The sequence below is a fragment of the Daucus carota genome, chromosome 3 (genome assembly GCF_001625215.2).
Source record: "Daucus carota subsp. sativus chromosome 3, DH1 v3.0, whole genome shotgun sequence".
NCBI lineage: Eukaryota > Viridiplantae > Streptophyta > Magnoliopsida > Apiales > Apiaceae > Daucus > Daucus carota.
The window spans coordinates 59037567-59109655 of record NC_030383.2 but is presented as its reverse complement, the minus strand read 5'-3'; the positions used below and the strand labels follow the sequence as shown (position 1 = coordinate 59109655).

The 72089-nt window shown below is 31.2% G+C and overlaps 4 protein-coding genes and 1 long non-coding RNA gene across 6 annotated transcripts; all 5 read right to left on the bottom strand.

Moving 5' to 3' along the window:
* Positions 1–37990: 37990 nt before the first annotated feature.
* Positions 37991–40802, bottom strand: LOC135146703 (large ribosomal subunit protein uL1-like). Its single transcript, XM_017386459.2, has 6 exons — positions 40626–40802; positions 40500–40531; positions 39906–40125; positions 39295–39460; positions 38612–38817; positions 37991–38254 (listed from the first exon to the last, which is right to left on the bottom strand). The coding sequence occupies exons 2-6, from the start codon at positions 40502–40504 to the stop codon at positions 38201–38203; spliced, it is 651 nt and encodes a 216-aa protein (XP_017241948.1). The 5' UTR covers positions 40505–40531; positions 40626–40802; the 3' UTR covers positions 37991–38200.
* Positions 40803–43925: 3123 nt separating this feature from the next.
* LOC108214459 (large ribosomal subunit protein uL1) lies at positions 43926–46705 on the bottom strand. Its single transcript, XM_017386460.2, has 6 exons — positions 46587–46705; positions 46462–46493; positions 46024–46243; positions 45261–45426; positions 44548–44753; positions 43926–44190 (listed from the first exon to the last, which is right to left on the bottom strand). Exons 2-6 carry the CDS (start codon positions 46464–46466, stop codon positions 44137–44139), a joined length of 651 nt encoding a protein of 216 aa, XP_017241949.1. The 5' UTR covers positions 46467–46493; positions 46587–46705; the 3' UTR covers positions 43926–44136.
* Positions 46706–50207: 3502 nt separating this feature from the next.
* On the bottom strand, positions 50208–52724 carry LOC108211504 (uncharacterized). Its single transcript, XR_010290169.1, has 3 exons — positions 52506–52724; positions 51710–51757; positions 50208–50509 (listed from the first exon to the last, which is right to left on the bottom strand). It is a non-coding gene; the product is annotated as an uncharacterized LOC108211504 (long non-coding RNA).
* A 1081-nt stretch (positions 52725–53805) lies between these two features.
* Positions 53806–60839, bottom strand: LOC108215323 (cell division protein FtsZ homolog 2-2, chloroplastic). Of its 2 annotated transcripts, none has more exons than XM_017387773.2 (8): positions 60559–60839; positions 59526–60232; positions 57753–58052; positions 56421–56511; positions 55445–55569; positions 54982–55074; positions 54209–54265; positions 53806–54132 (listed from the first exon to the last, which is right to left on the bottom strand). In XM_017387773.2, the coding sequence occupies exons 2-8, from the start codon at positions 60123–60125 to the stop codon at positions 54019–54021; spliced, it is 1380 nt and encodes a 459-aa protein (XP_017243262.1). In that variant the 5' UTR covers positions 60126–60232; positions 60559–60839; the 3' UTR covers positions 53806–54018. The 2 variants fall into 2 exon arrangements, with proteins under 2 accessions (XP_017243262.1, XP_017243263.1); XM_017387774.2 differs by having other exon boundaries at positions 53806–54126; positions 60559–60798.
* Positions 60840–61548: 709 nt separating this feature from the next.
* On the bottom strand, positions 61549–65818 carry LOC108210820 (transmembrane 9 superfamily member 5). Its single transcript, XM_017382238.2, has 7 exons — positions 65514–65818; positions 65186–65226; positions 64294–64882; positions 64037–64168; positions 63030–63186; positions 62462–62946; positions 61549–62025 (listed from the first exon to the last, which is right to left on the bottom strand). Exons 1-7 carry the CDS (start codon positions 65663–65665, stop codon positions 61809–61811), a joined length of 1773 nt encoding a protein of 590 aa, XP_017237727.1. The 5' UTR covers positions 65666–65818; the 3' UTR covers positions 61549–61808.
* Positions 65819–72089: the final 6271 nt, after the last annotated feature.

Genomic DNA, 72089 nt, shown 5'->3' with positions numbered 1-72089 from the left:
ACTAGTCGCATATGTATTTTGAGGTTAAAAAAACATATTTCTATATATTATTTTTCAATTTTTTTTTCCTCAATAAAAATATAGATGTTAAATTTTTATTTGAAAAAAGAAAATTTGAAAAACAATAAGTGGAAGTATGTTTTTTGTTCATCTGTGTAAAATGTCAAGGTAACTCGGGACAGAGGGAGTATTAAAAAAAACAGACCTAAAGATAATGAAATCCACCGTTTCTTTCCGTATCCGTGAACCTGCATTACTCATGAACTACATATATCAGGCTGGAATGTACTCCCTCACTAGGGCCTTTCAAACATAATGTTTTTCTTAGTTTTTTTTTATAGAAATTTATACATCAAACTTTTATTCACAAAAAAAATTGAAAAATTATTATGAAATTATATTTTAAAGAAGTCTTAAAAACGTGCCAAGAAAGGATACAATTGAATGGGACAGAGGTAGGAACTAATTTTAGACAAATCAGAAGAGAATATAATACACCAATGACCAATTATATTTCTACATTTATTACAGATTTTACATGGACTTTTAAATATTCAAGTCACAATTCACAATTTTATAAATGTTAGAGAAGAAGTGGACCAAATATTGAATAAAATCCTTGTGATTATGGGAGAAAACGGATGTTTATCAATTGATTAGAATCTGAATATTAGATTATACAACTGTTATCACTAAAAACTATTATATCTATTAAAAAAAATTGGAAAATGCTAGCTGGATAATTCCACTGACTATTTGATCGAGTGCCAGTGCATTTCATCTAGTATAAATATAGAGGGGGTGCTCTCTTGTATGCATAACAACACTAGCTAGATATTCATTGACTTGCAACCGTTAGGGCTAGTGAACAGAGAAGAGCTAATGAGGCTGGAGCTCAGCCTCCCCCGGTACATTAATCCATATATAAGTTGTCATTCATAATATTATATTCATCATTACTATTGTTGTTCTTTTTAATATTTTTTCTAACACATGTAAATAATTTTGTAGGTTGTCATACCTGATTTGAATCTTCCCTCCCAGGAGAAAGAAATTACTTTAGCTTGTAGTGCATGCCATATGTTCGTGATAGTGCTGGAAAAACATCGAAAGTGCCCCATGTGTCGTCAAGACACCAATCTATTTGATGTTTTAGCTAGGCCCCATGGGCAAAATTAGAAAGCGCCTATTGAGTGCAAGAATTTGATTTACCATTCACATGTTATGGATCTATATGGTCCTTCAATAAAAACAATATCATTATATATTTTCTCTCAATTATATAAAATTTGAATGCATATCACAAATATATGTTTTCGTCCAGGATCCGATAATCTATCAAGGGAAAATACACTTTCATCTTTTTTCTTGTTCTTTCTCTTTCATAAATTTAAACATTTTCTTACTATTCTTAATCACATAGCTAATGATTTTATGCAAATTTTACATAACATTAGATGGTGATGAAATTAAAAAATTATTATTTCAATTTCCCAAAAGAAAATATATTTACTTAAAAACTTAAATATTTCATCTCAATTTAACAGGTATGAGGACATTAATGTAAATATTGTAAATCACAATCTATAGATGTACACTAATAACTCAATTATTAAATATATGTGAACCAGACCCTCACAAAATAATAATGTGTCATATATTTAAATTCACTTAATATATTCCTTCAAAGTTGTTAAGATTTTAATACAATTTGAGTTATATATGATGTTACAAGCTGAAGATGTATCTCTAGTCATATATATTGCTTTCATTTTACCATATAATTGTATGGACCGTTTCATGATTAAGTGGTAAAATCAATCACCCTTCAAGAAAAAAATAAATGATACAATCTTACTTAAACAGCAAACTTTTTTTGTGTAAAATGAAAGGAAAAATGCTACGTACCCAAAATTTGTTTTTAATTTTTTTTCTCAAATCTTAGTTGGCAATGTTTGATTGGTTCTACTCAAATTAATGAGAATGGGACCCTTGTATGCACATATACCACAAAATTAAAATCATCCATTTGTTTTCCACGTCATTTGGAAAAATAAAATTGGTTCAAGATTTGGGATGCGTAATATGTGGGTGAGCAAAATATCGAATAAATCTAAAACCGAAACCGCTAAAAAACATTAAAAAATTGTATCTTGTGCACATAAACCACCCAATTAAAATCAGTTATTTATTTTTCACTTCATTTGGGAAAATAAAATTGGTACAATATATGGGGTACGTGTAGAAGGATGACCAAAAATCGAATAAATCTGAAAACGAAACTGAAACCGCTAAAAACCGTAAAAAAAACGTATCGTATACAACTGAACTGAAATTGAAACCGAAAACTTAAAAACCGAACCCGAAATCAGTTATTTGGTTCTATTTATAGCTACAAACCGATCCAAAAAAACTCAATTGGCTAAATTTCTAAATTAAATATTTTATATATGGTTTTTTAGATTTATATAAAAATTAAAAATTTTAAAAATAAGAAATTACAAGTATATTAGTCAGATGATTAGTTATTCGAATCGAAAGTTTCACTATCTTTTTTATGTTGAGTTGGGCCTCTAAAATTTTTCTATATTTAGTTGGGCAGTTTATGTAAATTGGACGGTCTACGTTCATCTTTGATTTTACTTGGTCATTTGGCTATTACTGAAACCTTTAAACACTTATATCTTGTTTTTTGTCTTTTACAAAAAGGATCTTTCCCTGCTTAGACATGCAATTATAATTCATTAGCATTTCTTATTTTTAAATATAAAATTCATAATTCATTAGCAGTTTGTTGTTTCTAAATATAAAATTATGTGTACATGTTGTTGACACATGAATTTATATTATTTATATAATCTTGATAATTTGTTAATCTTAATAAGATATCGAGATTAGCTTGGTTAGTTACTATCCTGAAAGATTAAGATTGCTTGTTCTCTGTGCATAATTATTTATTCAGTTTGTTTAAACTTTGGATTGATGTATGATTCTTGATTAAGTTTTGATTGTTCATATATAATAGTTCTTTTTTATATGGCTTTTTTAACTGAAACTGAATCATAGAAACCGGATATGAGATTTTAAAGCCAAAACCTGTGATGAGATTGTGGTTGCGATTTTTGATTTTTAAAACCATGAGCATGCGATTTTGATCGTGGTTTTATCCAAAACCCACACCGAACCCGCACTCCCTAGTACGTAGCATTACTCTAAAAGAAAAGAAGAAATCAATTTACAATCCCACTATATATACGCAGAAAATATATGATGCATGTCGTATAATTACCTTTTTATATACTTATAATTTCTTATTATTATTTATCATGATGAAAAAGTTGTATGACAATAATCTAATCTACTAAATATTTTAAATATTTAAACACATATTAAATATTGTAATAGCGATACAATAATATACTACAATTGCAAGTTACCTTTCCCATTTACTACAAATTTTAAAGTTTTCAATTGTTTTGAAACAAATATTATTTGCTACTTGTGTTAATAACACTCATATCAGGTATAATTTTTCTTGAACTAATGATTTAAATAGCTTTTATTAACATGGATAGTATTTTTTAAATATGTCAATATTAAATATAGTATTAGAATGAAAGATCCAAGTTCTATGGAGTCCACAATATTTTTGAGAATTTGGACTGTCGATATAACTCTAATCCAACGGTCCACAGTAATGTATACTTTTTACTTCTGTATTTTTTATTTAATATATTTAGTTATACATATATGATTTTAAAAATTCTTATATGTATCTCGTTATACTCATACGGCAGTTAGGTGATCTTACCATTTTTGGTGCTATCAGTCACTTGATTCCTTTTTTCTCCCTAATGTCTTTGATTTATTTTGCACCTTCTACTTTCATCTTATTAACCATTATCAACGTTTTTGTTAATATATTGGTGTTCCTAAAGTGATTTTGTTTAAATAATAATAAAATGATTACTGCATAAGCGAAATCAAGTTAGTCGCAGTACTTATATGTTATCCTCTTTTATTATATTTTGTTCTTTAATCATGTTTGGGTTTTCAAATTGTTTAATGAGTTACAAATTGTTGAGTAAAATTCCAAGTAACCGTCAAGGTGATGTGTTGTTCAATTTATATACGGAACAACCGATCTTATTATCTTTCTATTATGTACATGATCACATAACAACAGTTGCAAGACAAACAACTAGTGAGAAAATTTACCTCAAAACATTTTGTTTGTTCTTTGATTTAAAAGACCGCAGCGTTAAATAGGATCAACAATCTCGCTGCCAAATTGATCTTCTTCTCTCAACTTATATGCAACCGTTTGTTCCGCTGAGATAGTCGAGATACTTCACACCTAGTTTTTAGCATACACGCACCATAAGCGAGTAACATGTATTTTTTATTTATTTTCTACAGAATAATATCATCAGTAATAATTGTAGCCGTAGGATGTAATTGTAATCCAATGGTGGGAATTATGTACTAGGACTCTACCATTTTGCACACTCCAAGGAACCCGTCGTAGAATAATTAGAATATATTACAAAATTACTTCCTTCATCATACTAATATCGTTTATATTTTTTATGTATTATATAAATTAAATAATGGTATGAATTATAATTATAACACTCTTTGTGTGCAACACTTTTTTTGGTATATAAAAAAAGAGTATGGCTACCACTAATATTAATAGTGATAAATCATGATATTGCATGACTTAATTTATGAATTTTTCAATTTGTTCTTTTAGGCTAGTATACTTCGGCTAAGTTCTAATTAATTTGGAATTGGGATTAGATTTCTTAAGTTCTAAAAACAAGTCTAAGAATTTACTTGATTACTACACAAAATGTCAATTTAATGCCCTCTAAAGCTTGATGTGATAAGTGAGAAGGGTGGGAAGACCAAGTCTAGCGATATCATTTCAAAATGAAAAAGTTTCTCATGTGGGGATATACTGTCAATTTTTTATCACCTCACACTCACAGTAACGAGAGAGGTATGATACGTGCTTAAAGAAGGAATGAAATTTAGAAATCTTGAATGAACATTCAGAAGTGGTGAAATTATAATAAATTATGTCATTATCTCGAAATAAAGTTTGTGCTTAAACTCGAACATTTAACTCTTATTAACTCTTTGATTGATATTGTTAAACTAAATATTTCAATTAACAATTTATTTATAAGAGTCTTACAATACTTGTAAGTAGTAAAAAAAACTGTAAACTAATGAAAGGGACGGAGGGAGTTATAATAACATAAAATGATGCATTATAGAGGACAATCATTGAAAATTAATTTTTCATCGCTATTTATTTATCTTGAAAATTATAATAAGATAAAGTTATTAAAATTTATGAAGATAACAAGAGAGATCTTAAACTGAGCGAGTCGATTGGAACTTTAATAGCGAAAGATGATGCATCATATCACTCAATTACACTTTATCTTATGAGGGAGGGTTAATTGTTTGAAGTCATTGATTTAATATTCATGATTTATTGAATTTTTAGAAATCTAATTACGATTTTTCCTGATTTTAATTTTTCATCGGCTCATTTTATATTATTATTGCTATATAAAAAGAAATAAACATACAACACATCATCAAAATATCATATACTATCACAAAGTATAAATGATGCTACAAAAAATTATCATAATGCTCTTAATCAAATCTGAAGCTAAGTCGGTGGCTAAAAAAATCCAAACCTAATATTAGTGAGTAAAATGAAAAACAAAATTAGTTGGGTGGTAAGTTTCTAAAAACACAATAAGTTGAGTGGCAAAACAATCTATTTTCCAAATAATAAACTACAATTGCAAATTACCTTTTCCATTTACTACATTATGAAGTTTTGAATAGTCTTATAATAAATATTATTTGCTACGTGTGTGGAAGCCAAATTATATGGGATATAATTATTCTAGAATTAATGATTTAAATACCTTTCATAAACATGGATTATATTTTGTAAATATGTCAATATTAAATATAGATATGTATAACAAGTAGTATCAGTCCATCCGAGATCTGCAAATATCATCACTTATGTGAAAGTTTGACATCTACATAATGTATTATAATTCATCCAACAACATAAAATTATAGAATAATTACAGTATATTACAAAATTACTTACTTCATAATAGCAGGGTCGCGCTCAAGAGAGAACCAATGCTTAAAATAGAACCATGGAACCACTAAGGTTCTACTGTAAAACCCTATATTTTTCATAAATTTTCAGGATCTAAATCTAAATACATGTTTTTTTGCACCGTTGTCTGTGTTCAAAAGTAATTTTAAAATATAATACATAAATAAAACATATTTTTCATTTGAGAGTTCTGCTGCAGAACCCTCACTAATACTTTTTTGAGGTAATTGCATATCGCACCCCCTAAGTATCGTTCAAAAACGATAGAGTACCGATACTTTAAGAAACTCAACTCGCACCCCTTATCTTTACTTCTCAAAACCGATATGCACCCCCTGCCGTTAACTTCCGTTAACTCAGTGCACTCCGTTAAGTCAGTATATATATAATTGCAATTCGGACCCCCTAACTTACGTTCAAAAACGATATTGTATCCATATTTTTGAAAACTCGAATCGCACCACCTATTTTTACATCTCAGGAACGATAAGCACCCCCTCCGTTAAATTCCGCTACCTTCTGCTAAAATTCTCCCCCGTCTCAATTTACTCCCTTTTGCTTTTTGAGGAGTTAAATTGACTAATTTTTTACCAACTATTTGAAAATATGTATTTATAATTTTAGAAAATAGAAATTTACATATTAAAATAGACTAGATCAAAAAAATTTAAAAAATATCATCAAAAATTAAATCTAGTCTATTTTAATATGTAACTTTCTATTTTCTAAAATAATAAATACATATTTTCAAATAGTTAGTAAAGAATTAGTCAATTTAACTCTTCAAAAAGCAAAAGGGACATGTAAATTGAGACGGGGGAGAATTTTAACGAAGGTAGCGGAATTTAACGGAGTGGGTGCGTATCGTTCCTGAGATGTAAAAATAGGTGGTGCGATTCGAGTTTTCAAAAATATGGATATCATATCGTTTTTGAACGTAAGTTAGGGGGTCCGAATTGCAATTATATATATACTGACTTAACAGAGTATACTGAGTTAACGGAAGTTAACGGCAAGGGGTGCATCTCGGTTTTGAGAAGTAAAGATAAGGGGTGCGAGTTGAGTTTCTTAAAGTATCGGTACTCTATCGTTTTTGAACGATACTTAGGGGGTGCGATATGCAATTACCTCTACTTTTTTTCATTTGAAGTTCTGGTTACTAATACTATAAATAAGGTATTGGTTCTAAGGGTTCTCTCCCTAATGGTTCTCTCTATAACATTACCCCATAATGCTAATATTGTTTTTTTCATGAATTAAATAATGGTATGATTTATAATTATAACGCTCTTTGTGTGAAACACTTTGTTCGGTATATAAAAAAGAGTACGGAATCATGATATTGCATGACTTATTTTATGAATTTAAAAATTATTCTTTTAGACGAATATACTTCATCTTAATTGTAATTTGAAATTGGGATTAGATTTCATAAGTCTCAAAAACAACTCAAGAATTTAATTGATAACCGCAGAAAGTATCAGTTTAATACTCCCGAATGCTTGATGTGATAAGTGAGCAGGTTAGAAACACCGAGTCTAGCGGTCGATTTTGTATTATCTCACAATAACGAGAAAGGTATAATACCTCCCTAGAGGAGGTGAAATTCAGAAATCCTTAGTGAACATTCAAAACCGGTGGAATTATAATAAATTGTGTCACTTTCTCAAAATAAAGTTTATGTTTAAACTCGAACTCGGACATTTAACTCTTATTAACTCTTCGATAAATATTGTTAAATTAAATATTCTATTTAACAATTAATACTTGACATAAATAGTTCACACTATCGACCTGATAATTTAAAATACATGACGTAAAACTTTACAAAAAATTACTTAAAGTAGGTGAATAAGGTATTTCCATGATATATTTTCCTTGATTGTGTTAACACAAGCTAGAAGTCTAAAGTTAAGTTGTTGTCATGGTGTCTACAAAGTTCAACAAAATATATGTTCCCGGGAATTTCCTTATCGCTCCTTCCATTATAGTGAAGCCTCCAAACACTTCTTTTTCTACTCTGAAACTCTTGCAAGCCGGTTCCCTTGAGCATCATCATGAAGATGGTCTCGAGGTAACTGAGCGCATCACCTAAGGACTTCTCTTCTTTTTTGAATCGACACAAATATTAGAGCATTGTCTACTTTATGAATAATAGGTTGAGCAACATTAATTTCTTTCTTATTAATCTTAGGAGACTCGTCTTTAGTATCCTTAGACTTTGCATTAGTAACATAGGTTGAAACTACTGTATTGGAAGAGGTATAATTTGCTCTTTTTTTTCATTCAAACCAATGCACCCATTAGTCCACTTTTCCTAAAGTTAAAACAACTAGCCATAACATTTTTGTTGCAAATCATGCAATCGAAATTTTGTAGGTATATTTGGAATTTATTCATATTTGTTGTGTTTGTTAATTTCAATTTGTCATTTAAGTTTTGTTTACACTAGATAGCCAATGTAACAGCTGTAATTGGTGCCACTAAATTATAGAAAGTTACTCAATAAATTTCTTTGACAAGTATAATGAGATTCATCAGCTTTATTTTCTTGTAATTTTGGTTCTTCATCCTCTCCATCAAAATCACATCCATGTTTAGATTTTCAAATCTTAAAACTTCCTTTTCAGTTTCATCTATGATGCTCAATTCAGGGGCACTTACTATCATCAGAGGTAACATATATATGTGAATATCAAGATTTTCTTTTTTACAAGTACATAGACTTTGTAGGATGTTTTCTCCCACGAATAGCTAATAAAAATTGTCTCAAATACTTAAGAGTCAAATTTTCCAACATATTCCAAATTGTCTTTTAACATGAAGCACTTGCCTCCGAACACATGAAGATGTTTTACTATAGGCGTCTTTTCTAACATAATTGGGTAATATTACTTGTCATGACTTCTACAGATAAAATATCTATTTTGAACTTGACAAGTTGTGTTAACAGCTTCTTCCTAAATCGTGTCCGCAACTTGACATCGTGCAACATTGTCCTTATAGCTTTAGAGTTTTATTCTTTCTCTCTCTTAAACACTTGATTTTGTTAGGGAGTTCTTGTGTAGAAAATTCTTGAGAAATGCCTTAATCCTTGCAATAATCATTTACCATAACATTAATTTCGAACCTCAATATAAACTAAGATCGTGAGATCTTTCCAACTAGTGATTCAACGTCAAAACCTCATGGGTAGAACACGAGCTTTGATAAAAGTATACTCATTATGTTTAAGGCTCCAAGCCTTATGGAGGGTCTAAGGAGTTCGTTGCCATGGCTGAATACAACCCCACAAGTAGTGTCATATTAATATCCTCTTTATTTCTTCACCTTTTACCCCCAAAATAACTCTAATCACCTAAATGTAGCTTCTCTATGAACTTAACTCTCCACATGAGACAAGCTAAATGAACACATAAAATTTATTTTTAAGATAAAGATTCAAGTAAAAGACAGACGAATAAGTGTTGTAGAATGCCACTTATCAACTACATATTGAAAAAGTAAGTGAAGTGATTTATGAGGTTACCATGTTTTAACAAGTTAAATATAATATGTATTGTGTTGCCACAAGTGAAGTAGGTATTCTCCGATATAGGTTTTTCCTACCATTTTTTGATTGATAAGGTAAGGAAAATATATTGTTGTACTCTTAATTATACTGAATATATTAGAAATGGTTGGTCTTGGATGTGGTACTAGCATATGTGGAGAATGAAGGACGAAAATGTAAGAAAATGAAAAATAATGATTAGAAAAATATCTAAGAAATTTCATAAGTAGAAACTAATCTTTAAAATATGGCTCAGATCCGATCTCAGCCTCAATTCTTTATACAAACACTAAATCTATACAAGTCTTTTAAACACATTTCTTCCTCTTTCCTCATCCATCCATGAATTCCCGCCACACCGGCACCAACTTCTTCTTTTTTTTCATTTACCCTCACCGAACTCTCTTTCAGTGCTTCTGATTTCTATTTTCGATGGAAAAGTTTTCACCAGCTTTCCATTGTCACAACAACATCGACTATATACGTTCCCCAGAAAAATCTTACTCATAAAAACTTTATTTCACATTGATGCCTTTCATTATTTTTTTGTGTTTTGTAAGAGTTTAATAGATAATGAATAAAGATTTGATGTTCTTCATATTTAAAATATTTCATGCAAATTTCACCGAAATTACTGTGCAGAAAGATGGGAAAAATGAATTGATCTTGATAAATTTTCCGAGAACATATGTTGCAAACATATCTATGAAAACAAATATTTGCAAGAGGCGGAATACAACATATTGACCATACTAAGTTGCATTCATGATATTAATTATTGGAATCCAGTGGACTTATTATTACTAACCTCCTTGGTTTTTAGAGCACAACTCTAAAGAGACAGTCTATTCTACATTGGTTTTGACTAGAGTACTCGAGAATCCAGCTTCACGCATGACTCTACTTGCTGATCGGATCATCTAATATAGATATGATGAGCTGTTCAAGCTCAATCTTCACTGCTAAGAGCATTGGATATGTAAGGGTGGTGAGAATGAGGAGGACTTAACATGGGCCTTGAAGAATTAATTGGAAGGCGGTTTAGAGTGACATTGAAACAAAGCTCAAGGGCTTTGCACTGAAGAGGATGAGAGTGAGATTGAGATTCGAGGAGGCTCCCTGTGGGAGAGGATAGCATGGTGCTTGCGACGTGAAGAGGCGTGACTTGAGCATGGCCGCGTCTTCTGGCAAGTGTTACTGCTTGCTTGATGACACTTGCAGCCTCGTCGGCCGTTGGTGCTTGTTAAGCTCGATCTTTTCCTCAGGTTCTCTGTTTCATAATATTCATTAAAAAAAAACTTATGGGGTTAATTTTAACGCTTAACTTGACGGAAGATGGAAGGATGCATATCGACGCGCTTTTTAAACATTCGGGTGCGTATTAAAAGAAAAATGCTTAAGACCAAATCGAAAAAACGCCTAATCTTTTGGGGTGCAAAGTGTAAATTACTCTTATTATAATCTATAAATTATATACAAAATTTAAATATTCAAGCAAATGATTAATAAGTATAAAAATAAAATGTCGTAAACGCTCACGTCAAAATTTATTTTGAAATTTAAATAAGTTCATTTTTTTCATGAAAAAGAGTGATATCTAATATAGTTATTTGAAACTAAAAACTCAAAAAAATTGAATATAATAAGTGAAATTATATTTTTTAAACGGAGGGAGTACAAAGCTACTCCCTCTACTAGTCGCATACGTATTTTGAGGTTAAAAAAACATATTTCTATATATTATTTTTCAATTTTTTTTTCCTCAATAAAAATATAGATGTTAAATTTTTATTTGAAAAAAGAAAATTTGAAAAACAATAAGTGGAAGTATGTTTTTTGTTCATCTGTGTAAAATGTCAAGATAACTCGGGACAGAGGGAGTATTAAAAAAACAGACCTAAAGATAATGAAATCCACCGTTTCTTTCTGTATCCGTGAACCTGCATTACTCATGAACTACATATATCAGGCTGGAATGTACTCCCTCACTAGGCCTTTCAAACATAATGTTTTTCTTAGTTTTTATTAATAGAAATTTATACATCAAACTTTTATTCACAAAAAAAATTGAAAAATTATTATGAAATTATATTTTAAAGAAGTCTTAAAAACGTCCCAAGAAAGGATACAATTGAATGGGACAGAGTTAGGAACTAATTTAAGACAAATCAGAAGAGAATATAATACACCAATGACCAATTATATTTCTACATTTATTACAGATTTTAGATGGACTTTTAAATATTCAAGTCACAATTCACAATTTTATAAATGTTAGAGAAGAGGTGGACCAAATATTGAATAAAATCCTTGTGATTAAGGGAGAAAACGGATGTTTATCAATTGATTGGAATCTGAATATTAGATTACACAACTGTTATCACTAGAAAATATTATATCTATTAAAAAAACTTGGAAAATGCTAGCTGGATAATTCCACTGACTATTTGATCGAGTGCCAGTGCATTTCATCTAGTATAAATATATCTAGGGGGTGCTCTCTTGTATGCATAACAACACTAGCTAGATATTCATTGACTTGCAACCGTTATGGCTACTGAACAGAGAAGAGCTAATGAGGCTGGAGCTCAGCCTCCCCGGGTACATTAATCCATATATAAGTTGTCATTCGTAATACGGTTTTTCTATGGTGTGCCCATGGGCACATGCTAAGCGCGGGAAATTTTGTGCTTTTGATTGGCTCGTATCTCATGATAATGGTGGACCCCCCTGCAAATACACCAACCACACCAATCAAAATCTACCAAATACAAAAATTTTCGCACTTAGCATGTGCCCATGGGCACACACTAGCCAAACCGTTCATAATATTATATTCATCATTACTATTGTTGTTCTTTTTAATATTTTTTCTAACACATGTAAATAATTTTGTAGGTTGTCATACCTGATTTGAATCTTCCCTCCCAGGAGAAAGAAATTACTTTAGCTTGTAGTGCATGCCATATATTCGTGATAGTGCCGGAAAACCATCGAAAGTGCCCCATGTGTCGTCAAGACACCAATTTATTTGATGTTTTAGCTAGGCCCCGTGGGCAAAATTAGAAAGCGCCTATTGAGTGCAAGAATTTGATTTACCATTCACATGTTATGGATCTATATGGTCCTTCAATAAAAACAATATCATTATATGTTTTCTCTCAATTATATAAAATTTGAATGCATATCACAAATATATGTTTTCGTCTAGGATCCGATAATCTATCAAGGGAAAATACACTTTTATCTTTGTTCTTGTTCTTTCTCTTTCATAAATTTAAACATTTTCTTACTATTCTTAATCACATAACTAATTATGTTATGCAAATTTTACATAACATTAGACGGTGATGAAATTAAAAAATTACTATTTCAATTTCCCAAAAGAAAATATATATACTTAAACTTAAATATTTCATCTCAAATTAACAGGTATAAGGACATTAATGTAAATACTGTAAATCACAATCTATAGATGTACACTAATAACTCAATTATTAAATATATGTGAACCAGACCCTCACAAAATAATAATGTGTCATATATTTAAATTCAATTAATATATTCCTTCAAAGTTGTTAAGATTTTAATACAATTTGAGTTATATATGATGTTACAAGCTGAAGATGTATCTCTAGTCATATATATTGCTTTCATTTTACCATATAATTGTATGGACCGTTTCATGATTAAGTGGTAAAATCAATCACCCTTCAAGAAAAAAATAAATGATACAATCTTACTTAAACAGCAAACTTTTTTTGTGTAAAATGAAAGAAAAAATGCTATGTACCCAAAATTTGTTTTCAAATTTTTTTCTCAAATCTTAGTTGGCAATGTTTGATTGGTTCTACTCAAATTAATGAGAATGGGACCCTTGTATGCACGTATACCACAAAATGAAAATCATCCATTTGTTTTCCACGTCATTTGGAAAAATAAAATTGGTTCAAGATTTGGGATGCGTAATATGTGGGTGAGCAAAATATCGAATAAATCTAAAACCGAAACCGCTAAAAAACATTAAAAAATTGTATCTTGTGCACATAAACCACCCAATTAAAATCAGTTATTTATTTTTCACTTCATTTGGGAAAATAAAATTGGTACAATATATGGGGTACGTGTAGAAGGGTGACCAAAAATCGAATAAATCTGAAAACGAAACTGAAACCACTAAAAACCGTAAAAAAAACGTATCGTATACAACTGAACTGAAATTGAAACCGAAAACTTAAAAACCGAACCCGAAATCAGTTATTTGGTTCTATTTATAACTACAAACCGATCCAAAAAAACTCAATTGGCTAAATTTCTAAATTAAATATTTTATATATGGTTTTTTAGATTTATATAAAAATTAAAAATTTTAAAAATAAGAAATTACAAGTATATTAGTCAGATGATTATTTATTCGAATCGAAAGTTTCACTATCTTTTTTATATTGAGTTGGGCCTCTAAAATTTTTCTATATTGAGTTGGGCAGTTTATGTAAATTGGACGGTCTGCGTTCGTCTTTGATTTTACTTGGTCATTTGGCTATTACCGAAACCTTTAAACACTTATATCTTGTTTTTTGTCTTTTACAAAAAGGATCTTTCCCTGCTTAGACATGCAATTATAATTCATTAGCAGTTTGTTATTTTTAAATATAAAATTCATAATTCATTAGCAGTTTGTTGTTTCTAAATATAAAATTATGTGTACATGTTGTTGACACATGAATTTATATTATTTATATAATCTTGATAATTTGTTAATCTTAATAAAATATCGAGATTAGCTTGGTTAGTTACTATCCTGAAAGATTAAGATTGCTTGTTCTCTGTGCATAATTATTTATTCAGTTTGTTTAAACTTTGGATTGATGTATGATTCTTGATTAAGTTTTGATTGTTCATGTATAATAGTTCTTTTTTATATGGCTTTTTTAACTGAAACTGAATCATAGAAACCGGATATGAGATTTTAAAGCCAAAACCGGTGATGAGATTGTGGTTGCGATTTTTGATTTTTAAAACCATGAGCATGCGATTTTGATCGTGGTTTTATCCAAAACCCACACCGAACCCGCACTCCCTAGTACGTAGCATTACTCTAAAAGAAAAGAAGAAATCAATTTACAATCCCATTATATATACGCAGAAAATATATGATGCATGTCGTATAATTACCTTTTTATATACTTATAATTTCTTTTTATTATTTATCATGATGAAAAAGTTGTATGACAATAATCTAATCTACTAAATATTTTAAATATTTAAACACATATTAAATATTGTAATAGCGATACAATAATATACTACAATTGCAAGTTACCTTTCCCATTTACTACAAATTTTAAAGTTTTCAATTGTTTTGAAACAAATATTATTTGCTACTTGTGTTAATAACACTTAGATTAACAAACAACTTAGATGTTAGCTACACATCCAAGAAGAATAAGCACACCCGATATGAGGAAATCAACATTCATCACATAAATCTTTAAGGCAAATTAACCACTAAAATCCATAGATAAATCCGCTAGAATCCCATGACAACGATTAGTTCATAATCGAACTTCTCATCATCATGGGTTCGAATGTAAACATTATACTAATATGTCTAAACAATATCCAAGTACGAGAATTGAAGTTGCGAAACAAATCCGAAACAAGCATCCAAAGTGACGCCTCCTTCGAAGAGTTACAAAAGTAAATTATGAAACTAGATCTTCTCCGTAGCCGTCACGTACTCTCTGGACTGATTCTCGATAATATCTTTTCTTCCTTGCTATTTTCTTTATATGCCCTAGCAACCGGATCCGCAAAACACTCCAAAACGGACCAAAACGGGCTTTTTCTCTGTCAGAGTGGGGTGGGCGCGCCACTTACTGGCGTGGGCGCGCCACTTTGGCAGCCCCGTGCCATTTTGGGTGCGTCCGTGCCATCCTTCCTTTGCTCTTCGCTCAATTTCTTCACTTTTTATCCACCATTTGCACTTGAAATCACCCTTGATCCTCCCTCTAGGCAACCTACACACATCAACATAAAACACAAATAAGACAGTTCCCAAAAGTCCTTTTTTCGTATACCTTATGGCCATTATGAGTTTTTGGTATGTCTTTTGAAATAACAAATGCATGAGTTGCTTTTATGGATTGTTCAATCGGATTTTTAAAAAGAATTTAGAATCAACAGTATTCGATGACACAAATAATTTTGTAGTTTTTAGTGATGTGTCACATAAAAAATAAGTTGTGTGTTGGTATAACATCAAAAAGTACTTGCATGTGCCTTGTCACATAAAAGATAGGTTGTGTGTTAGCGACAATTGTATTTGCAGATAGATGCCATGTGACTTCAATTTTTGACAAAGTTTCAAAGAATGTTTTGATACCATATTGAAATTAAGAACTGCCTAGGCGCCTATCATCCCCAAGCAAGTGATCAAAGAGAGGACCACTAAATCATGAGACCAAGTGTCTTTACATAGTGTCATTAAAATGAGAATGTACATAAGTCTTCTAGCGAAAATTAGTTGCCGCATATATTACTCCATTTGTCCCCTAGGTTGTTTGCCTTGGAGACCGGGCTTGACAGGCATTTTAAATTTAAATATAGTTTCACAAATTATTTCAAACTTTTTTTTTTGAATAAAAATTTTATGTTTAAATATGCATATAAGAAGAAAAATTTTAAAAATATGTTATGAAATTTATATTATATATGCACCTTACAATATATGTCAAATAATATAAAAAAAATTGTATTGAAATGAGAGAGACGGAGGGTGTAGTTCCCAACACCTGGAGGCTGGAAATGATATTCTAGGTTGTGATAGCTGATCGCAACCTACAATATGATTAAAAAAAATGATGTTGAGAGAGTGTTGCCAACAAAAAACAGGTTTGATTAATAAGATATGATGAAGAAACTCATGTGGCATTGATAAATGTCCCCAGTTGCAACACTTCTAACCCTCCTAAAATTATGGGTTGTGCAGGTTGCTCTTTTTGTTTGATAATGCCATAAAAACCCATAAGAAACACCTTATTTGTCATGAAAGCACTAGTATTATTGAGAAAAATTTGTTTATATAAAAACTTTAATTTACATTATTTCTTCCGTTATGCTTTGTATTTTGTAAGAGTTTAATATTTGATATTTGATGATCTTTATATGCTATAAGAAAAGGACAAAACCGACCGATGCACATTGGTCGGTTTAAGTGTTGACGTGTCCAGTTGAAAACCGACTGATCTATCGGTTGGTTATGAGCTTCAATATTTTTAATTAAATTTTTAATAATCTTTTAGGCAAAACGATGTCGTATTGGCTCTAACAGTAAAATCGACTGGCTGTGTGGTCAGTTTGAACTCTATCTTTTTATTGTTAAATATTTTTATTTATTTAAAAATGAAAAATATATAAGTTACAAATGAGGCATGACGCCGTTTTATGTTAAATGACATAATCCACCGGTCGGTTTTGTCCTGCCTACAAAAACTCATCTTCCATTTTCATTTTGTTGAAAAGTTGAACAAATCAAAAAGGAAGGAGAATCAAACATCAAAAACAAAGTAAGATATTCTTCTTAATTCATGATTATATTGAAATTTGTATGCGTATTATTTATTTTAATTTTTATGGATAATTTGTGGTATATGTGATATTCATGCATGTGTGTGTGTTTGTGTGTGTATTCATGCAGATAGAAAATATTGATCGAAGTTTGATTTGTAATCGGTTGCAAAGAGATAATTACTATTAATCAAGAATATAGAGAATGTGTAGACGATTTTTTACAATTTGCAAACTTGAAAATGGAGAGAGATATGATGAAATGCCCTTATAAACTTTGAAAAGATTTAAATTGGTTAAGGATATGTTCGATTTCATTTAATATTCCAGGGAATGATGGAGAATTATACCGTATGGACTTAACACGGTGTCGATTACACAGGAAGGGAAGAGAGATGAGCCCTTGGAATAATGGTTGTCAACGACTGGGGTTCTCGAAGTCTAGAAGCCTAAGAAGGACTGTCTTATTGGGTTCCTCGAGGCTCATGCTAGTCAGCTTATTCCAAATCTTGCCTCGCGTTACAGGGATTCAACAAGAGGCGAAGCCGATGGATCTTCCGATCGTAGACAAGAAGCCACATTCTCGATAATGTATAACTCTCTGTTGTGCGTAATGTGTTATCTAAGATCCGTGCGAACCACCTTTAATTTTAGCGTAAATTATCCGACAAAGAGATCGCGAACTTTGCAAAGACCGCACCGGAGGTCTCGGATCCTGCTGCCGACCCAAGTAGAAAGGTTCAATGGAATTGTCTTATTGGTAGTGAGATAGTGCGCTTCGTGGGGTCGATGGTGGAGGATATAATAAATAAAATGGAAAGGAAATTTCAATAGTTACAAAATTAAATTTGTTATTTATTTGTATTGATCAAGTATGCTTATTATATTACATAAGATCTTTGAGTAATTGTTTGTCATTGTCTATTATATTTGCAATTAGGAAAAAAAAACACATCCTCGCATCCGAGAAGGATTATACTGATCTAGAGGATTAGTTTTTTAATTTCTATATGTCAAGGATTCTGGATTTTAGTTTGTGTGTTACTGACTGCCACGGGCTTTTGGTTTTGTACAGTTTTTAGATTATCGTAAATTTGGTTGATCGTGTGGTTGGATTTATGGTAAATTTGGTTGGTTATGATTGGATTGTAAATAAATGGTTGGTTTTTAGTTTATCTGATGTTATGGTAATTTCTTATTGATTTTGTGCAGTTTTAGTGAATTTGTTCGGTTAGTTTTATAATTCTTAAAAATTGGTTTGTTGGTTGGTTGTTGTCGCAGGTAGTGGCAACGGAAAAAAAACGGAAGCCTTTTAAAAAAACAACTCACTTTTCTTCATCAACCCTCACAGCCACTACACCATTGCCAATTTGCCACACATTTGATTAACTCTCTAATTTCAATGCCTTCAATTTATATTTCCCATTGAAAGATTCCACCGGCCTTCCACTGCAACCACAACATCGACTACATCCCCAATCTTAACAGGAGCCTTCTTGATTTTTTTTGTTGCATGTAGAAAGGTTCTGTTGTATTTTCATCTTATAAATCAGTATTCTTAGAACTTACAAATTGCGGTTGCGCGTTTGTAACAGCATTCTTATAACCAGGCATTGCTAAAATCCTTGGTATCCTAAAGAGATTAAAAAAATTAACATGAAGTGATGGTATTCAAATTTTTAAGTAAATGTTATCTTATGTGCTAATTATTCATTTGGGATTGAATAAAGATTTAACTAAAATTATCTAATCACCATTGATGAACATAGAAAGCTTAACCAAGAACAAGAGGAATTGTATTTACATGTTTTTTGTAGAGAGAAGACATGAAGGTTCTAGAGAGAATGACAAAAGACTTAAAATTAAAATGTTTTTAAACACCACTACGAGACTATACTCCCTGTGTCTCATTCAATTGTATACCTTAGTTTTTGCCACGCTTTTAAGGCACTTTTAAAGTATAGTTTGTAATATTTTTTTCTGAATAAAAGTTTGATGTTTAAACTTTTATTCAAAACAAAATAAATTAAAAAAAAAACATTATGAAACTATATTTTATAATAGCCTCAAAATTTGCAAATGTGTATAACGCACCGGGGACGGAGGGAGTATATATCAAGGTAGTATTTAACTAATGTTAATTAGCTCGCAAATCATCAGAGGAGAGAATATAATACACCAATAACCAATTATATATTACTCCCTCTATTCCTAAATAATAGTCATTTTTATTTTGTGCACATAATTCGAAGTGCAAAAAAATATACTTCTACACATTATGTTTCAATTGTTTCTCTGAATAAAATTTTAACATCCATATTTTTATTGAGAAAAAGAAATTTTGAAAAATAATATGTAGAAATATGTTTCTTTTGCATCTCAAACTACGTGCAAAAAGTCAAAGTAACTATTTTTTTTGAATGGTTGGAGTATATGGTAATGTTATCACACCACCTTCAGGTATCCGTTATAACATCTAAATTTATTATAGATTTTACATGGATTTTAAAATATTCAAGTCAATTCACAATTTTATAAATGTTAGAGAGATGGTGGGCCAACTATTGAATAAAATCTGTGCGATTAAGGAGAAAACGGATATTAATTAAATGATTGGTATCTAAATATTATAATATCCTACTGTTATCACCAAAAAGCATTATACCAATTAAAAAAAGTGGAAAATGCTAGCTGGATAATTCTTGTGATTATTTGATTGAGAGCCCGTGCATTTCATTTAGTATAAATATATGGAGAGAATGCTCTCTTGTATGCGTAGAACACAATAGCTAGATCTTCATTAACTTGTGCAACATTCATGGCTAGTGAACAGCGCAGAGCTAATGAGGCTGCCCAGCCTCCCCGGGTACATTAATCCATAATCCATATATAAGTTGGCATTCATGATATTAAATTAATCATTACTAATATTGTTGTTTTTAATATCATTTTCTAACACTTGAAAATGATTTTATAGGTTGCAATACCGGATTTGAATCTTCCCTACGGGGAGAAAGAAGAAAGCAGCCAGTCTCCTCCCAAACATATTGCTTTTGGGTGCAGTGCATGCTATGTTTTCGTCCTAGTAGACGAAAACGATCAAAAGTGCCCGAGGTGTGGTCAAGGCACCACTCTATTCAATGATTTTATGAGAACCCGCGGGCCAAACTAGAAAAGGCTTATTCCGAAAAAGTATTTGATTTATCATTCATGTAATGGATCTATATGGTCTTTCAATAAAAACTATTTGATTATATGTTTTATCTTAAAAATAATTAGTGTGTATTGATCCACAAATTTATGTTTATTATCCTTAATCACATAGTTTTATATTAGTGTAATGATTCTTATTATGGCCTATTTGGAATTTGGATTTCACTTGAAATCATGGATCTGATCTGACATGTTTGCATACACAAAAAAATTTAGACTTGTATTTTATTTGAAATACAGGAAAAAATTAGATTTGTGTTTCATTAGAAATTCAGGACATTCATAAAGCTAAGAATTCGACATAACACCTCAAATCGTTGAAATGAAATACATGTTTCCAAACGCAATCTTAGTGCAATGTTTTCATGCAATTTTTTCCTCAAATCACGATGTGATGAAATTAAAGTTTTATTATGTCAACTACCCAAAAGGAAATATATTTGTTTAAACTTAGACATTTAATCTTAAATAAACATGTTATGACACATTAAACTAGGTATTTTAAATAACGATAGATTAAATATACTCTAATTAAATCTATGCGAGTTACAAGCTCACAAAAATATTTTTTCCATCCGTTCCCTTCATTTTTTTACATTTTTTTACATTTTTTTCACCGTTTGGCACGTATTTCAACGAGTAAACAAAGTATAATTTTATAACTCATTTTAAAAAGAATTTTACAAAATTTAAACATTAAAATTTAATTCACAATTAAAAACAAATTATGAAACTATACAGTTTTAAAATGCGTGTCGAGGAATGGAAGGGAAAGAGGGATCACAAAATATTACTGTGTCATATAACTAAATTCAATTAATATATTTTACACGTATTAATTTCACTAATATAATAATAACACGATGTAAAATAGAAGGTATTGCGATTATAATACAATCTAATATAACCCGCTCAAGACATATCTCTAGACATAGATATTAATTTCATATTCTATGAAATGTTCACAATTAAGTTGGTAAAAGTAATCAGCCTTTATAGGAAAAAAAATGATACAATCTTACTCTAACTACCAACTTTCTTTTTGCAGAACATTAAAAGAAGAAATCAATTTACGGACACACTATATACACGGAGAATATATGATACATGATGTATGATTGCATTTTTAATACTTATAATTTCTTATCAATATTTATCATTATGAAAAAGTTTTATGACAATTATCTAATCTATTACATATTTTAAATATTCAAACAAATATTAAATATTACAAAAATGATATAATAATAAAGGGCATATAGATTTTTTTGCCACTCAATTTATTGTGTTTATAGAAATTTACCACCCAACTAAATTCTTTTTCCTTTTACTCACTAATATTATGTTTGGATTTTTTTTTTAGCCACCAACTTAGATTCAGATTTGATTACTAGCATTCTGATAATTTTTTTGTCACTGAACATATTGCGTTTTTAGAAACTAAGCAGTCAACTATAATTTTTTAATTTTACGCACTAATGTTAGGTTCAATTTGTAAGTACACCTAGAGGGGGTGAATAGGTGTAAATGGCTAACTATATCAATTTAAACTTTTACCGAATATTTCAGCTTACTGTTTTCAGACAAAATGTGATTATAGCAGGCTATTATGCAAAACAATAAAGTGCGAAAATGTAAATCAAACACAAGCAATTTTAGTCAGGTTCGACCCCTATGTCTAATGGTCTACGTCCTGGTCTCTTACTAACTTGGTAAGAGAATATATTATTACTGAAAACCTTGAGCAGACAGAACTTTAGTCTCTTGTGCACCTGTTCTTGAACACTCGAATTCCTTGAGCTTCCCTCCTTGAATTCCTCTTGATCCTCGAACCTTAGCACCTCAGACCTTGTGTAGACTAATTTTATCTCTCCCCTTTGTTCTAAACTAAGAATCCTGCTAGCTTTGGTGACTAACCTCTTACAAACTTTGAATACAAGATGTAAAGAATGGTTACAACTCAAACTAATTCTCTATCACAGATATGAGAAAAGTTTACACTCAAGCACAGTAGAGAAAAGAAAGCTTTTAAGATCAAGAGTTGTGTTTTGCCTCGAAAGCTATAAGCCGTATATATACTGTTGTATACAACGGCTACATTGAACACAAACAATAAATTCGTTTGTTTCAACGTTAATATGCATGAAGATAGGCAACTGAGATTTTAGAAAACGTTTAAGAATCAGTTCCTATTTTTATGGGATAAGGCAGTTGGATAAGAATGAGTTTGAATAGGGTTCAACAACTACCTTAATTATAGGAAATACGTTTTGAAAATAATTTGAAGTGCTTGAACATATTCTCAACTCATATATGTAATATCGAATGTACATATAATATCCTGACCCTTGAAGAGAGTTTGAATAGGATTCAACAACTCCCTTGATTATAGGAAATACGTTTTGAAAATAATTTGAAGTGCTTGAACGTATTCTCAACTCATATATGTAATATAGAGTGTACATATAATATCCTGACCCTTGAAGAAGTCGAACAGATATAAAACTTGATGATTCCTTCTTTTGTTAGGACTCTGTTACAGCTTGCTGTTATACAATAACTGCTCGTTGTTTTCAATACCTGCAAAACTGGATTAGCAAAGACAAAACAGCAGGCTAAAGCAAGCATTAGAAAAAGAGTAGGCTGTTATACTAAATCAGCTTGCCGAATGCCGAAGGGCGTGTGATCATTAAAACTGGGATTTACACAATTTTTTTGACACTGAAACTAGGTACAGATTTGATTATTGGCATTACATAATCTGTGTAGCATTATTAAAATATAGTGGTGGTCTGTAATTGTTTGATGATTTGATATATGTATGTATCTCTATATACAGTACTTTTTATGTCTCCAAAGTCATTTACCTTTGGTGATAAGAATTTTACACTCATTTTATGGTTTTTAAAAGATGTAGTTTCATAAATAATTTTATTTTTTTCTTCCGAATGAAAATTCAGCGTTTGAATTTTTCCACACAAAAATAAGTTATGAAACTATGTTTTATAAGAGTCTTACAATACTTGTAAGTAGTAAAAAAAACTGTAAACTAATGAAAGGGACGGAGGGAGTTATAATAACATAAAATGATGCATTATAGAGGACAATCATTGAAAATTAATTTTTCATCGCTATTTATTTATCTTGAAAATTATAATAAGATAAAGTTATTAAAATTTATGAAGATAACAAGAGAGATCTTAAACTGAGCGAGTCGATTGGAACTTTAATAGCGAAAGATGATGCATCATATCACTCAATTACACTTTATCTTATGAGGGAGGGTTAATTGTTTGAAGTCATTGATTTAATATTCATGATTTATTGAATTTTTAGAAATCTAATTACGATTTTTCCTGATTTTAATTTTTCATCGGCTCATTTTATATTATTATTGCTATATAAAAAGAAATAAACATACAACACATCATCAAAATATCATATACTATCACAATGTATAAATGATGCTACAAAAAATTATCATAATGCTCTTAATCAAATCTGAAGCTAAGTCGGTGGCTAAAAAAATCCAAACCTAATATTAGTGAGTATAACAAAAAACAAAATTAGTTGGGTGGTAAGTTTCTAAAAACACAATAAGTTGAGTGGCAAAAAAATCTATTTTCCAAATAATAAACTACAATTGCAAATTACCTTTTCCATTTACTACATTATGAAGTTTTGAATAGTCTTATAATAAATATTATTTGCTACGTGTGTGGAAGCCAAATTATATGGGATATAATTATTCTAGAATTAATGATTTAAATACCTTTTATAAACATGGATTATATTTTGTAAATATGTCAATATTAAATATAGATATGTATAACAAGTAGTATCAGTCCATCCGAGATCTGCAAATATCATCACTTATGTGAAAGTTTGACATCTACATAATGTATTATAATTCATCCAACAACATAAAATTATAGAATAATTACAGTATATTACAAAATTACTTACTTCATAATAGCAGGGTCGCGCTCAAGAGAGAACCAATGCTTAAAATAGAACCATAGAACCACTAAGGTTCTACTTCTCTCCCTAATGGTTCTCTCTAGAACATTACCCCATAATGCTAATATTGTTTTTTTTCATGAATTAAATAATGGTATGATTTATAATTATAACACTCTTTGTGTGAAACACCTTGTTCGGTATATAAAAAAGAGTACGGAATCATGATATTGCATGACTTATTTTATGAATTTAAAAATTATTCTTGTAGACGAATATACTTCATCTTAATTGTAATTTGGAATTGGGATTAGATTTCATAAGTCTCAAAAACAACTCAAGAATTTAATTGATAACCGCAGAAAGTATCAGTTTAATACTCTCGAATGCTTGATGTGATAAGTGAGCAGGTTAGAAACACCGAGTCTAGCGGTCGATTTTGTATTATCTCACAATAACGAGAAAGGTATAATACCTCCCTAGAGGAGGAATGAAATTCAGAAATCCTTAATGAACATTCAAAACTGGTGGAATTATAATAAATTGTGTCACTTTCTCAAAATAAAGTTTATGTTTAAACTCGAACTCGGACATTTAACTCTTATTAACTCTTCGATAAATATTGTTAAATTAAATATTCTATTTAACAATTAATACTTGACATAAATAGTTCACACTATCGACCTGATAATTTAAAATACATGACGTAAAACTTTACAAAAAATTACTTAAAGTAGGTGAATAAGGTATTTCCATGATATATTTTCCTTGATTGTGTTAACACAAGCTAGAAGTCTAAAGTTAAGTTGTTGTCATGGTGTCTACAAAGTTCAACAAAATATATGTTCCCGGGAATTTCCTTATCGCTCCTTCCATTATAGTGAAGCCTCCAAACACTTCTTTTTCTACTCTGAAACTCTTGCAAGCCGGTTCCCTTGAGCATCATCATGAAGATGGTCTCGAGGTAACTGAGCGCATCACCTAGGACTTCTCTTCTTTTTTGAATCGACACAAATATTAGAGCATTGTCTACTTTATGAATAATAGGTTGAGCAACATTAATTTCTTTCTTATTAATCTTAGGAGACTCGTCTTTAGTATCCTTAGACTTTGCATTAGTAACATAGGTTGAAACTACTGTATTGGAAGAGGTATAATTTGCTTTTTTTTCAATTCAAACCAATGCACCCAGTAGTCCACTTTTCCTAAAGTTAAAACAACTAGCCATAACATTTTTGTTGCAAATCATGCAATCGAAATTTTGTAGGTATATTTGGAATTTATTCATATTTGTTGTGTTTGTTAATTTCAATTTGTCATTTAAGTTTTGTTTACACTAGATAGCCAATGTAACAGCTGTATATTTAACGCTCTTCTCCCGTTACACTTGACTTGAATTGGTGCCACTAAATTATAGAAAGTTACTTAATAAATTTCTTTGACAAGTATAATGAGATTCATCAGCTTTATTTTCTTGTAATTTTGGTTCTTCATCCTCTCCATCAAAATCACATCCATGTTTAGATTTTCAAATCTTAAAACTTCCTTTTCAGTTTCATCTATGATGCTCAATTCAGGGGCACTTACTATCATCAGAGGTAACATATATATGTGAATATCAAGATTTTCTTTTTTACAAGTACATAGACTTTGTAGGATGTTTTCTCCTGTGAATAGCTAATAAAAATTGTCTCAAATACTTAAGAGTCAAATTTTCCAACATATTCCAAATTGTCTTTTAACATGAAGCACTTGCCTCCGAACACATGAAGATGTTTTACTATAGGCGTCTTTTCTAACATAATTGGGTAATATTACTTGTCATGACTTCTACAGATCAAATATCTATTTTGAACATGACAAGTTGTGTTAACAGCTTCTTCCTAAATCTTGTCCGCAACTTGACATCGTGCAACATTGTCCTTATAGCTTTAGAGTTTTATTCTTTCTCTCTCTTAAACACTCGATGTTGTTAGGGAGTTCTTGTGTAGAAAATTCTTGAGAAATGCCTTAATCCTTGCAATAATCATTTACCATAACATTAATTTCGAACCTCAATATAAACTAAGATCATGAGATCTTTCCAACTAGTGATTCAACGTCAAAACCTCATGGGTAGAACACGAGCTTTGATAAAAGTATACTCATTATGTTTAAGGCTCCAAGCCCTATGGAGGGTCTAAGGAGTTCGTTGCCATGGCTGAATACAACCCCACAAGTAGTGTCATATTAATATCCTCTTTATTTCTTCACCTTTTACCCCCAAAATAACTCTAATCACCTAAATGTACGTAGCTTCTCTATGAACTTAACTCTCCACATGAGACAAGCTAAATGAACACATAAAATTTATTTTTAAGATAAAGATTCAAGTAAAAGACAGACGAATAAGTGTTGTAGAATGCCACTTATCAACTACATATTGAAAAAGTAAGTGAAGTGATTTATGAGGTTACCATGTTTTAACAAGTTAAATATAATATGTATTGTGTTGCCACAAGTGAAGTAGGTATTCTCCGATATAGGTTTTTCCTACCATTTTTTGATTGATAAGGTAAGGAAAATATATTGTTGTACTCTTAATTATACTGGATATATTAGAAATGGTTGGTCTTGGATGTGGTACTAGCATAGTGGCATATGTGGAGAATGAAGGACGAAAATGTAAGAAAATGAAAAATCACGATTAGAAAAATATCTAAGAAATTTTATAAATAGAAACTAATCTTTAAAATAGGGCTGAGATCCGATCTCAGCCTCAATTGTTTTTATACAAACACTAAATCTATACAACTCTTTTAAACACATTTCTTCCTCTTTCCTCATCCATCCATGAATTCCCGCCACACCGGCACCAACTTCTCATTTTTATTCATTTTCCCTCACCGCCACCACACAGTGGCCTCACCAATGATTAACTCTCTTTCAGTGCCTCTGATTTCTATTTTCGATGGAAAAGCTTTCACCAGCTATCCATTGTCACCACAACATCGACTATATACGTTCCCCAGAAAAAAGCTTACTGATAAAAACTTTATTTCACATTGATGCCTTTCATTATCTTTTTGTGTTTTGTAAGAGTTTAATACCTAATGAATAAAGATTTGATGATCTTCATATTTGAAATATTTCATGCAAATTTCACCGAAAATTACTGTGCAGAATGATGGGAAAAATGAATTGATCTTGGGAAATTTTCCGAGAACATATGTTGCAAACATATTTATGCAAACAAATATATTGACAATACAATACATTATTTTAGTGCTCCAGTAATGTAATTGCTAACTTGCAAGAGGCGGAATACAACATATTGACCATACTAAGTTGCATTATGATATTAATTATTGGAATCCAGTGGACTTATTATTACTAACCTCCTTGGTTTTTAGAGCACAACTCTAAAGAGACAGTCTGTTCTACGTTGATTTTGACTAGAGTACTCGAGAATCCAGCTTCACACATGACTCTACTTACACTAGGAATCTAGGATCATCTAATATAAATTGTGTCACTTTCTCAAAATAAAGTTTATGTTTAAACTCGAACTCGGACATATAACTCTTATTAACTCTTCGATATATATTGTTAAATTAAATATTCTATTTAACAATTAATACTTGACATAAATCGTTCACGCTAGCGACCTAATAATTTAAAATACATGACGTAAAAATTTACAAAAAATTACTTAATGTAGGTAAATAAAGTATTTCCACGATTTTCCTTGATTATGTTAACACAAGCTAGAAGTCTAAAGTTAAGTTGTTGTCATGGTGTCTACAAAGTTCAACAAAATATATTTTGAACATGACAAGTTGTGTTAATAGCTTCTTCCTAAATCTTCTAGGCAACTTGACATCATGCAACATTGTCCTTGTAGCTTTAGAGTTCTATTCTTTCTCTCTCTTAAACACTCCATTTTGTTAGGGAGTTCTTGTGTAGAAAATTCTTGAGAAATGCCTTAATCCTTGCAATAATCATTTAGCTCGGCATTAATTTCAAAGCTCAATAAAAACTAAGATCATGAGATCTTTCCAACTAGTGATTCAATGTCAAAACCTCATGGGTAGAACACGAGCTTTGATAAAAGTATACTGATTATGTTTAAAGCTCCAAGCCCTATGGAGGGTCTAAGGAGTTCATTGCCATGGCTCAATACAACCCCACAAGTAGTGTCATATTAATATCCTCTTTATTTCTTCACATATTAATAACTCTAATAACCTGAATGTAGCTTCTCTATATATTTACTCTAGCTCTACCTGAGACAAGCTAAATGAACACATAAAATTTATTTTCAAGATAAAGATTCAAGTAAAAGACGAATAAGTGTTGTAGAATACCACTTATCAACTACATACTAAAAAAGTAAGTGATGTGATTTATGGGGTAACCATGTTTTAACAAGTTAAATTTAATATATATTGTGTTGCCACAACTGAAGTAGGTATTCTCCTATATAGGTTTCCTACCATTTTTTGATTGATAAGCCAAGAAAAATATATTGTTTCTGTGCTCTTAATTATACTGAATATATTAGAAATGGTTGGTCTTGGATGTGGTACTAGCATATGTGGAGAATGAAGGACGAAAATGTAAGAAAATGAAAAATAATGATTAGAAAAATATCAAAGAAATTTCATGATATTAATTATTGGAATCCAGTGGACTTATTATTACTAACCTCCTTGGTTTTTAGAGCACAACTCTAAAGAGACAGTCTATTCTACATTGGTTTTGACTAGAGTACTCGAGAATCCAGCTTCACGCATGACTCTACTTGCTGATCGGATCATCTAATATAGATATGATGAGCTGTTCAAGCTCAATCTTCACTGCTAAGAGCATTGGATATGTAAGGGTGGTGAGAATGAGGAGGACTTAACATGGGCCTTGAAGAATTAATTGGAAGGCGGTTTAGAGTGACATTGAAACAAAGCTCAAGGGCTTTGCACTGAAGAGGATGAGAGTGAGATTGAGATTCGAGGAGGCTCCCTGTGGGAGAGGATAGCATGGTGCTTGCGACGTGAAGAGGCGTGACTTGAGCATGGCCGCGTCTTCTGGCAAGTGTTACTGCTTGCTTGATGACACTTGCAGCCTCGTCGGCTGTTAGTGCTTGTTAAGCTCGATCTTTTCCTCAGGTCCTCTGTTTCATAATATTCATTAAAAAAAAAACTTATGGGGTTAATTTTAACGGTTAACTTGACGAAAGATTGAAGGATGCATATCGACGCGCTTTTTTAACATTCGGGTGCGTATTAAAAGAAAAAAAACTTAAGACCAAATCGAAAAAATGCCTAAACTTTTGGGGTGCAAAGTGTAAATTACTCTTATTATAATCTATAAATTATATACAAAATTTAAATATTCAAGCAAATGATTAATAAGTATAAAAATAAAATGTCGTAAACGCTCACGTCAAAATTTATTTTGAAATTTAAATAAGTTCATTTTTTTTTCATGAAAAAGAGTGATATCTAATATAGTTATTTGAAACTAAAAACTCAAAAAAAATTGAATATAATAAGTGAAATTATATTTTTTAAACGGAGGGAGCACAAAGCTACTCCCTCTACTAGTCGCATACGTATTTTGAGGTTAAAAAAACATATTTCTATATATTATTTTTTAATTTTTTTTCCTCAATAAAAATATAGATGTTAAATTTTTATTTGAAAAAAGAAAATTTGAAAAACAATAAGTGGAAGTATGTTTTTTGTTCATCTGTGTAAAATGTCAAGGTAACTCGGGACAGAGGGAGTATTAAAAAAACAGACCTAAAGATAATGAAATCCACTGTTTCTTTCCGTATCCCTCACTAGGGCCTTTCAAACATAATGTTTTTCTTAGTTTTTTTTTTATAGAAATTTATACATCAAACTTTTATTCACAAAAAAAATTGAAAAATTATTATGAAATTATATTTTAAAGAAGTCTTAAAAACGTGCCAAGAAAGGATACAATTGAATGGGACAGAGGTAGGAACTAATTTTAGACAAATCAGAAGAGAATATAATACACCAATGACCAATTATATTTCTACATTTATTACAGATTTTACATGGACTTTTAAATATTCAAGTCACAATTCACAATTTTATAAAAGTTAGAGAAGAGGTGGACCAAATATTGAATAAAATCCTTGTGATTATGGGAGAAAACGGATGTTTATCAATTGATTAGAATCTGAATATTAGATTATACAACTGTTATCACTAAAAACTATTATATCTATTAAAAAAAATCGGAAAATGCTAGCTGGATAATTCCACTGACTATTTGATCGAGTGCCAGTGCATTTCATCTAGTATAAATATATCGAGGGGGTGCTCTCTTGTATGCATAACAACACTAGCTAGATATTCATTGACTTGCAACCGTTATGGCTACTGAACAGAGAAGAGCTAATGAGGCTGGAGCTCAGCCTCCCCGGGTACATTAATCCATATATAAGTTGTCATTCATAATATTATATTCATCATTACTATTGTTGTTCTTTTTAATATTTTTTCTAACACATGTAAATAATTTTGTAGGTTGTCATACCTGATTTGAATCTTCCCTCCCAGGAGAAAGAAATTACTTTAGCTTGTAGTGCATGCCATATATTGGTGATAGTGCTGGAAAACCATCGAAAGTGCCCCATGTGTGGTCAAGACACCAATCTATTTGATGTTTTAGCTAGGCCCCATGGGCAAAATTAGAAAGCGCCTATTGAGTGCAAGAATTTGATTTACCATTCACATGTTATGGATCTATATGGTCCTTCAATAAAAACAATATCATTATATGTTTTCTCTCAATTATATAAAATTTGAATGCATATCACAAATATATGTTTTCGTCCAGGATCCGATAATCTATCAAGGGAAAATACACTTTCATCTTTGTTCTTGTTATTTCTCTTTCATAAATTTAAACATTTTCTTACTATTCTTAATCACATAGCTAATGATTTTATGCAAATTTTACATAACATTAGACGGTGATGAAATTAATAAATTACTATTTCAATTTCCCAAAAGAAAATATATTTACTTAAAAACTTAAATATTTCATCTCAATTTAACAGGTATGAGGACATTAATGTAAATATTGTAAATCACAATCTATAGATGTGCACTAATAACTCAATTATTAAATATATGTGAACCAGACCCTCACAAAATAATAATGTGTCATATATTTAAATTCAATTAATATATTCCTTCAAAGTTGTTAAGATTTTAATACAATTTGAGTTATATATGATGTTACAAGCTAAGATGTATCTCTAGTCATATATATTGCTTTCATTTTACCATATAATTGTATGGATCGTTTCATGATTAAGTGGTAAAATCAATCACCCTTCAAGAAAAAATAAATGATACAATCTTACTTAAACAGCAAACTTCTTTTGTGTAAAATGAAAGGAAAAATGCTACGTACCCAAAATTTGTTTTCAAATTTTTTTCTCAAATCTTAGTTGGCAATGATTGATTGGTTCTACTCAAATTAATGAGAATGGGACCCTTATATGCACATATACCACAAAATTAAAATCATCCATTTGTTTTCCACGTCATTTGGAAAAATAAAATTGGTTCAAGATTTGGGATGCGTAATATGTGGGTGAGCAAAATATCGAATAAATCTAAAACCGAAACCGCTAAAAAACATTAAAAAAAATTGTATCTTGTGCACATAAACCACCCAATTAAAATCAGTTATTTATTTTTCACTTCATTTGGGAAAATAAAATTGGTACAATATATGGGGTACGTGTAGAAGGGTGACCAAAAATCGAATAAATCTGAAAACGAAACTGAAACCGCTAAAAACCGTAAAAAAACGTATCGTATACAACTGAACTGAAATTGAAACCGAAAACATAAAAACCGAACCCGAAATCAGTTATTTGGTTCTATTTATAGCTACAAACCGATCCAAAAAAACTCAATTGGCTAAATTTCTAAATTAAATATTTTATATATGGTTTTTTAGATTTATATAAAAATTAAAAATTTTAAAAATAAGAAATTACAAGTATATTAGTCAGATGATTAGTTATTCAAATCGAAAGTTTCACTATCTTTTTTATATTGAGTTGGGCCTCTAAAATTTTTCTATATATAGTTGGGCAGTTTATGTAAATTGGACGGTCTACGTTCATCTTTGATTTTACTTGGTCATTTGGCTATTACCGAAACCTTTAAACACTTATATCTTGTTTTTTGTCTTTTACAAAAAGGATCTTTCCCTGCTTAGACATGCAATTATAATTCATTAGCAGTTTGTTATTTTTAAATATAAAATTCATAATTCATTAGTAGTTTGTTGTTTCTAAATATAAATTATGTGTACATGTTGTTGACACATGAATTTATATTATTTATATAATCTTGATAATTTGTTAATCTTAATAAGATATCGAGATTAGCTTGGTTAGTTACTATCCTGAAAGATTAAGATTGCTTGTTCTCTGTGCATAATTATTTATTCAGTTTGTTTAAACTTTGGATTGATGTATGATTCTTGATTAAGTTTTGATTGTTCATATATAATAGTTCTTTTTTATATGGCTTTTTTAACTGAAACTGAATCATAGAAATCGGATATGAGATTTTAAAGCCAAAACCGGTGATGAGATTGTGGTTGCGATTTTTGATTTTTAAAACCATGAGCATGCGATTTTGATCGTGGTTTTATCCAAAACCCACACCGAACCCGCACTCCCTAGTACGTAGCATTACTCTAAAAGAAAAGAAGAAATCAATTTACAATCCCACTATATATACGCAGAAAAAATATGATGCATGTCGTATAATTACCTTTTTATATACTTATAATTTCTTATTATTATTTATCATGATGAAAAAGTTGTATGACAATAATCTAATCTACTTTATATTTTAAATATTTAAACACATATTAAATATTGTAATAGCGATACAATAATATACTACAATTGCAAGTTACCTTTCCCATTTACTACAAATTTTAAAGTTTTCAATTGTTTTGAAACAAATATTATTTGCAACTTGTGTTAATAACACTCGTGTCAGGTATAATTTTTCTTGAACTAATGATTTAAATAGCTTTTATTAACATGGATTGTATTTTTTTAAATATGTCAATATTAAATATAGTATTAGAATGAAAGATCCAAGTTCTATGGAGTCCACAATATTTTTGAGTATTTGGACCGTCGATATAACTCTAATCCAACGGTCCACAGTAATGTATACTTTTTACTTCTGTATTTTTTATTTAATATATTTAGTTATACATATATGATTTTAAAAAAATTTTATATGTATCTCGTTATACTCATACGGCAGTTAGGTGATCTTACCATTTTTGGTGCTATCAGTCACTTGATTCCTTTTTTTTCCCTAATGTCTTTGATTTATTTTGCACCTTCTACTTTCATCTTATTGACCATTATCAACGTTTTTGTTAATATATTGATGTTCCTAAATTGATTTTGTTTAAATAATAATAAAATGATCACTGCATAAGCGAAATCAAGTTAGTCACAGTACTTATATGTTATCCTCTTTTATTATATTTTGTTCTTTAATCTTGTTTGGGTTTTCAAATTGTTTAGTGAGTTACAAATTGTTGAGTAAAATTCCAAGTAACCGTCAAGGTAATGTGTTGTTCAATTTATATACGGAACAACCGATCTTATTATCTTTCTATTATGTACGTGATCACATAACAACAGTTGCAAGACAAACAACTAGTGAGAAAATTTACCTCAAAACATTGTGTTTGTTCTTTGATTTAAAAGACCGCGGTGTTAAATAAGAACAACAATCTCGCTGCCAATTAAATTGATCTTCTTCTATCAACTTATATGCAACCGTTTGTTCCGCTGAGATAGTCGAGATACTTCATACCTAGTTTTTGGCATACACGCACCATAAGCGAGTAACATGTATTTTTTATTTATTTTCTACAGAATAATATCATCAGTAATAATTGTAGCCGTAGGATGTAATTGTAATCCAATGGTGGGATTTATGTACTAGGACTCTACCATTTTGCACACTCCAAGGAACCCATTGTAGAATAATTAGAATATATTACAAAGTTACTTCCTTCATAATACTAATATCATTTATATTATTATATAAATTAAATAATGGTATGAATTATAATTATAACACTCTTTGTGTGCAACACTTTTTTTGGTATATAAAAAAAGAGTATGGCTACCACTAATATTAATAGTGATAAATCATGATATTGCATGACTTAATTTATGAATTTTTCAATTTGTTCTTTTAGGCTAGTATACTTCGGCTAAGTTCTAATTTGGAATTGGGATTAGATTTCTTAAGTTCTAAAAACAAGTCAAGAATTTACTTGATTACTACACAAAATATCAATTTAATGCCCTCGAAAGCTTGATGTGACAAGTGAGAAGGGTGGGAAGACCAAGTCTAGCGATATTACTTCAAAATGAAAAAGTTTCTCATGTGGGGATATACTGTCAATTTTTTACAACCTCACAGTAACGAGAGAGGTATGATATGTGCTTAAAGGAGGAATGAAATTTAGAAATCTTGAATGAACATTCAGAAGTGGTGAAATTATAATAAATCATGTCATTATCTCGAAATAAAGTTTGTGCTTAAACTCGAACATTTAACTCTTATTAACTCTTTGATAGATATTGCTAAACTAAATATTTCAATTAACAATTTATTTATTTTTGGGTAAATGAGGACGGCACCTCGTATGAATTTTATAAAATAAAACAAAAATATACAACCTGGGGAGAAAAACACACCCAGGACCAACAATAATACTTGTGTGACACACTAATCATTCTCGCGACCATATAATTTAATATATATATATACATGACGTATATTAACTCTTTGATAGATATTGTTAAACTAAATATTTCAATTAACAATTAATATTTGTGTATGTGATATCTTTCTCGCGACCAGATAATTTAATATACATGACGTAAAATTTATAAAAAGAAATTACTTAAAGTAAGTTAATAAAGTATTTCAATGATTTGCTTTGATCGTTTTAACACAAGCTAGAAGTCTAAAATTAAGTTGTTGTTGTGGTGTCTACGAAGCTCTACAGAATATATGTTCTCCAGAATTCTTTCGTCGTTCCAAGATAGTGAAGCCTGCAAACACTTCTTCTACTCTGAAAGTCTGCAAGCCAGTTCTCTTGAGCATCATGATGGGGATCGTCTCGAGGTGATTGAGCGAATCACTTAGGACTTCTTTTCTTTTATGAATCAACACAAATAGAGCATGGTCTACGAGTAATAGGTTGATCAAATTCTTTGGATCATCATAACTCATCATAACTCTCCAATTTTCCACTACCAAGGAAGCAACTTTGGATCATCATAACTCATCCATTCCTTAGTCGTTTTGAGTGAATAAACATGCATTGGAAAGCTCTCTCGGAGGTGAACATAATCCAACCCTAACCCGCCACGAGCACGTAGCCAAGCCTCACTTAAATTTGTGCTCAAAATGACTGACTTCCAACAAGGACTTTTATTCATTAGGATCTCCTCATGACACTCTAATCTAGATAAGAGGCTTGAGATTCAGTTAATGATCTCCATTTTCTTAGTTTTCACCTTTAATTTATAGACCCAGTGTGGCTTAGTTCATAAATTTATAGACCCAGTGTGGCTTAGTTCATATCTCTTGTGACTTTTTGACTTATTTATAGTTATGACGTTTGTCCTATTAGTATAATATGTTTGTGTGTAGTTATGATTTTTCCTCCGAACTGATATGTGGTCAATCTTTCTAACTTGGGATTGTTCTTCGTCTTCGACAAACATGCCCGTACCACCTTACTCGACCCTCCCTTTATTGGATATTGACTCACCACTCCATTTTCATTTAAAAAACATCATTTGGTATATATATGATTTACCTTTGTGTGGCCACAAATCCAATGCAACATTATCATTTTTGTGATCTCTAAACTATGTTTTTGAAAATTTTCTAGCGCCCAACACTCACGAGCCGTATATTAATATCGGTTTGATCGCTACTCTGTAAAACTTATCCTTCAACCTAAGTCATCATACTTTAATACGATGTGTAACATACTTAGTAATATCCCCATTATTCTATATGATGGGATCCATATACTTAAAATTATCGATTTGTGAAACTCTGTCCTCTGCAATACATACCACCAAATCATCCTCATTATTCTCCTAGCTGAAATTAGTCCATAGATACTTGGTATTTGAACAACTTAAGACATAAACCTTTTTCTTCCATTATACATGTCATTATTCTAATTTTACATTAACCGCCTCCTCGACTCAATCACTAACACAATGTCATCAACAAAACACATGAACCATGAAAAGATATCTTAAATGTTTAAGACTAATCACATCCAAAATAACTACAAAAAAATAATGCACCGAACCTTGATGGACGCCTACTTCACCAAGAAAATATCGAGTATCTTCTGTCCTAACGGCTAACACACGTCCCCACTTCTAAATATATTTCTTGTATTGCACATATAAATGCCCGTGGTACCCTTTTAGCTTCTAAATATCTTCAAATCATCTCTTGTGTTACACTATGTAAAATTTGCATAACTGTAATAAAGCGATGGTTCCGATAATACTAGCTATTATAGTTGGTTATATTTTAGAACTAATATATTATTATTGTTCCATATTGTTCTAAATAAAGATATTATTTTATTATGATAATAGATAATGTGAAAACCTTCTTCAAATCTCTAGAAGTCCGACAAATATAGTTAACACCGGGTTGACTATATTTTATATTTTTAGACGAGAAATACGTGATGAAATAGAGGATTTTCACATGTTCTCTATTATTTTATTTATGACGAAAAATATTCAATTTTATCAGAGTACTAGAGGGTTGAATATGCTCCAAAGAAACCACGCAGTTGCTCTTTATGGAAAGATGTAGCCTGGTGATTCTTATCTTTTGTTCTCTTGTTTTCTTATCCGACTGTTAAATTTTTAGCTCTGTATTGCATATCAAATTCTAGTGCTGCAATTCTCCCCGAAGTTTCACCACTTTGGCTGATACCCTATTACTAATTTAACTTGATAACGTGTCCAATAGACTAATCATATATTTTTATTAAATAATGAATATAAATACCTTCTTAATATTTATATCTAAACAAATTACAAAAATATGTATTTGAAGAAAATATAAAGCCTTAAATTTAAAAAGAAAAGAAAAGTTTGCCCAAGCAAATCCAATATTTAAATGTTGGCATAAAAAAAAAAGCTCTTCCATGTTTTTATCACCCTTGTTCAATCTATCCAAGAGTATGAACAGAACTGGTCAAGTGGAAACATGACAATCTCTAAAAACGAACTAAGATTTTGTTTTTGATGAAAATCAATTTTATTTACCATGTGCTAGATCACTCTCATTATGTTTCAAGTCTGATCTTAGGGAAACAGTTGAATATTTAATATTACGTCCAACGACCACTCCCATTCTGTTTCAAATCCCATCTTAGGAAAACAATTGACAGAAACATGCTCTCTGTAACCTTCAAAAAAAGATAAACATGCCCACCGTGTCTAAGCAAAGTAGATGGCAGAGTCAAGGCTCCAATTTTAACTCCAAAACAATACAACTGTCACATGAGATGACACTAAAATAAACCGGTAGCATAAAAACATTCACCTATCATTTGAAGGAATAGCATCTTGTGCCCAATATAAGAAAACTGTTCTAAAAGATGCGGACAGTCTTTCCCATCGTGCTCTTCAGGTACAAGCACCTGACCTGCAATCCAAACACCAAAACAATATTACAAAAGGAAAGGTATAATGTGGCGGCTTAACATCTAATTCCACAGTTAAGACACTTTTACTTGGGTGGTGAAAATCTGATTTCAAGTTTCAACTCACAAGTAAATTTGCTTGTCTAATCACCAGTTGGGTATAGACAAAATATTACACTTTAACTTAGAAAACAAAAAAAGCCAGCATTAATAATCTAATAGATAATAAAATTACTTTAACTGCGAGCCCATTTCAAGATATGGCACAGTACAATAACATAGAACAATAACATAACATCTTAAATTTAAAATAAGGTATGCTGTTTCTTATATTGGAACAAAGTTGTGAAAAAACTTACATTTTGCCAGTTCTTCTTCAACAAGGAGACTAGGAAGTTCACACTCATCTGCACATTCTGAAAGATCTGCTTTTCCTCCATACTGAGGTTCCCAACGGCAACTCCCATGCAAAGTACCTTCTTCAACTGGAATTTAACAGTTGCCTTGGTCTCATTGACTTTAGACTCAAGGGACTCCTGGTGTGAAACAAGGGTCGGAAACTTGCCTGCATTGAGATTACACCGACCCTCATATATCATTAAAAAAACAATGGCATTTACAAGTAACAAAATTTACGAACAGAAGACCCCAACTCAATTGAGCTTACAGGCTACAGCACAAACCTTGCCCATGCCGAAACATGTATTTTTTTTTTTTAAGAGTTCTCAAAAAGCATCACATTTATAGTTAAAGATACCTCCTGATGATAATAAAAGAGTATACTAGTTATACAGTACATACTAATCCTATATCCTAATAAAAGAAAATAGCTGGAACTGCATTTTGAGCACATTATAACCTCGAAGGATAAATTCAAAGAGCTAGATACATCTCTGCACAGAACCCACAAATATCAAATTGCTACTAACAAATTTCACATGTAAATATATATGAAAGGCAAAATGCAACTACAAAAGTAAAACCCACCAAAATACACATAACACAAAAGCGACATTTTTAAGGACGCAAAATATAAACCAACCTGCTTTGTTGAGCCCTGGACCCAAAAGACGGGGAATTTGCTTGATGACAGCTTCAGAAGCCAAAAAAGCATGGTACTTCTTTGCAAGTTTCTTCACTAGCTTCTTGTTCTTATTAAGCTTCTTCAAGCCTTCAACATCCATGGATTCCAAACCAATTTTCTCCGCCTGCAGTGAATTTCAAAAAAAATTATCTGATAAATCAAGCCTGGCACTAACAATGTCCACGCATTTCCTAGAATACAATTAAGAAGTTAAAAAACAGAACGCCGGAAACAAATATGCCTTGCAATATTAATTCTGATAAATTTAACTTGGAATAGGACTATGTCACTACATTCCCAATCTCTATTTGTTACAAACTTAAGATCATTATCCACGGAATTGACAATTGACTTGTAATTGGGAATTAAGTTATCAGTATTAGAGGAGATCGACTCGCCCTATCCCTTTTTATGAACAAAACAAACATTTTTAGAGAAACATCAGACCAAGGATTATATTCAAGAAACATATCCAATGGAAAGTAGTTGAATTCCATATATAACAGAGCAGATAACGGTAGCAGTACAGTGAATCTTAAAATCCAAATATAATTCTGGTAAAACAGTACCTCTCCCACATGCTGAGCATCACCAAGCATGCAAACCTTCATCTTAGGACGTGGAATGTGCGGCAACTTAACCGAGCCACTGAAACGCTTATCCTTTTGAGGATCATAATTCTTCAAACCAATCTGGAGTTCAATTGTCTCCGTAAAGTTCCTCTTCTTCTCAACCGCTTCCTTCACAATCTGCGCAATCGCCTCCCTCAGTGCCTCGCTCTGCAGCTTACTGCATAAAACTCATTCACATAGCATCACAACAACAAACTAAACAGCCATAGCCACTAATCACGCACCTCGCAACCGTATTAAAAATTGCACAAAATCGAAAACTACAAATACTTATTAAAAATCATAAAAAAATTGCACAAAATCGAAAACAACAAATACTAACTAAAAATCATAAAAAATTGCACAAAATCGAAAGCTGCAAATACAAATTAAAAATCAAAATAATCGACGAAAATCAGAAATTAAACGAAACTAATTACACGGACAATATAATACACACAAATCAATGAGACGCAGTAATTAAGAGATTTTATTAAAATAAAAAAAACAGAAAAATAGAAAAAAATAGGAAAATTAGAGAGATTTGATTACCTCATGGTTGAAGATTTGGTGAGGGTTGGGATCTGTGAAGAGAGGATGAAAAAGCTATAGTGTTAGATGAATAGATACAGATTAGTGTGTGTATATGTGAAGAGGATCGAGAACAGGGGAGATTACCTTGAAATGAAACCCTAATTTTGGTGCTGCGACTGCTAGATGCTGTTGGGGAGAGATATGCTATAAAGATGGAGCGGAAGGCTAAACCCTAGTCACGTGAGGCTCACGGGCGACGTGGGCTTTTTTTTTTAGAAATAATTATGGATTTTATAGTTTAATTTAAACAAGAAATTTCGAATTATGATTATGACAATACACCAAATCGGTGTAGCTTGAATCTTGATGGGTATAAGCCAAGAATATTAAGAATTTTTTCCCATATTTAAATATGTTATTCGTATATAATATGTATTTAAATATTGATATTTGTATGACAAAAAAAATTTTGTTATTTGTTAATTATATTATGTTAAGTCAGTTTGAGTTTTTAAATTATATTATAATATATTATAGTATAGTGAATATATTTGATTAGGACATTTTCAACAATAATTTCTAACATTATTCAAGAAAAATTCACATTATCAAAACGTCTTTGTTATTTTTCTTTTCATATTCATCATTGTTATTAAGATAGTCATCTATATATCTATAAATTTATCGTCTTAACTTTTGACTCGACAAAAATCAACATAAGGATTGATGTTATCAACGTTGGTGCTTTAGATATTTCTATTATCATTTTATTTGTATTTTTAATATCATCCCAAAATCGTCATGAATTCCTTGATAATGATTCATACTTGTTCAAACGTGACTAATACAATCACCACGTATAGATGGAAATTAGTCATCGAATATACTCTAACCAATTCATCCAAAATGCCCCAACACAATTTAAGATGCATAAACATAAATCACAATGGTTATTACTGTTCCAACAACTGATATAATATACATGATTCTTACACCACACCTTTTGACATCTACCACTTTGTGTCTTAAGTCAGTAGACAATGTACTCCCTCCGTCCCCCTCAATTGTTTACATTGGAGGGGGACACGGAGACCAAGACAATGTATGAAAAATGAGTAAAGTTAGATGAAAAGTGGGTAAAATGGTGGGACCTATCAATATTTAATAATAGATTTGAGATAGTGGAGGAAATTAGTGGGTGTAATAGTAGTTTTTATTGTTAAATATGAGATAGTGGGGAAAGATAGTGGGTGTAATGATGAGAAAACTTACTATTTATGGTAATGTAAAGAAATGAGAGGGACATTGCAAAATAGTAACTGTAAACAAATGAGGGGGACAGAGGGAGTAATACTCACGCCATTAATAGAATCGGCCAACCTGAAATATCATAATTTACACTCTTAGTCAATCTAGTTCTTTCGCCATTCTATTTAATTTCTTGTGCACAAATCATATGCACTCTTCTTTTGAACAATACATTTGTCAATTTCAAAAATTTCTTTCAGAATTTCTAAATTTAAACTAATAACTCGTAACTCGTAAGTAACTGACAACCCTTCACTTTGTCTCCACCTCCTGGCACCTTCGAAATGTCATGATTCCATCACAACCATGAATAAAATTTACAAGTAACGAAAAACTAAAAACAAATATGCAACCAATTAGTCGATAAAAAATTGCACAATATCAAACAATACTCATGCATAAAGATAACAGGAAAAATGCTCCAATATCATGGACAATCATTATGGATAGTCCTAAAAAACGCATTTGATGATAATTATGTTGACGTTTTTCCCGATATGAACAGAACTATAACTCCCTGGATGCACTGTAAATCTCTTTGATCTTAAGTGTATAATAAAAATGTGCAAAAAAGAGTTCCCTGAAAATATATATTTATATGTGTGTGTGAATATATTCTCTATTATTTTTTTTATTTATGATAACATTCATCTAATTTTAACTTTGAAATAATACATATTCTCTATTATTTTATTTATGATAACATTTATCTAATTTTAATTTTGGATAATGGAAGGTTGAAAGGCTGAAGATACTCCAAACTCCAATGGAAATCCGCGCAATTGCACTTTTTCGGCTAAGATGTTTTCGAGTGATTTTTATATGTTGTTCTCTTGATTTCTTTATTCGAAATGTTAGCTCATTGTATTGCAGACGAAATTCGAGTAATACAATTTTCCCCGAAGTTTAAACACTTTGGCTAAAACCTTAAGAGCAAGTCCAATGCTAAACTCAAAATAGATATTGCTATTGCTAAAATTCGAAATCAAAAAATACATTTTGATACTAAAATTATTTTCATTCTCCAATGCATGGTTTTAAAATATAACCAAGGAGATGTAAAATTAACTAACTTCTCAATCACACCATGCATGTGCCCTTGTTTTCTACATTTCAATGACTATTGTGACGCTTAGGGTAGTTCTGTTTCTGGTGTATTTTGTGCTCTGAACTTCACTAATTATAATGTGAAAGATAGCAGTTGAGAATTCAATTTCTTGAATATACAGATCTTGTTTGGTGGTTGGAACATCAATGTACATGCCAAAAAAAAAAAAAAACAATGAAACTGATGCAATACATATGCCCAGTTTTAATGTAAGAGAATGATATGAATTACACAAGTATACAAATTAAATTAAAATTATTTTATATTCATTTCTCTTCAAATTCCCACTTGCATTGCATATGTGACAATTATAACTGCATCTATACTTGGTTCTATATTTAGAACCAAGTATAGTAATTTTCTATTTTATGGTTTTATATTTAGAACCAAGTATAATATTTTTTCATTTTAACAACGGTTTGGCTAGTGTGTGCTCATGAGCACATGCTAAGCGCGGAAATTTTTGTATTTGGGAGATTTTGATTGGTGTGGTTGGTGTATTTGCAGGGGGGTCCACCATTATCATGAGATAGGAGCCAATCAAAATGATCCAAGGACAAAATTTTCCGCGCTTAGCATGTGCCCATGGGCACACCATAGAAAAACCCTTTTAACAATGCATTGCAATGTTAAGTTTTATAAATGATATAGAAACAGCACCTTGTTTAGCATTGCATTGGACTTGCTTCAACACGGATTTAACTTGATAATATTTTAACGTAAGCTTAAATGATAAACATGAAATAAAATCGGATGGCTTTATCTACTCTTGTCAACTCTTATCAGCTTCTTTCAATCTATACTAGAATATCAAGAGAAAGTGGAAGCTTACAATCTCCAACAAATAACTAAAATTTTGGATTAGGCGAAAATACAATTTTATTTACCATGTACTAATGATCAATCTCCTGTATCTGGTCTGATCTTAGGGAAACAATTGACTTTATATATATTATGTCCAATGACCACTCTCATTCTGTTTCAAATCCGATCTTAGGGAACAAAATCCGATCTTTTTAGGGAAAGAATTGACATAAACACGCTCTCTGTAACTTTCAAAAAACAATAGACATACCCGCTGTCTAAGCAAAGCAGATGGCAGAGTCATGGCTCCAATTTTAAGTGCAAAAACAATACAACTGTTACATGAGATAGCACTAAAATAAACAGGTAGCTTAAAACATTCGCCTATCATTTGAAGGAATAGCATCTTGTGCCCAATAATAAGAAAAAATTACTCTAAAAGATGCGGACAGTCTTTCCCATGGTGCTCTTCAGGTACAAGCACCTAACCTGCAACCCAAACAATAAAAATAATATTACAAAAGGAAATGTATAAACCCTGCTTAACACCCAAATTCCACAATTATGATCATTTTACTTGGGGATGTGAATCTGATTTTCAAGTCTGAACTCACAAGTTAATATGCTTGTCTAATCACCAGTTGGGTATAGACAAAATATTAGACACATTAACTTCAACAAAAAAAACCTATAATCTAATATATATATTAAAATCACCTTAACTGTGTGCCCATTTTAAGATCTGGCACAGTGCATGTGCAAATTATAGAACACTAACATAACATCTTAAACTGAAAATAAGGTATGCTGTTTCTTATATTGGAACAAAGTTGTGAAGAAACTTACATTTTGCCAGTTCTTCTTCAACAAGGAGACTAGGAAGTTCACACTCATCTGCACATTCTGAAAGATCTGCTTTTCCTCCATACTGAGGTTCCCAACAGCAACTCCCATGCAAAGTACCTTCTTCAACTGGAATTTTACAGTTGCCTTGGTCTCATTAACTTTAGACTCAAGGGACTCCTGGTGTGAAACAAGTGTCGGAAACTTGCCTGCATTGAGATTAACCCAACCCTCATATATCATAAAAACATAATGGCATTTACAAGCAACAAAAATTTATGGCATTTACAAGCAACAAAAATTTACAAACAGCAGACCCCAACTCAATTGCGCTTACAGCACAAACCTTACACAGGCAGAAACATGTATTTTTTTTCACGAGTGCTAAAAAAAAATTCAATTTATAGTTAAAGATACCACCTCATGATAATAAAAGAGTATACTAGTCATACCTTACATACTAAAACTACATTGATAATAAAAGAAAATTGCTGAACTGCATGTTGAGCACATAATATTCTCGAAGGATAAATTCTAAGAGCTAGATATATCTCTGCATAGAACCCACATATATCAATATGCTACGAACAAAATTTCACATTCAAATATATATGCAAGATAAAATTCGACTACAAAAGCAAAACCCACAAAAAAGAATCATAACGCAAGAAACAACACAAGAGACACATTTGTTATGACACACAAAATAAACCAACCTGCTTTGTTGAGCCCTGGACCCAAAAGACGGGGAATTTGCTTGATGACAGCTTCAGAAGCCAAGAAAGCATGGTACTTCTTTGCCAATTTCTTCACTAGCTTTTTGTTCTTATTAAGCTTCTTCAAGCCTTCAACATCCATGGATTCCAGACCAATTTTCTCCGCCTGCAGTAAATTTCATAAGAGATATTATCTACTAAATCAAGCCAGGCACTAACAATGTCCACTCATTTCTAGAATACAAGTAAGAAGTTAAAATACAGAATGCCGGAAACAAATATTCCTTACAATATTATTTCTGATAAATTTATCTTGGGATTGGACTATAGTCACTAGGTTTCCAATCCCTAGTTTGTTTTTTACAAACTTAGGATCATAATCCACGGACTAGACAATTGACTTGTAACAGGGGATTCAATTGTAAGTATAAGAGGAGATTGACTCGTCCTACCCCTTTTGGTGAACAGAACAAATATTTATAGAGAAACATCAGACCAAGAATTATATCAATAAACATATCCTGACAAGAAGTAGTTGAATTTCATAATCAAAACAGAGCAGATAACAATAGCAGTATATTGAATCTAAAATACCAAATACAATTCTGGTAAAAACCGTGCATCATATAATCCGTTCAATATTAGCACCAATATACACATATCGATAAAATAAAAGCATCCTCCCTAATAAAAACAAAAATGTAACAACTAACTTCACATCATCTTAAAACCATTCAATTCCAACCCGAAAGAGCCACATTACCTCTCCCACATGCTGAGCATCACCAAGCATGCACACCTTCATCTTAGGACGCGGAATGTGCGGCAACTTAACCGAGCCACTGAAACGCTTATCCTTTTGAGGATCATAATTCTTCAAACCAATCTGGAGCTCAATCGTCTCCGTGAAGTTCCTCTTCTTCTCAACCGCTTCCTTCACAATCTGCGCAATCGCCTCCCTCAGCGCCTCGCTCTGCAGCTTACTACACAAAACTCATTCACATAGCATCACAACAACCAACCAAACAGCAATATAATCATCATAAAAAAGTGCACAAAATCGAAAAACTACAAACACTAATCACAAATCAAAATAATCGACGAAAATCAGAAATTACACGAAATCGAGTATATAGTACACAAAAATCAACAATTAAGAGAGATAATTAACATAAAAATCAGAAAAAATAAGAAAAATTACCTCATGGTTGAAGATGGAGTGAGCGTTGGGATCTGTGAAGAGAGGATGAAAGAGCGATTGTGTTAGATGAATAGATACAGATTAGTGTGTGTGTGTGTGAGAGGATTGAGAACAGGGGAGATTACCTTGAAATGAAACCCTAATTTTGGTGCTGCGACGGCCGCTGAGAGAATGAGATAGAGGATATAAAGATGTAGCTGAAGCGCTAAACCCTAGTCACGTGAGTGTCACGTGCGATATAGACTTTTTTTCTTTTCTTTTAATTTTTTTGGATATTTTTTATAAGGAAAACTTATTTATTAACAATAGGAATAAATATTATATTCTACAAACACATATTATATGTATACCTCTCAATATGTTATGTTGGTATAATATCTATAGGTCTTCAATTAAATAATATAAACCATGGTTTTTATTATATATTTTCCTAATCTTTAAATTGTGAACATTACTTGTATTTTGTAGTTCATATTCTGTCATCATTACTAAAATTCATATATTCCTCTGCAGTACATTATTGTAATTGTAATCAGTAATTCTGTATAATAGATCACCTCTTGTGACATTTTTAACTTAGATTCATGTGAACTAGTTAATAAGAATTATTAGATATAAAATATTTATATAAATATTTAAGAATTGATTCCGACTGATAACATATTAAAATTAATTTTAAATTTTAAATAAATAAATATAAAATCCAATAAGTAAATTATATATTATTTTAAAATTATTCAAAACAACTTTTATATAATAATTAATATTATTAAGACAATAAATCATTTAAAATTTACCCAAGCGGATTTCACGAGTTTATGTTAGTCGAGGCTAGGGCTGATTATTTGGTAAAAAACGAATCGAATTACCGAATACCGAAATAACCGAACCGAATAAGCTCCAAACCATAACTGAATAGTGAACCGAATTTAATTCGGTTATTTTACAGAACCGAATTTTTTATTTCGGTTAAAACCGAATACTGAAATAAAAAACTGAAATTTTTATAATAGTGGCCAAAAAATAAAAAAATAATGGAAAAAATTCATAAAAAATAATGGAGAAAAATATCACTACATCATTTAAAGTTTTAGACTTGCAAGAAGACTGAATGGGTGTTTGGCAAACTAAGCTTATGGCTTATTTGAAGGAGAAGTAGCTTCAACTTATTTATGGACTGTTTGGCAAGTTTAGAGAAGTGCTTAAAATGAGGCTTAAAAGCCCCCAAAAAAAAAAACCTAGCTTATTTTAAGTTTGGAGCTTATTATAACAAAATAAGCTACGGGTATCCAAACATTTTTAATAACTTATAAGTTCACACCAATTTTTCACCTATAATCCGCTTCTTTATTTTAAGCAATAAGTCATTTTTTTTAAGCCCCGCCAAACGGCCCCTGAATGTCAAGATGTTGGGTGCTGCTGTGCCGGTGAGCGTTGAGGTCTCGGCGTCTCGTCACTCTGTCAGACTCAATTAAATATAAGGACTTCAACTGAACTAATTTCCCTCAAAATCGAAGTTGAAGTTCGGTGGTGAAAGCATACCTTAATCTGTACTCTGAAGGTCGCCGTCGAAACACTGAAAGTGAAGTTGAAGTCGCGAGCGTGAGGCGGCTTAATTGAAATATGATATGTTTTAATTGAACTGGGTTAGTACTAGCCGGGTCACATAATATAAAAGATATTAATATATGTATTGAAATATAAATTTTTATATAATATATATATATAGGGTATGGTTCATCGAGGAACTCACCCATCCTGGTAACCGAGTAACTTTCAATTTCAGCCACACAGTCTACACCTACCCTATTTTTTTTTGCAACTGCTGTATAACTGCTAGTACATGCGCCCCCAGTGTTCTGTAAATATTAATCCTTCACGTACCCCACTTGTGTAAGCTTTCTTATTTTGTTTTTGTATTTTATATTATCAATTTCTTTTTATATTTTTATTTTGTTATTATATATTTTTATTCGTGCTTTTAATTTGTTAAAGTACTTTTAAATACTATCAATACTAAAAATACATCAAAAACTATACTGGACATACTTAAAATTTAAGAAATGTATTTAAATTATTTTAAGTGCTTTATTTAATATATAATATTTTACAAAATTTAGGAAAATATCTTCTATGTTTGAAAATCATATTACATATTTCATAGAAAAAAATTATAAATATATAAAAATTATAAATGAAAGAACAAACAACAAAAATTGAAATATATGACAAATAAAATACAGAAATGCGACAAAATAAAAATTAAAAATTACACAAATAAAAAAGTTCATATTATATATAAACAAATGAAATACAGAACAAGTGAGAAAACTAAAAACTATAAGCAAATACAGGACATTGTATTTTTTTGTTCTTCAATTTTTAATGTTATGTATTTTATGTACTGTATTAATTATTTAAACTTATAGATTTGAGTATATTTTATATGATACATGTTACAGAACTGATGGTATGTGTCTACAGAACATGTGATTAGGTTTAAAAAAAAATAAGTGCCCTCCTTTTATGCCGCGTGTTTTTAATATTTAAATTCGTTCTATTTTAATATCATATTTTTGATGATCCATATTTTTAATTTTTTAGGTGTGCTTTTAAATTATACTAACTATATTAAAATACATCAAAAATTATATAAAACATTTTTAAAAGTTATGAAAATAATTATATAACATATACAAGTAGGATGTAATTAATAAATATAGAACACTGGTAAAATATGTACAGTACATTGAAAATTCAAATAACAGAACACATAAAAATTACAAAATATTAATAAATAATATACAGTACACAGAAAATTTAATTACAGAACATATAAAAATTACAAAATATTAATAAATAATATACGGTACATAAAATAATTAAAAATATAGAAATAATTATATAGCATATACAAGTAGAATGTAATTAATAAATACAGGACATTGGTAAAATATGTACCGTACATAGAAAATTTAAATAACAGAACACATAAAAATTACAAAATATTAATAAAAAATATACAGCACACAGAAAATTTAATTACAGAACTCATAAAAATTATAAAATATTACAAACATGAAATATAGAGTATAAAAATTACAGGACATGGTATCTTATGTATTTTTTATTCTACCTTTTCTTTTATTTATATGAGTAAGTGTCTAGTACAGAACTTAATTAGGTTTAAAGACAAGCACGTGTATTCCTATTTTTACGCACCGTATTTTTTAACTCAAGTGTCTTCCTATTTTCACGCAGTGTATTTTTAAGTGTTAAAAGAGTTCCTAGGTTACTATTTTAGCTAGTTCCTCAAGGAGAAGCCCATATATATATATATATATATATATATATATATATATATATATATTTATTTTAAATATTTTGGTTATTCGGTTTTTTAACCGAAAAAACCAAAATACCGAAATTGCCAGAAAATCATAACCGAATTAAAAACCGAAATATATCAGTTCGGTTCCGAACCAAAATATTTCGATAATTTCGGTTCAGTATTTGGTTAACCGAACCGTTTGCTCAGTCTTGGTCGAGGCTGTGAATGTTCATAGTTTAGCACAATTTAGGGACTTATACTTAAGTAATCATCACTTGATTTTGTGACTCAACGAGAATGAATATCACCAATCTTAATATTCTTTAATGTTTAATTTTTTTATTATTTCAAACTGATGATCATGCAAATATAAATGCCCATGTATAAATGGAACCAAAATTTATTTTTCACAGGAGACAGATAATTTGCTAAATGCCCATATATAAATATGTCTGGCCAATACAACACCTTGATTATGGGACAAACAATTCACAAATCCATACATGCTCCGAAACAATAGAACTTTTAGTCTTTCAGAGTCGCATGATCCTGGAAATCAAAACTCACAGGTAGATACATCCAAATAACTACATACTTATTGAAAGGTCAATAGACCATATTTTCATGGTAACGGAACCACGTTGCACAAAAGAATAATAACCTAGAAAATTACTCGGCTGGCCTCTGTCCCAACACTGAAATGTCTTCATATCGTTTCTGCATAACAAAAGTTTGATACAATACATTAGAATCTAATTTACTTTCCAACTTGAACCGAAATTTCTGCAATTAGAACACTTGCACAGCTTTATTACTCCAAAAACAAAACTTTATTACTTCAAAAACAAAACTCTATTCATATGTAACACATCATCTATGCAATTAAAGGTGCCAATGCAACCAAAGCCACAGGACCCTCTCTCTAGTGATGGCCCTCTTTTCTGGTATGGGAGACTGACGATACTGTCCTTGAGGTAAGGTAGGTGGACGGGTGTTTCCAGTCAGCACACAAAATATGTCATTTACAGCCACTTCCATGGAAGGTTACTATGTTATGCGGGTATAACAGTGTAATACAGATCAATATAATCACGACTCACAGACTACAGCAGATGTTTTGTAGGAACATTCTATTTAATTGCAGTATCATGTTGTACTGGCAGCACTGTTTGCTTGATCAAAACTATGTGTGGTCTTAAAATATTTATATTGTGCCACATCAGTAGAGTTCGTTACCATCCTAGAATGCAAGAACTATATTATTAGAAATTCAGCTTCACTGTCAAAATCTTATAATACTAATAAAAGGATATTTCCGAACAACAAAATGCACGAGATCATGAAATCTTATGGTGTATGGCACCATGACATAAGGAAGCTTGAAGCTATTTCAATTTCATATTAAAACACAGTACATAACCTCGGAAAACAATGTGAAAAACCCTCATTTTGGTGATTGGCCTACTTATATAAGTTCAGGCAGGCACACTTGATCAGCAATATTGACTTAAATAGAATTTTTTTTTAGTTGCTTACTTGCTTCCTTTACACAGACAATTGCTTTCCAGACCCAACATCATACAAAAAATTTATGGTGAGACAAATAATATAATCTCTTTCATCTTGTAACGAAGAGTAAAACTTGGTTAGGCCACCGTCTCTTTTACTCATATTTATGTATAAGCTTGTCAGCTTATGTCAAGCATAAGTCCACTTTTCATCTTTCAAAGTAAAGAGTGAAGTGAAATGGCATCTATATCAATGACGGTAATTCATATTGTAAAATAAAGCCTCAAATATAACAACACAACTGATGCATATTCCTACGCTACAGAATACTACTAAGAAGACAAAATGGCTATCACTATACAGAACCCATGTAAATTCAAGCTGCTAGAGTAGAAAATAAAAACTTACCCCAACATTATTGCTTTCCCATAGCTTGTGGATTCCATAATCAACACTCTGCAACCAATAAGAGCAAATATAAGTTCTCTTCATCACACAATATGTCACAATGAAATAATGAATCAACTTAAAGACAAGTCATATAATCATTCAACCTTTCTTTTTGTATGCACCATTTAACATATCTAATTCCACCCGTACTTAATAGCATATTAAAAATGGACAGCTAAGACTTTATATAATTTTTCGGTCAAGTTGGGATGAGCCCCAGAAGTTTACCTTCCCGAGAAATTCAGGCAAAAGTTAGTGAGACATCATCGTTCTAATTGTCTTTTTTGTTATTCTTTCTTAAGCATCTTAATACACTCAATTCCAGGTTATCACACTTACTCAAATTCAGTTCACAGAATTATGAGATCTAAACATACCTCAACTTCAATTATTCTCAACTTTTACATCAAACCATGCAGGGGAAGAGGGCATTTCCATCGCAAAGGATTCAATTATTTGCTAATTTAATCAACGACATTCTAGATTTATTTAAAAGCTTTAGAAGATATTCGATCTAAGCAAATACACAAACTACATAAATTCAACAAACACCGATATAAAAATAAATTCAAAATCTAATATAATCAAAATAATTAGTGAAATTCAGATCCAATTACAGCAAAAGATCTAATTAATCTCATTTAATAATATAAAAAACGACATCGATTAAAATTCACAGAAAGAGGGAGGAAGAGGGAGCGGGGGGAAAGGCACGGAGAGAGAGAGAGAGAGAGAGAGAGAGAGAGAGACTAACCCGTTCAGCGAGAAAAGTACCAGCGATGAGGAAAGTAACATAGACGGAGGTACGGCGCATGAAAACACTGTAAAATCCTTCCATTAATCTGCGGCTCGCCATTGTTGATTTCGGAGGACGATGATTAAGAAGAATTGTATTGAATTGAATTGATTCTAATCAAATCTGTATTTAGGGTTCAATTCTACTTTCTTTGACATTTCTCTAACAAAAAATTCCGGGTCAAAAAATGAGGCCCAAAGTCTTGAAAGCCCTTGGTGCCTGGCCCATCTTTGAGCCTGTTTCATGTTTGGCAACTTTTCATTTAATAAATTAAGCTCTTGTTTTTCTTTAAAATACATTTTTTTAGAGAACAAATCCATGATCGAAACACACGTAACTAATGTCCAAAATAATAAAAGAGTCAGGAAAAATGATTTCAAATACCAGTTACCGAATAGTGTGGCGTTTTCAATAGTAAAAGAAGATGTTAGATCGTGTAATATTTTGTTATTTTAACTTTAATAAAATATTACATGAAGTAGCTTTCTGTTTTTTTATCCCAGCAGAACGTTATATGATATAGAGTCTATTCTTTTATTCAAACGCTACATGAAATGATGTTATGTTCTAATATTCAAAACGCTATATGCTATAACGTTAATAAATAATGAGACGATTTTTCCGGATCGTGATATTCTGAGCATTAATAATGAATATTGTGAATATTGTAATAATGGGGACCAACCCCCAAATTTTATAATTTTTTTGAATATAAATGTTAAACAGATTTTTTATATTCGTCATTAGACAAAAAAAAAAAATAAAACCTTAATTCTAGAGAAAATCATACTTTTCTCTGATCATTTACTTCTGATAAATAAGATTAGACGTCCATGATAATTTTTTTGGACAAGTACATGATAATGTTTGGGTAAGGGTGAAACATAAAAGTAAAAAATATTTTCCAAAGGTGCTAAAATATAGTGTCTATTTAGGAACATCCACTCCTATCTTTTTCCGATAAAAAACCAGCTTTTTTTTTTTATCCGTCTAATAAAAAACCAGAAGCACTTATAAAAAATTAAAGAATGTTAACTTTTATTTCAAAACTTCTGCTTTTTTTTTCCCCAAAAAATTTAATCACTTATAAGTTTTAAATTATTTCTCACTGTTACTCCACTTCTTTATTTTAAATAAAAAAATACTTTTTTTAAGTCCAAACCGCCCTGTAGTCGTATATTTAGCGTTGATGAATAAATATTTTATCTGGTTTAGTTTATTAAAATTTCCCCGTTCCCATGTTATTACAAAACCCCTCTAAAAATATCAAATAGAGTAGCATATTGATCCAACAGTAACACATTCTCCAGCAGCAATAGGCATTACATTGTGAAAAGCACCTGTACATCCTGAATCCTGAACTTGGTATCAAAATGCTAATATATATATATGAGTTGATACTAAAAGCAAGTATACATGAAACAGAACGAGGGACGAAGAATTTAGAAAGCGAGGGAATATGACATTATGCTTATGAATAACGAGAACGGCCTTTCTTCTTTAAGAATTCAGGTATTTCCACTGATCCGCCTTCAGTAAATGAAGAAGGACGCCTGCTCATTCCGGAAGTGACATCTCCCTGTCCCTGCATATATGCCTATACATCAAAGACCTTACACACACAAAAGTGCACACATTTATGTGAAGGATGAGAGGCGCACCTGCCCTTCAGATTCTTCTTGTCGTCTGAATCCAGTGGCAATCAGGGTTATGCTAACCTGAAACCACCACTTTTTAAGCTTAGATTACATGTTCATAAATGTTTTGATATGTTTAGGAGATTTACACAAACCCGTGAAATGTATTTAACTAAAGAGAAGAAAGTCATACTTCCTGGTCGTGTTTGGCTCCTCTACTATTCAAATTTCAAGTGGATTAGCAGAAAAATCCTTTTGTATCTTAAGTTAAACAAAAAATTGACCCCTAAACCAAGTCAAATGCCAAACCTTTTACTCGAGATGACTTGTAACTAACTTGCTGCTTGATGTATAATTAGCTTATAGAGTATTTGTAACTTTCTTGTTGATGTATAAGTAGCTTACTGTAAAATACTTCTAAGTAGGCTATAACACTCAAGTGACATACGCCCCTGGTGTCCATGAAGGTAACTTAAAAAGGTACAGGAGTTGCTCATGGGTTTGAAATTTGTCACGTGTTGAGCTAATATGCATACTTCCTCCTTTCCACACAAAAATTCATTTTCATTTCATATAGTCAATTTGCAGAAATCCAAAATGTAAAGCATATAGTCTATTTTCCACATAAACATACAAAAATTAAAATACAGAACTTGAGTTATATAAGATAAACAAATAACTTCAAGCAATAAAAATGAGATCCTTCGTTTTTGTCCTCTTAGGATGGGGGTGAAATACTGGAAATATATTTCCACAGATGCAGGTTTAAGATATAATTAATAAGCATTCACACTTACTTGACCACTTAGTGACGGATCTATTACAGCTCCAAATATCAAATTTGCACTTGGATCCACAAGGTCATATATAACTTCAGCTGCAGCATTTACCTTCAAGTAAATTTATTTTATTAGGAAAACTTAAACTTGCACAACGAAGTATATACAAAACAAAGTCCGTCATCAACTTCAATTGAGTAAAATTTAGCAACAATGACAGGAGTAAAAAAGCTCAAACAGTTTTTATTTATATATTAATATTCCTGAAGCTAACAGAGTAAGCCACAGTACCATAAGCCTTAAATTTCTCCCAATGATAGCTTACTGATTATCTCATTTGCTTTTGTTTAGTTAAATCATGAACATTGACCAAAAATATTAACATTATCTTAGTATAACACGTGAACTGGAAATTTCTAAGCCGGTTGTAAAAAGAGAGGGCTGAAACTATCAATCACAGAAATTTAAAATAATAACCTACCTCAAACAAAGTCAAATCAGTACCACCTGTAATGTTCCAAACGATACCCGTAGCTCTTTCTATACCAATATCAAGTAAAGGTGATTGGACTGCATTTAGTGCAGCATCTCTTGCTCTGGTCTTGCCTGTAATAGGAAAAGAATATTTATATGAAATTTAATTGTGCAGCAAATTCACCATTAGTAACACAGACACCCACCCACATTCCACACATGATGAAGCATATTCACATGAAAATAGGATAGGCTTGTAAAAGAAATTGGAGTTTCAAGAGAATACATATACTTATTCACTTGTTTTTCACAAATTAAAAGTAAATGTTAGACTCTATTTACCTCAACCTTAACCTTGCAACACACCCCTTTATCTATCAATGATATATATACTTCCTCTTGCCCGAGCTTTGGAGTTACAAAAAAATCACCATTGGCATGAATTTGAATCTATACTATAAATATCTTCTTAGAAGCCAGGAGGTACATGCAGGCACAGAGAAGTCCTGAAGTCTAGTACTTAGACCACAAAATATGCATGTAACCGTTTATTTTCCGAGTATATCCCACTTGTTTGGGTAGTCTTACATGTTGATTGACCAACTTACAAACCCACATTAGCTTGATAGGTCTATTGGTCAATTAAGAAATTAAAAATCAAACAAACTTATAGATTAAATTCAGAGAGGTTTTTTTTTTTGCTAGATAAAAATTCAGAAAGTTGGACATGAGGTAATTATTTTGTGGGCTTTCTTTTAGTTGTAATTTGACTTGGGACAAAACCAATTCCACCCTCATTAGTCCCATGTAACTTCAAGTGCAATATGTCATTACATGCAAACTTATTTTTCCCGTCAATTATATCTCCCACATATCCTCTACGTTATCTTCACCCATTATTTTTTTGCTCCATCCCCTTGTCACCACTGAAGTTAAAGATTACAAATAACTAGGAGAAAGGAAACAAAGGACCTACAACTTACCACTTCCAGTTCCTATTCCCATAAGAGATGAACCAGCATTTTGCATAATGGCTCGTACATCAGCAAAATCAACATTGACCATGCCAGGGATCTGCAAATTATGTATACAAGCAGTCAGTAACATGCATTGTTATCAAGTCGTCGACTAGTCGACGACTAGTCGACAAGTCATTTTATAGAAAAAGTCAAGTAATGACTTATTTAGTCTGGCGACTTATTTTTAACATATCAATGCCTCCCTAATCTTTGTATCATTTCAACTTCACATTATTATTTCCTTCCTGTCACTACTCTTTGGCTTCGGGCTATGTAATATTTGTATCATTTTCAACATATAAGTATATCCCTAATCTTTGTATCATTTCAACTTCACATTATTATTTCTTTCCTATCACTACTTTATGGCTTCAATTTATATGTGAACTAACAATCTGCTACGTCGTACACATCTCACTGTTGCTTATTATCTTTTACTTTAGATTCAAACTATAAACTGATGTGTGTTCAACTATATTTTATATATTAAATCTAGTAAAAATATGTATCAGAATGACTTGTCGACTTTTTACGACTAGTCGGGCGACTTGTCGACTAGTCGATTCCAAGGTATCCGGGCGCCGAGGCTCGACTTGGCGCCGTAATAAGCTTGGTAACATGATACAATTATTACTGTCCAGTTTCCTTATCAGAGTTTTCGTCATGTTATATTTACCATTTCAAAAATTTTGAGTCTGTTGTTCTTGTTCTAAAATGCTTTTGGGCCTTTGGCAAGTTATAAATTGTCATACAGTAATAATCTAGTAATATTTAGGGAAATTTTCAATAATGCATTCTACTTTTTTGATTTTTATGAATAGTTAAATAATGCTATTCAAAAAGAGGCCAAAAGTAGAATGGTACTATTCAGAATTTCTCCAATTATCACTTTCACACAATTAACAATCTACTCGACTTGCATCATCATCAAATATAAATTACTACAATAACAAAGCAAAGGGTTTACTCAAACCAAATCACGGTGATGGAGCAGTAAGATATATATGATAAATGTTTACTTCTGGTTGCAGAACTTTCCCTTTTTCCATTTTCCTATTCAATTGTATTGTAAGATTAGAAATCAACAAAAGAAGACAAATTGACATGCATAGTATTGTTATTATCCCGAAAACCATTAATAGTTATAGACCTCTTAATTAATCCTGAAACAACTAGTTGTAACTATGTATATTTCTGCAATCTGGAAAGTAGCTAAGGCATTAAGTTTAAAATTGTGAATTCATTTCGGATTTGAAGCCAAGTAACTAAAAGTTGTAGTTGTGATTCATTATGTACCGTGATTATGTCAGATATTCCACGAACACCTTGCCGCAAGATATCGTCAGCCAAATTGAATGCCTCTGTTACAGGGGTGGACTGAGAAACTGCAGTCAGTAGCTTGTCATTTGGGATCACAATGAGTGTATCGACATTGTCTCTCAGAGTTGAAATTCCTTCTTGAGCTTGCACAGTTCTTCTACGTCCCTCAAATGAGAAAGGTGTAGTCACAATGCCAACCGTCAAAATACCCATGGATTTGGCAATTCCAGCAACTACTGGGGCCGCTCCCGTTCCAGTTCCTCCACCCATACCAGCCTACGATTTCAAACAATATATCAAGAAACAAATACAGGTAAGAGATCAGCAATTTGACAGCACAACAGGGAAATGCCAAGATTAAAAAACTTAGCAGACTATCGATATTAAAAATTAAGCAACGCCCAGAAACTATATTTGGTTTGACTCTCTGTTAGCACAACTAACACTTAACAGTCATTCTAAAGCTGGAAAGAGAACACTTGATAGTTCTAGTACTAACTTTACTGAAACCTTCAGGATGCCTAAAATGATACTGTCAAGGTTTATTTATGTGAATAGAAAATTATATGTGCAATTAGGGTAGTAATCACAAGATTGCGCTTGATTTTTATAATAACTTTGCACTGAATATATTACAGCATCTCCAAGGGTAATATGTATAATGGTTGGCTATATTGATTGACTAAAATGATTGTGTAAAATTTTAGCCAAGGGGACCAATATATACCTCCAATGGGGTTATCTACAATTATGCTCGTATAAAACTATACGCAAGTGCTATATTGGTTCGACAAATATAGTCGGTGAAACATGGTTGACTATTTTTGCCAAGGGGATTGACGGTCGGAGTTGTAGAATTTTTTACATAATTTCAAAAAGTGCCACCTAGAAAATTTTTAGCCAAGGGTTTTACCATTGGAGGTACTCTTAGTAAACAAAAATGAGCCTTTCCGCATACCAAATTATGTTATGTTAAACGCCTCATTCTCTGCCCGGTTGTTCTTGGTTCGTATGTGCAATATGAGGTTATTAACACATGAAGCTCTACATTGTAGATGATTCATATAGAACTATTAGGTCAAAAGCAAATTATTCCCTATTGTACTACATTTACATATGTTGCATTCCTCGTTCCCAGTTTATTCTAGGTAATCCTGCTCTGGTATATATATGATATAATAATATGAAAGTGTAGTGCAACCGCAGAAAGCGAGTATGTGCGATACTTAAATAAATATATATTCTGAGCACATTTATAATGTATAGAAATCAAGTATTTTTTGTTCAATGAAATGGCATTTCACCTTGTCAGGTAAAACACGGGGACATATCTCAGTGATTATTTTCTTATTTATAGTTAAGTTAACGGGAAATGAGGTTTCAAGTTATAATGAATTTTATTAAACTATAATCTCGAACTAAAAACTTCATTAAACTATGGTAAACAACTCTCACATAGGTAATCTCATGTGCTGAGATAAATTTTATTTATTTTTCTCAAAAGCGAAACAAAGATAAGTGCAGGTCTCACCGTCTAGCATTAAATGGATTTATAAAAGAACAAATACAAAGATAGTGCATCTCCTTTAGTACTGCAGTAACAAAATTAAAACAGACTTCTATATACACTACAAAGTTCATAATCTAAATCATAAACTTTAAAACACTAGTTGCCCGATAAATTGAAGATGCACAGTCTAAGTCTACATCTATTATTTCCTGGCAGTTGCAATTGAAAGATGAACTTACAGTTACAAAGACCATATCTGCCCCTTGGACTGCCTCCTGAATGGCTGCTTGGCTTTCATTTGCAGCATTCATTCCGATCTCTGGATTCCCGCCAGCACCAAGTCCCCGAGTTAGTTCTTGACCAATTGGTAGACGGTTCCCAGAATTAACTGGCGACATCTTCATGGCTTGAACATCTGTATTAACTATCCAAAATTCAACACCATCCATGGCACTCTCAATCATTCTATTCACAGCATTGGAACCACCACCCCCAACACCAATAACTTTGATTGTAGCTTCATTATAATTACTTGACCTAGATGATTCTCGCACAGATTCAGTACTATCATCACTAAGCGTATGAGTATCCTTTATTGTTGAGAACTTGTAATCTTTTTCTCTGCCGAGCATTGAAACTTCAGGATGTAAATCTAAAAATGAGTCCTTATTGTTATTTGGAGTAACTCTATGGGAATTGGTTGAACATTTGATGTGTGGGAAGCTCGACACAATCTTTCGGTAAGGACTTCTACCCATACGAATACCTCCTCCAAATGATATTCCCACCAACTTCAGTCCATCCGCCCCAACAAGAGAACAAGGCACAAGAGTAGCCATACTAAAAAAACCTGATTTTCTTTTTCACAATATGATCCTAATAACAAACTTACGCAACCGGAATGCCTAAATTCCTGCAATTCTATCAGCAACCATCTTCCCTCAACCTAAAACACAAAAAAAAAAAAAAAAAAAAAAAACCATTTAGAGAAAAACAATGCATCCTCATTCCAAGAACACATCCAAAATGTAGGTGCAAATTCATCATTTCAGCTAAGAGGGGTTTCAAAAAGATGGACTAAAAGCTCATATAAACCTTAAAAAAATCAAGTTAGTTCAAAACAACCAAAACTAAAGGGCATTACATACAAAATTATCACATTTGCAACTTAACAAAAGAAAATATAAAAACCCAAATGCAAATTGACCTGAACCAAGAAATCACAATACAAAACCCCACAACACTAAAGTAAAGAAATCAAGAAATGGGTACCTGAAGAAGAGCTAAAAGTTCGAATCTTTAAGCATATTGACAGAAAAAATGTGTTGTTAAATGTTATATAAAATTACAAAAATGTTGTAATAAGAAAAGAACAATGAAGATCTTGCTTTGTTTGTGGAAATTGACAAAGGGTTGAGGTGGGGTTTTAGAGATGAAGATGTGAAGTAGGTGGTGCTTGGCTCTTTGGCCCTTTTGTTGTAGGGTTGTCGACTTGCATAAACCTAATCGTATGATGAAGTGCTGTGTACTTTCTTTATCTTTTGTTTTCTGATATTATTATTTACGGATTTCCTGGTAATGTTATACACTATAGTTATATATTTTTTCTGGTTCGATCATTAAATATTTTGAGTTAATATATGATGAAATATTTTTTTATACGTCACTCGAAATTGAGCAAAGACAATTAATGTAGGAATTGATGATTTATAACTAAGTCAAAATTAGAGTATAGACGGCAGTTTAAGGTTAGATGATGAGTAACCAATATATAAAAAGTCAAAATTGGAGTATAGACCGCAGTTTAAGGTTAGATGATGAGTAACCAATATATAAAAAGTCAAAATTGGAGTATCGAATTGGAGTATAGATGTGAGTAATCAAGATATAAAAAAATTAAAATTGGATTATATATCATCAATATAATGATTAGATGATGATCAAGGATAAGTAATCAAGATATACGATATAATTCACAAAACCATGTTAAAAAAATATTGATAGTATTAGAGATACTTACATGATATTATTATATTTATATTAACAAATAAAATGTCAATATGGTTCTTTTGGGAAATGGGTACATGATAATGTCAGAGCCTGGCTTACTTTTAGCTAGAAATTTGGCCACCTTTAACTGAAGTTGTCAAAGCTACTTTCATAATTTCAGTTGGTAAATACTACATATGGTTGGTACTTGGTAGTACCAGTATGCAAAACTAGACTCTTGTTGCAAAGTAGAATATAAAAAAAGTGGTAAAATGAAAAAAAAAGAAAAAGATTACCATTTACCAGTATAGGCCTAAAGCAAGTACAGAAAAGAAGAGAAACATAAACATTCTCTACAAATTCAGTGTGCAAATGTTACAAGACTGCTTCTGTGATTTACAACAAATTCTTAATCTAGTAACAAGTTTCTACAATGTTAGCGAATGTCCCTCTTCTGTAGTGACGTCTCTCTAAAGGTAGATTACAAATCCCCCATCGTAGTCAACTTCCATGAGCCTGAAAATGAGGAGATCTCATTCGCTTTTGATGGCATGGTAAATGTGGCGGACAAATATCCAAGAAACATAAAAACTTATTGTGCTCAGCATCAGAAAGAACGCGTAGCACAAGCAAGCATTATAACCAAAGAAGAAGAGTAGCTGCATTGAACCCATCATATTGGACTTTGCATAATAGTAGATGCTATATCCAAACATAAAGATGGCAGTTGAACCTCCACGCAGTATAGATCTGTATCAAACAGGCACTTCAAATCATTAATAACGTCTGTGTGCACACCACTATTTCTACAGTTAAAACATAAATACATTTAAGCTCTACTGATAGAAAATGAAAGATGGATTTTTCATTGTCATTTGTAGTGAGCTACTGAACGTTATGGCCTTGAAACAATCAAAATTAGTCAATTATAACTAAGGGACTGTTAGGCTTAGCTTAAAAGAAGTTGCTTATTGTTTATACGTAAAGTTACTTGATTAACTGATATTACTATATCAACATATCTGGTCAGTTTAGCTGAAATCCTCCAAAAAAGAACACGAAGGCATGGCTAGAAAATCACAACAGGAAAGCAGTGTTTACAAGTAACATTGACGGAATCACATGAGTATGATATATAACAATTATTTGGTGCCTAACATAATGACACAAAGTATACGTTACAAACCTCCACCACCATTCATGGTCTTCCAGACTCAGCTGAATGTATGTCATCCCAACACTCAGCATTGCAGTAAGTACAACGAGGATAATAAATGTAATGAAGAGAATGCCTGAAAGTGTGAAGATCTTATAGCCCCACATGCTTGCATACAAGTGGTGCAGTTCAAGGACAATCGCACTGAAAGGTAAAAGGCCCCCAATAAACATTTGACCAGGTGTTTTCATGTACCAAGCTAATGATGGAATCTCCCTTGCAACTTTCTTTGTAACAGAAGGTGCTTGGAATTCTGAACTAAGTCGGCATCCTATGATCCCCCCCAAGGCAAGCAATGGCATGGCAACAAGTGCATATATAAGCAAGATCACGACTATGGTACCTAGTGGAAGAGCAGCAGTAGCCCCATATGATATGGCAACTATATTTAGGATAAACACTGTAATAAACAATGGCCCAACATACAGAATCCCAGTTACAAGAACACTTTTTTCCTGGAGAATTTGCAGGATCACTAGATGAGAAAAAACCGTCTAAAGTGAAAATAGAGAATAGACGAGAAAGAAAGAAAAATTACCCATCCGCTTTTAGAAAATTGGCAGTGGAAAGAAGCAGTGCTGTATCCGGCAACAGTACATGTTAGAGAGTATATTACCACAACAGAAGTAGAGAGAGATCCCAGGTTGTAAGGATAAAGGATGCCCATAGATGCCATAATGAATAAGAAGACCAATCTGCATAGAGAGCAGAAAGGATTAGGATAAAATACAAAATAAACCTTTAGTTTACCAATACTATACACATTGAACGACCAAGTGAATTTATCAGAACATGTTCCTTTTATGTTATATACTTCTAATTCTCGAGTATTTAGGCCTTTTCAACAAATTTATTCTAACATACCATGCTAAACAGCTAAAGAAAAGCTTCTTCCATAGTACAAATTCTAACTTAGTGTCTACAAAAAAAAAAAAATTAAAACAAGAATTATTCTGCGAACACATGCATGGGGCAGAAAGCAATACAAGACTAAATTTTCAAAAGAATAGCAAGTCCTATTGCTATACTGTAGTACTTGCCTTGTATATCTTTCCTACACTTTTATTATTGCAAAAGACAGAATATTCCACAACAATGGAAATCATTAATTTTAGATTTTTTTTGCTAAATGAATATGGTAAAAATTGTTATGTCACTCATAAGTCCTTTCATATGATATTGGAATCTTTGACTGAGTTCACCACTGCAAAAGAAAGGCTGGAAAGCTAAAAGTATCCAAAAAAAAAAAGTCAATTTGAATTTTAACATTGAACTTTATATATATTTCTGAACATGATAATTCTGAGTTGCTAGTTAGAACCTTATAAAAAAAGAACAGCTCCTTGAAAACACGTCAAATAGATTCACTGCTTTGGCCAAAACAATTATTTTGCCTCGACAAGCTGTACAAGTACCACAAAATACACTGCCTTTGCATGTCACATGCAACTCATGATGGCAATAATATAAAAAAATGAGATCTGAAAGGAACTTTGCAGCATATAAATTGATTTATGTATGACAAAATGAAGTAGAGTAGCTTACACTGTCAGGAACTGAGTACCAGAACCCAGTATAGCAAAAAACAGGTGCAATTCAGAAGGGGGTCTGAACACATCTCCATGTATGTATTTCCAACCAACTTCCTTGTCTTCTTCTTCATCTCCACCTGAATACCTGCAACTCATTAAAGCAAATGGGAGAAAAAACTAAAACCTTTTATAAGGTCACTCTGGTCTAACATTGGCAGATGTAAAAGAAGTACAATAAGCATTGGAAGTAACATGACAAATCCAGGCTACCTTTTCAGATCATTCTTGAGATGTCGCATAAACATCATTACCAAAAGTCCCATCAGAAGCACAATGATGACAATTGAATTAATAAACGAGAACCAATGTATTTGCTTCGGTGCTGGGAGTAGTGAAGCCCTAGAATATTTGTCCATTCTGTTCTTAAAGGGAATGAAGGTTTCATTCCAGGAAACAGAATATGTGAACTGAACAGTGGTTTCAGCACTGTTTGTTATATCAACTATATGAGCTGGGTCACTAAAAGCTCGAATTTCAATCACTTGATCATTATTGTAGAGTGCATCAAACTGAATATGTTTAAATAGATAATACTTGGGCCCATTTTTATCATTGTTCCAACTATTATCTTCAACTCTCCCAATAAATCCCCACAATGGAAGATCATCATAATACATGTGGAAGTAAAAATCATTACTAACAGCGTTTCTAAACTTTCTGACATCATCTTCACTAAGCTTCTTCTCACACAGTACATGACCGAATTTATATTCCCGGAATTTAAGTTCATACAAAGCATTGGCCAAACGGTCAGCATTTAATATTTCCCCAAGAGACTCCTTCTCCTGGACCACACGAGCTGCATTATAAAACATGAATAAATACGTTACATATATAGACGATCAGCCAATAGAACTGTAGCTAGAAAATCCATTATTTCTACAGAGCCTTGTGGACACTTCCCATAAATACCATTAATCATTAGAGTTTGACCAAATTTAGTTATGTTCTTCCATAAAAACAGTTCAATTGCTTACATATACAGACCGATACAAAGCCCAATATATACTAATATATTCACAGTAATTTGGCAAACTTAAGCCTAACAAAATCTAAGCTCATTACTTATCAAATTGCTACTGTATGTATCGTAAATGCTAACCTGGCCGGCAGAATGGCAAGTCATAGTATTGGTAAGTTTCACTGCAAGAGAAGAAGTAAGATCAAAAGTTAAGAAATACATAACAATGTCATAATTATTATCGAAAAGTAACCTCTAGCTGCAATTACTCACAGAACCATCACCAATTCCACAAATCACAAAAAGGGTTGGTAAAATCACACATATAATCCCTTCCTGCAGCATAACCTCCCCACAAAACATTACACAAGACCCATATTTCATTTCATCAAGAAAGTAAACTACTTGTAATTAGAACTCAAAAAATGCTAAAAATCTTGAAATCAGAGGAGGGGTTTAAAGAAACTACCTTGGATTGTGAAGAGGGCCAATTTTGTTAACAAAGATTGGGACTTGATCACCCACATTGTAGTGTGCAGCTGTGGCAAGATGGAGTGAAAAACCCAGATGGGTTGTCAAGAAAATGATCAAGAAAGCACTGATTTGAGTGCTTTGAATCATGATTATGACCCAGATTCGAAACAATATTGGATTTCGACTAGTTAATTTCGTTCTCCCCGGGCTCTGATGGACCCAAAAGTAAAGATTTGTGGGTTACTAATCTTGGACCATCCTCCTGGGCAGTCAGTCGAGTGATTAGTGAAGCATCTGGTTGGATATTCATTGGGACTTGGGAGGATTATTAAATTAAATTGAAAATCTAAATTTTTAATTAAAATTTACAAATTCTTATAAACAGCACATACATGTTTATTTTAATTAATTATTATAAAATAAACCGTTGTTTGAAGTGTATAACTAAAAAGATTCGCGGAAAATAACTTTATTTTCAATTTTTCAAAAAATTATTTTTTAGGAGAACGATTTTCTTAAACAATATATTTCTATGTGAAATATTTTCATAAACCAAAAATATTCAAGATTTTTTTTTTCATTTTATTATTATTTATCAGAACAGATTTTAAAAAAAATTCTGGAGAAAAGGTTTAAAAAAATTCTTGAGAAATATTTTTGAAAAAATTGCTCAAGAATTTTTTTATATTTAAATATTATATAACAAGAGTTTTTTAAAAGAAATTTTCCCTGCTGATATTTTTTGTAATTTTGATATCAAACAAGAACCTTGTTCTTGAATTTTTCAACAGAAATTCTCCTGATATTTTTTTTTAAAATTTTTTCTGGGAAAAAAATTTTTAGACAAGATTTTTCATAAAGAACTAACCTGAAAGATAAAAATTCAGTGCAAATTTTCGTCTAATGTCATATAGCTGAGAACTTGAGATATATATTGAGAGACCGTGAGCAAGGCGCTTGCTTTTTTTTTTTTTTTGACAAACAAGGAAATTTTATTAAATTGATAAATCACTTCTCAGTACATTTTTAACCCCAATAGGAATAGAAATCCTATCGAAAACTCGATCTGGGAAAGAATATGACAAGCGAGCTAGCTCATGTGCCGCCATATTAGCAGACCGTTTAACGAAAAACAGAGATACTGTGTTTAAATCCTCCAACATCTTACGACAGTCTTGAATGACCTGACCAAACGGTGAGAGCAGAGGAGCTTTACTACGGATTGCTTGGATGGCTATCAGGCAATCTGACTCCACCAACACCTTGCTCCATCCCATCTCCTTGATCCAACTGAGGGCTTCTTTTATCGCCAACGCTTCAGCCATTGTACTCGAAATCATGCCAGCCTTGTACTGTGTCCTCGCTTGAATTAATTCCCCGTTCTCGTTTCTAGCAATCAGACCCAACCCTGTAGAATTATACTCATTAAACACCGCTGCATCGGCCGAAATCTTCATGTATTCAATCTGTGGTGCAACCCAGACTTCCTGACCATCTCCCTCAACATAGTAAGGAAAATGCGATTGAGGTTTACTCTTCTGGGATATACTCCATTGTAGAGGAAATTGCTTTGCTTGTGCAATAACGACATTCAAACGAGTAAAGTTCTTGTTCCAGGTTAGCTCATTTCTAGCTTTCCATAGCGACCAACACACTGCGGCAATTTGTGCTCTTTTTTCATTGTCACAGACCTCCAGAATTCTTTGCCACCACTGATAGAAACTCATATTACCACTAAAAGGAACTTGAGGGATAATTTGCTGCCAGCATTGAGCCGCCAAGTCACATGAGCCTAAAATATGTTCAACTGTTTCCTCCCCTCGACGACAGACTTGACAGACTGGGTTGACGTCCATATTTTTCTGCAGCAAACTAACCTTGGTAGGCAAACAGTTGGATAGAGCTCTCCACATGAAGTTGAGGATCTTTGGAGGTGCCTTCATCCTCCAAGTCTTTCTCCACGTACTACTCTGATCCTCCCTTCTCCAAAGATTTTTCTGCTCTTGCAGTAATCTGTAGGCACTACGGACTGTGTATTGCCCCGTCGCTTCTTTGCTCCAGTAAGCTTCATCCTCATTACTGTTTTCGGGCAACTGGATTCGTCTAATACATTGCTGGTCACGGTCATTGAACATGTCGACTAAAATCTCCTCATCCCAGCCCCTGTGCTCCATCGACATTAAAGCACTCACCTTGAAATTTTCTAGCCCTTGGGCGCTTGCTAGTTGCTAAGCATTACGGTACAACTTTTAAGGCACTCAGGCAAATTATAAGAAAACCAGTGAATAAAGCCGCGCTTCGGGGCGGCGTTATGAATTTTTTATAAATTTAGACAAAAAATTGTTTTACCTATTTTTCCGTCAAACATAATACTAATAGAAATTTTTTTGTTATTTAGATAAAAATTAATTTGGGCCGCCCTCCCCTAAAACACAATACTAATAAAGAATCTTTTTTATAAATTTTGATACGAAATAATATTATAATTGCATAAAAGTTATTTTGAGTCGTGTTCCCGTTAAACATATCATCAATAAAAAATATTATAATTAATATAAAAATTTGTTTAAGTGGCACTCTTGTCAAACACAATACTAATAAAAAAATTGTTTGACCCGCCCTCATATCAAAAACAATATTAATCAATAATTATTATAATTATGATTAAATTAAATATAATAATATAGATAAAAATTAGTTTGAGCCGCTCAGTTGTCGAACACAATGCTAATAACAAAACATTATAATGTAGATATTAGTTTGTGTCGCCCTACCGTCAAACACAATACTAATAAAAATTATTATAATTATGATAAAGTTAAAGATTATAATTGGATAAAAATTATTTTAAGTTGTGGTCCCGTTTGAATAAAAATAATATTATAACTTAGATAAAAGATTATTTTAGCCGCTTTCCCGTCAAACATAATACTAATAGAAAATTTATTATTATTTAGATAAAAATTAATTTGGGCCGCCCTCCCCTGAAATACAATACTAATCAAGAATCATTTATATTATGATAAAATTATAATTATAATTGGATAAATATATCCAAATTCATAGATTTTAACTATTATATTTTTCTTTAAGATTCCTATTTCTTAATTGTTTAGAATTCTGTCTCTTTTCTTTTAAGATTCTTATTTCTTCACTACTTAGAATTTCATAGATTTTAGCTATTATATTTTGGTTAAAATTCCTATTTCTTAACTACTTAGAATTTTATCTCTTTTACTATTTTTTAGCTACTTTACCTATTTTCTCTCAAAAAATCAGAAATTTAAACGGAAAGTTTCTAGAGACTCCACGTAACCTCCCGCGTTTCCTCTCAAGAATCATTTATGTTTAGATAAAATTATAATCATAATTGGATAAATATATCCCTTTCATAAATTTTAGCTATTATATTTTTCTTAAGATTCCTATTTTTTAATGTAAAATTTCAATCTGTTAACTATTTAGAATGTCACAAATTTTAGCTATTATATTTTTGTTAAGATTCCCATTTGTTAACTACTTAGAATTATATCTCTTTTACGATTACTATTTCTTAGCTGTTTTACATATTTTCTCTCAAAAAATTTAAAAAAATTAACCACAGAGTTTCTAGAGACGCGTTAAGATTCCTACTTCTTAACTACTTAGAATTATATATCTTTTACGATTACTATTTTTTAGCTACTTTACCTATTTTCTCTCAAAGAATTAGAAAAATTAAACGGAGAGTTTCCCGAGACGCCATCACCGTACTGCATCCTCCTTTATATTTTTTTAGATATATAATTTGAAAAAAATAATCAAATAAGAATATAAATTTATAACTTTTGAAAATAAGAATTTAATTTTTCTAAATTGTACTTGTGTATAATTTTTAGATTATAATTTTATTTTCTTATTCAAAATTTAAGAAAATTATTTTTAGACCACTTTCCCACCTCTGCAGCATCATATATTGTGGTTAACTGCTTGTTTTATCTTTTTTTGTCCAAAAAATTTATGTAATAACGTTATTCAGTTTTCTCTGAAACGACTAACATGGATCCGTCTTGCAGAAAGAATCGTATTATTTTTATGATTTCTAAATTAATATGAAAAAGAATTGTATTACTGTTAGAAATAGATTCTAGAGTATTACTTTTAGAATTCGATAAGAAAAGAATTATATTATCTTTAGAATTCTTAAAACTTATATTTTTGAATTATAATTATATTTTCTATCCGAAATTTAAGAAAAATAAGAATACTGAATCGAACAATTCTAGAGACGCTTGCATCCTCCTTTATATATATATAGGCCAACATTCCAGAGAGGGACTCCTTATATGGAGTTACATAGTGCGCCATTATAAATCATCAATTTTATTATAAATTCTGTTATAAAATACATATAAAACGTGATTCTAATATAGAATACTATAAAATAAATTTATTTTAAGTAATTTAACACTTAAAATTTGATTAAAAAAGTAAATTTCGAAACTGATTCTACAACAGAATTATTCTGGATGATTATTATTCTGTTATAGAATCATGTTGAGATATTGCATAATTTTAAATGATCTTTGGAATAAAAAAATTGTATAACTTCGTTTTCGGTTTAATAATCAAAATTTGCAATTATATTTCATAAAAAATATAATAGAATATATATTATGTATATATTTACAATGGTGTGCTACGTAACTCCATATAAGAGGGTATGCTATGGAGTGCTACCCTATATATACTAGCTTATAGCCCGTGCAAGGCACGGGAGCTTTTTAATTATTTATAAACTTTTTAAATATATTTTAAATGGTGTGAAAAAATTTAATTTATAAATAATAAATTAAAATTGTATGTATCATGCCAAAGTATCAAATTCTTTCTATCAAATTTTAAATTATTTTAAGTAGAATATGTGACGCCAACTCCTATTAGATTATATTTATAAATGTATTTTATATTAGAATTATTATAATGTGATTTAAATATTTTTTTAAAAATTTTTATGGTTCGAGATTAAAATTGATAAACATGATTTGTTTTGAATTAAGAAGATGAATCATAAACATGCAATAAGATGGTAGAATTTGTTTTTGATTAAGAAAAAGTTTTTGTATTCGTTCCTCACATAAATCGGGCTTATTATTTTTAAAATATATTAGATAAAAATAATTTTGTGACGGTGTGATTTATATGATTCTACAGATAAAACTGGTAAAAAATATTTATTTTGGATTAAAAAAAATCATAAACACGCGAAGGAATTATAAACATGCAAGTGGATATGAGTTGTTTTATGGAACAGAAGTTAATTTTGTTCTAATCTAACGGTGCTTATTTGTTCAATATACGATTCGATGGATAAAAATAATTTTGTGGCGGTGCGATTTATACGATTCTACAATTAAAATTGGTAGGAAATATTTATTTTGGATTAAAAAAAACCAAAAACACGTGAAAGACTGAATTTGTTTTGGATTCAGAAAAGGAATGATAAACATGCAAGTAAATATCAGTTTCCTTAATTTTGTTCCAATCTAACAATGCTTATTTGTTCAATATATGATCTAACGGATGATAAGCTTTTGGACCATAGGACCATGCGACCAAATTATCTCCCTTACACTTATTATATAATATACTAGCTTATAGCCCGTGCAAGGCACGGGTACTTTTTAATTAGTTATGAATTTTTGAATATATTTTAGATGGTGTGAAATAATTTAATTTATAAAGAATAAATTAAAATTTTTCAGTCAAATAAAGATTTATATTTTAGATTTAACTAATTTTTATTGAAAGTAAAATTATGATAGAATAACGTGATTAAATAAAAAAATTATTTAGCAGCTGAATAAATTCTTCAAATAGTTAATTTTAAATTAGGTCAAATATATATGTTTTAATGAGAATGTTAAAATATATATTTTTTACATATTATAATTAAAGGAGGCCTATAAATCCATATATAAACAACCCAATAAACATAGTCAGAACTGTTGTAAATTATATAATTTTTATATGATGTTCGTATAGTTTAGAATTTATCTTAAATTTTAGTTGAATTGAATCCAAAATATAAGTTTTCCATAATTTTTTTTTTTTAAGTTCACTTATATTTGATTGGTAATATTCCTACTGGAAAGTTAATTTGCCAACTAAAAACTCAAAAACACATTTGCATTAAGAATACACTGACCATAGGTTTTCAAATGAAATTTACACAATACACTATCATCTGGAGTAATTTACTAACTGATGAGTAAGTACCTAATTTCATTAAGAATTGGTGTATTGATTGTTCTACTGCTCTACCTGTATTGTTCTCATGTCAGAGATCAATAATTTTGATGTCGCACATACTAAATGCACATATCACATGCTAAACTTTACTTACATGGTTCCTGTTATTGCTTGTTTTGTTCTTGACGTAGTCTGTACCGTTCTCTACGACCCTTGTTACGTTCAATTCTCCGTTTTTCATTCATATTATTTGATTCGTCATGCAAATCCATGTCGTTATCTACAAAAAATTGAATAAATCAATATAATTTAGACAAATAGAAAAAATTAATAAAACAAA

What these genes read in the sequence shown, in the direction of transcription:
- LOC135146703 (XM_017386459.2), bottom strand. An exon ending in TCCAGGGCTCAACAAAGCAG is followed by an intron (nt 38,818 to 39,294) that starts GTTGGTTTATAT and finishes ATCTCAATGCAG; the next exon opens with GCAAGTTTCCGACCCTTGTT. An exon ending in TGAAGAAGAACTGGCAAAAT is followed by an intron (nt 38,255 to 38,611) that starts GTAAGTTTTTTC and finishes TTTGGATTGCAG; the next exon opens with GTCAGGTGCTTGTACCTGAA.
- LOC108214459 (XM_017386460.2), bottom strand. An exon ending in ATGCTCAGCATGTGGGAGAG is followed by an intron (nt 45,427 to 46,023) that starts GTAATGTGGCTC and finishes AATTTACTGCAG; the next exon opens with GCGGAGAAAATTGGTCTGGA. An exon ending in TGAAGAAGAACTGGCAAAAT is followed by an intron (nt 44,191 to 44,547) that starts GTAAGTTTCTTC and finishes TTTGGGTTGCAG; the next exon opens with GTTAGGTGCTTGTACCTGAA.
- LOC108215323 (XM_017387773.2), bottom strand. Translation starts at nt 60,125, where the DNA reads ATGGCTACTCTTGTGCCTTGTTCTCTTGTTGGGGCGGATGGACTGAAG. An exon ending in CAGATATGGTCTTTGTAACT is followed by an intron (nt 58,053 to 59,525) that starts GTAAGTTCATCT and finishes TTGAAATCGTAG; the next exon opens with GCTGGTATGGGTGGAGGAAC. An exon ending in GAATATCTGACATAATCACG is followed by an intron (nt 56,512 to 57,752) that starts GTACATAATGAA and finishes CATAATTTGCAG; the next exon opens with ATCCCTGGCATGGTCAATGT.
- LOC108210820 (XM_017382238.2), bottom strand. Translation starts at nt 65,665, where the DNA reads ATGATTCAAAGCACTCAAATCAGTGCTTTCTTGATCATTTTCTTGACA. An exon ending in GGTACTCAGTTCCTGACAGT is followed by an intron (nt 63,187 to 64,036) that starts GTAAGCTACTCT and finishes CTCTCTATGCAG; the next exon opens with ATTGGTCTTCTTATTCATTA. An exon ending in AATTTTCTAAAAGCGGATGG is followed by an intron (nt 62,947 to 63,029) that starts GTAATTTTTCTT and finishes CAAATTCTCCAG; the next exon opens with GAAAAAAGTGTTCTTGTAAC.